Below are 60948 nucleotides of genomic sequence, written 5' to 3'. Positions count from 1 at the left end.
GACTTCATTACACTTTCCATTTTGGCATAGATCACTTTCTCCCCAGGAAGCCAAGTTTGTAATCAGGACATAGTTAGGTAACACTATCAGTAGGAGCAGGCTGTACTTTTTTCCAGAACAGCATTTGCATATTCTGAACTGACCGAAGTGCAAGACTGATTATATTCCATTGATTACACACCAAAGAGTGAATTCTAGAAGAGAATTACAGTCAATTAATATAATGTGTATTTAGAAAAACAATGAACTAGAGAGAACATCTTGTTCTAAGACTGACTTACAAGGAACAAAAAATAGAAAAAGACATGATATGAGATGGTTAGTAATAATGTTATAAATAATATTTTATGCTTTATTCCAAATTATCTTCTGTCCATTTTTTTCTTAAAATTTGACAATGACTTGTGTGAACACACTGTGGATTAATACATACTGCACAATTATCCAATATTACAAGAGAAACTGAAGCTTCCCAGAGAGGCTTGTCAAACTGTATCTTTACTTCCCTCTTAGACCTCTTTGTGGAAAGTTCTCACATCACTGTTGAAATGGAGATATCCCTAAAGCAACAGGATCAAAAATATTTCCATTAGAATAATAATCTTTTTAGAAGCAGAATCTAAACTCTTCAGATTCGGTGTGTATCTGTGTGTTCATAGGCAATCTTTACTCATCATTCTGACTTTTTCTGCTTTGAAGATATGAGAAGCAAGAATTGAATCCGGCCAGGGAAAAGAAAGCAAAAAGTGTATGGGAAATCCCATGCTTTTCTATGAGAATCTTGGTATGTTAAGAGGTTGGCAGAGGTTTATCTCTACCTCTTCCTGGCATAATCTTTCACAAGATTTCAATAGTTCCTTCCAGCTTGGTCAAATTATACAATATATTTCCTGGTCATGTCTCCGGAAATTAGCAAGTCACAAATGTTCAACAACCTACTTACACACGCCATCTTAGTTTATTTAGGCTGCTATAACAAAATACTATAGACTGGATGGCTTATTAATAAAAGAAATTTATTTTTCACAATTCTGGAGGCTGAAAAGTCCAAAATCAAGGTGCCAGCAGATTTGTGTCTGGTGAGGGCCTGCCTCCTGGCTCATACACAGATATCTTCTCACTATAATCTAGCATGGCAAAAGGCAAGCGAGTTCTTCAAGACCTCTTGTATAAAGACACTAATTCCATTTATGAGGGCTAATAACCCACCCCCAAAAGCTCCACCTCCAAATACCATCACATCAGATTTTAAGTCTCAGCATAGGAATTTTTGGGGCATGCAAATCTTCAGTTTATGGCCCATGCCCTTCCTGGGTGGACATGAATACCCGCACTGAACAGTGGGTGTCAATTACATGTTTAGTTACACATTATGCCCACAGTTACACACATAGCATGTGTACATCTGATGATAATATTAAAAGTAGAAGAGAAGATGAGTAAACACAGCAAGGGTATTGGGATAAGAAAGAAAATAAAACTGAAATGGTAAACCAAATAGTAGTAGAGATTACAGCTAGAAACTTGACAGGGAATAAAACCTGGATAAGAATCCAAATTAAAGACCAGAAAGAAGGCAAAATCAGAGGTTTGAATGATGATACTCAACTTTTGAGACTGACAAACGCACAATTTAAACATCAGAATCTGGTATTTTGGACAGTGATATAGGGAGAATTATATGAATTATTGTGGAGTTATGGTGCATGGAGATTTTACTCCAGAGAAAGAAACGCCTGTCAGCTTGAAGAGCCCCAGGGAAAATAGAGATGAAAGTCAACACGCAAGTCAAATGATGCTGTTTCTCACGTCTTCACGACAGGGGTTGGAGAATTGTGTTAAGGGCAAGAAAGCAAACAAAGATCAGGGCTTCAGCCATGTGGACAGATGGAGGCACTCATTCCTCTCTCCTTTGTTACTGTTAGATTGGACAGTTGTTTTTAATTCCTCAAAGAACTGGGTTGCAGCCTGAATGATGTCAAAGGGTGGACCCACTCATCCAGTTATATTATCTTGAATTTGCTTCTTTATATCAGGGAGTTCCAACTAAGATGAAAATGAAAAGATTCCTATGTTCGAGACTTGGAACTTTGTGCCTTTGAACTGCTTCAATAAATCATTCAACAAATAATTTAGGATATTCTCTTTCATTCTAAGTACACAGTTACATTTTAGCTTAGGAGAAAAGGCCTTAAACATAGTTCATTTCAGGCTCTGAAATTTTGCCTCGAATTAGGCCAACTTCCGACCATAGCGCACTGAAAAAATGCCACCATGACAAACAGTAAATATTCCTGGCAGTATTTAGTTCACTCCCCACCCTCTCTTAAGCCAAAAGTATACCTATTCTAATTGTGACCCAACACCAAACCAGTCATTTTGTAGCTTAGCTAAGAAGTGTCTCCAAAGAGTATTCAAAAGAGTCAGTCTTTCTGATCCAGATTCACTCCCAAAGATAGACTCAAAGACTTCAATCAACCTTCTGAGCTGGTAACAATTGGTAGGATATCAGCCACAAAGGAGGTGCATCTCACATTTCTGCCCCTCCATCTACCTATTCTCAGGATCTGCAACCAGGCAGTTGACTGTCTTAAGGTGTAGGCCCCACAACATGTACAACCTTGCAGAAAGTCAAACCAGGTGCTCATGACACAAACTGAGAAACATAGGAAAGCAATAGCTGTCCCCGAGAAAGAAAGGATCAATAACCAACAAATACTGGGAACAAATCCACAGAAGTCACAATCCACAGAACAAATTTTAGCAAATTATTTTTTCTTCAGTTAATCTAAATTTGAAAAAAAAAAAAAAAAAAAAGACAGAGGCTTTTTCCCACCCCTACTGTATTGCAACCTGCAGACAGAAATCCGGGAGGCTGACTTTAATAAGAATTTATCTTGGGCTGGTGTTGTCAGAGAGTCCCAGATTTCAACTGCATCTGGAGCAAGTGAAGTGTCCCAGCTATCTCATTTTCATCATCAAAACTGTAGGAAATGAAAAAATATTTTCCTCTAGCCATCTTACATTCTCAAGCTGGGCTCTGGAAATTAGACTGGCCAAACACAGATTGAGGGTGTTTGGCCAGTCTAATTTACAAAGCCCCAGGCAAAACCAAATGGAACTTTATTCCCATGTGTATTGTGCTTACACATGGGAGTACCCAGAGAAGAGTAGCTCTTCACTGTTAGCCTGGGACTCCAGGTTTTGTTAAGATAAATAGAGTGAAACATCACTAGAAAATTTTCCTAGCACTAAATTTTCTTTTTCTGCCAAATAACTCAATTTTCAGTCAAGATTCTGCTTATTGTCAGGTGTAATTTAGTCATCTCAATGGCATATATGAAGACATATTATAAACTCCCCTTTGACCAAAGAACCTTCTCTTCTACTGATCTGTTATGATGGCTGACAACATTGTTATTAGAAATGGGTAGAGTTGATTTTTAAGGATAAAGTATTTCATTTCTTTTTAAAAAATACCAATATGCATTATGCTTTATTTTTCAAAGAAAAGAAAACATCTAGTACAAATTTCTTCACTTTCTCCGTTATATATATTGTACCTGCACTTATTATCTCTAAACTGTGCCTTAGAATTTGAAGATAACTTTCTAATGGTGCTCTTGATCTCATCCACTTCAGCCTTCACCAGAACTTACTGCTTCAATCATTTTTTTTTTTTCTATTTTCAACATCACTTCTTCCTGGCCTACACTCTTTTGTTATATCCCTTCCAATCTCCTTTCTTTTAGAGTAGTGTTTCAAGATAAAGGTACTACAAATTGCTACATATATTTTGTATCTTTCCTTATATTTCTTAAGCCATGAAAAACTTAAGTTTTCCTAAGATAACCAATGACCTAGGAGGTCTCGGTTCCAACAGATACATTTTAGTTTTCTCTTTATTTATTGATGTACCACCTCTAGCACTGATAACTAACTGTCTTGAACTAATTTCACCTTCAAATTCTATCAAATGAGCTTTTTTGGCTCTTTTTTGTTTTATCTTAAAAATAATAATAATTTTTGGCTGGGTGCTGTGGCTAACACCCATAATCCCAAAAATTTGGGAGGCCAAGGCGGGCTGATCACTTGAGGTCAGGATTTTAAGACCAGCCTAGCCAACAAGGAGAAACCCTGTCTCTACTAAAACTACGAAAATTAGCTGGGTGTGGTAGTGGGCTCCTGTAATCCCAGCTACTTGGGGCCCTAAGGCAGGAGAATCACTTGAACTTGGGAAGTGGAGGCCACGGTGAGCTGAGATCACACCACTGTACTCCAACCTGGGTGACAGAGTGAGACTTTGTCTAAAAAAAATTGTTTAATTTGTCTAATAAAAATTGTAAATATGTATGGTTTAAATGATATTTTGATATATGTATATGTTACAAAATGGCTAAATCAAGCTATTTTCATAACTTCACATACAGATGATTTACCATTATGGTGGAAATGTTTAAAATCTATTCTCTTTGCAATTTTCAAGTATACAATACATTGTTATGAACTATAGTCAACATGCTTTACAATAGGTCTCCTGAACATATCCCTCCTGTCTAACTCAAATTTTGTATCCTTGAACCAGCATCTCATCGCCTCCCACAACCTCCCATCCCCGAGTAAACACCATTTTACTCTGATTCTATGAGTTTGACATTTTAGATTCCACATACAAGTGACATTATACAATATTTTTTTCTTTGACTTATTTCACTTAGCATAATATTCTGTAGCTTCAACAATGTTATTGCAAATGACAGGGTTTCCTTCTTTTTTAAGGCTGAATAGTACAGGTACACAAAATGGAATACTATATATTACTATAGATACTATATTATAGAACGTGTGCATATATATACATGATGGAATGCTATATATAGTCTATAACTATAATCTAGAATTATGTGTGTATATATACATATATACACACATATTTATATATACTTCATTCATCATTGATAGAGAGCTAGGCTGATTCTATACATAAGCTATTCTGAACAATGCTACAAGAAACATGGGAATACAGATATCTACAAATATCTCTTTGGCATATGAATTTAATTTTCTTTGGATATACCTAGAAGTAAAATTGCTGGATCATATGGTTGTATGGTTGTTCTATTTTTAACAATTTGAAGAACATCCATACCGTTTTTCATAATGCCTATACTATTACATTACTACCAACAGTATGTGAGGGTTCCCTTTCTCTATATCCTACCTAATTCATTATCTTCCATCTTTTTAATATTAAACATTCTAACATGTGAGAGGAGATATGCAGTTTTTATTTGTGTTTCCCTGATGATTAATGATGTTGGGCATTTCTTCATATACCAGTTCACTATTTGTATGTTGTCTTTTGTGAAATGCCTAGTCATGCCATTTGCCCATTTTTAACGTGATTATTTGGGACTTTTTGTTAATTGGTTGAGTTCCTTATATATTCTATTTATTAATCCCTTTTCAGATGCATAGTTTGCAAATATTTTCTTCCATTTTGTAGGTTGTCTCTTCACTCTGTTGATTATTTCCTTTGTTATGCAGAAGGTTTCAGTTTGATATAATTTCATTTGTCTATTTTTGCTTTTGTTGCCCGTACTTTTGGGATCCGTCCATTTATTTTTGCAGTTTCAGATCTTATGTTTATGACTTTGAGTTGATTTTTGCATATGGGGTGGTTCTGCATATGGACATCATGTTTTCCTAACACCATTTACTGAGGAATCTATCTTTCCCCATAGTGTGTTCTTGGCACCTTTGTTGAAGATCATCAATCTTTTGGTTATTCCTGCTTCCCTGGTATTCTTTTTGAAGGTGTTTTTTTTTTTTTTAGCATCTTTTTATCTTATCTATTTATTGTGTTCTGACATACCCCAATGAGGTTTCTAGGTTACCTGAAGCTATATTTCTTTGGTTGAAATCTAGGCCCTATTATTTGACAGATATGTGACTTTGGAAAGTCATGTATTCTTTCTGTGGCCCACCTATAAATTGGGAGTGACAACAATAATATAGTATATACAATGTAAGTATTAGCTTTGCCTGTTCTTTTGCACAGGCAATTTATTTCATGCCTTTAACTCCATCGGCTATTTCTACTCTGAAGATTCCCAAATAAGTATCTTGTTCTGAGTCTTCTCCTGAGCTCCAGACCCTTATGCTAAGATTTCTCTTATCTATTGTTTTCTGGATTTACAATTCACTGCAAGTAACTTGACCAAATCTGAACACAAGATTTTATATATATTTCTTATTCTGGTGGATTGCAACATCCAAAACTTTTTCTCCTATTTTGCCTCAAACTTGACATCAACTATCATTACTTTATTTTGATTAACTCTTATTTATTAACTCAAAGAAGAACCTAATCACTTTTTATGTCCATCTTCTTAATATCTCAATTATTATTGCCTTCATATAGGCACTTCCACTTTTCTGCTAATTATTACTGAATTGTTATCACCTACTTTCTGATTTTCTTGACTTGTCATATGCCTCTCTAATCCATCCTTCACAGAGATGCCAATGAAATTTTTTAAAGGGAAAATCTAATCACTTTGCTGGTTTTCTTTCAGAAGCCTCTAGTATTTCTTTATGATTCACAAAGTTTAAACACTTCATGTCATGGTAAACCCTTCTAAGCTGGCTGCTTACTTCCTGCTTTTTTTTTTTTTTTTTTTTTTTTAGAAAATGTCTTGCTACATTGCCCAGGCTGGCCTTGAATTACTGGGCTCAAGCAATTCTCCTTCCTTAACCTTCCGCCTCATCTTATGGTATTCACCCTCTCACTCCATCCTTTACATTTAAACAATAAATGAAGGTTTCCTTCTTTGCCTCCACATATGCTGTTTCCCTCATCTCGACTGTCCCATATCTGTGTCTACACACATCATTAGGGTCTTGTATTAAACATTACTTTTTGTGAATCCTGCCCTGAATCTTCCACTCATCAGTCTTGGGTTCTGTGTGTGTGTGTGTGTGTGTGTGTGTGTGTGTGTGTGTGTGTGTGGTTTTTTTTTTTTCCTCCTCTTCTCCCAAAATATCTTTATTTGAATTATAATGAATCCTTATTATTTATGTATTACATATTTGAGAACTTGCTGACTTGCTATAATTTATTTGTAACCCCCAAATCAATGCTCACAACCCTTTTGAAGTTCTCCACAGGCATATGAATAAGCTTTGCTCAGGCATCGGTTGTGCTATTGGCCATGAGTTCAATGTTAACAAATCTACAGTATATTTAGATAATGTCTTTTAAAACAGAAACTTACATAGAACAAAGTTACATCTTGATTGGTTGACAAAAATATTGTGACTAGAGACTCAGAGGAAGCTAAACCTGTGTTTGCCCTAGAACCATCGGTTCAGTACTCATTAATTCAGTGTTCACAGTGACTTTATAAAACATTACTACAGTCAGCAATAAGTATCAATTATATATTTGTTTTCACGTCTATGTGTATTTTTTTTTGATGGTTGTCACTCTATCCTTTCATATTGTCTATCTTCAGGGCCTGAACAATCCTTAAAAAATAGTAGATACCACATAAATATTTGTTGAATAAGTAAAAAGAAAATGAATATATGCCAGGATTAGGGTGTATGAGAACATTATTCATTGTAGTGTGAGTATAATCTCTCAAACAATAGAATAAAATAGGTGAGTTTCAATGAACAGAAAGAAAAAAAAAAGACTCTCTGAGGCTAGAGCTTGCCAGAATACAACTGTGTCCCAGGGTAAGTGAAGGAAGAGAAGTGGTGAGACAGGGTCAAGAGCCTCCAGGCAAGGGAAAATTTAAAACAAGTTGCCAAGAAAACAGGGGTGCATGGGAGGATACAGAAATAATTCTTAGCTTTCTTCAGATCTAGTGAAGGTTTATATTGCCCCTTCCTTGTCTTCATTTTCTATATACCAATAAGCTGAAAAATCATCCCAGAATGCCCAAGGCTGTCCTAGATTTTGCATTAAAATCCCGTTTTCTGGGAAACTCCTCAATTCTGATAAACCAAGATACTTGGTCACCCTATTTATAAACTACTATATTGTAAGGTGAAACACATTTTGTAAATTATGACTGTGAATTTAGTGTTCATTCATTGTTCACACAAACAATAACTGCCAAACTGCTATTACTTCACAAGCACTATCTAGTTTTTGAGGACACAAAGATGATTTTGCTATCACTGTTCCTTAAGGATCCCTGCATAACACCTCAAAATAATTTACACTTTAAAGTGTTTTTATAAATATGTATGAACTCAGGGCAGAAAATCATAACGATGGATACTTTGATACAGACTCTTCCTAGGGCTGAATAACCAGACTGATTTAAGAGATAGGGAATGTGTAAAGGTTGGAGGCATTTTTAACCTGTTCTTAGATAGGACAGAAAAAAAAAATCTGGAAGAAAGATCTTGACAATACAGAGGAGAAACATTTGTAGAATAATACACTTGGGAAAAGTTGGAAGAAATAAGCTTCTCTTCTCTCATATGGCATGTTATCAGGTTTCCCAAGGACTCAGAAACCCATGCCTCTGAATTCCAAGAAAGAAAAATAAGTAGATTTATTTCACGTAAAAACTAGTTCTCCACTGGATTTTGATAAACTTTCTTCTTTATTAAAATAAGAAAGTGTGTGACACTTAAATCAAAGATCTTTTAAAATAATAAACATTAATAAATATATTCACTTAGCATGATAACTCAATTATTGTCTAAGAGAGTTAATTAATCCAAATTTTATCTTGGTTTAAAAATAATAATTCTTACTAATGGCAATAATCAGATTTTAGGTATATTTTATTTCCTAACTTCTCTCCAGTTTGGTAAAATTGTACTTGCTCTTCAATTTAGCACATAGTTAAAAAGATGTTCAAGGGAAAATTCCAAAAGACCTTTGTATAACATTGCTATTTTTTCCCTGACTCAATCTTTTACAGTCACTCTTCCACCCTAGTTTTGTTTACTGAGTGAGCTAAGTGCTTCCATGATACTTTTACTGCTGACATTTTCCTCCAAGAAATTAATGTATTTCATATATTATTGAAATGTTTAACTTGATTAATAGCAAAACTGATTATTTATAAAAGGGACTTCAAGCCATGGTTTATTCTAAGTATGCAGTAGATACATAAACATTAGATTCAGATTTAATTTACAGCTGTGGCAATGAAGAGAAACATATTTTAGGCCAATATGAGCTACTTGACAATATTTTACAGGCTGTAATGGAAGATTTAAACAAAATTATCCAATTTGCATTGATTTTTAGCAATCTTGCACTTATTTTTTATTAAAAACAGATATATTTGGCAGCATAGTCAAATATGGACAAAATTAAAACATAGCATCTTTGGGAGTTTTGAATTATTTACTTGACTGTAAATTCACTAAATAATAAAATGACTAATACATTCTAAAGGAATAAATAATATAATTTTATACAGATAAGTATGTATAACAATGATCATCTGGTAGTGATATGCCTACAAGTTGCAAGTCTGTGATGCAGTGGAAAAATTAGCCTGGAAATCAGGAAGCTGGGTACTATTCTGGGAACTGACAATAACAGATTATGGACATATCACTTAGCTTATCTCTGTCAGATTTCATTGAAGAAAATGAGAAAGTTGGGACAGATGTTGAGTTTTCTAAATAGTGCTTCCTAAAATGTTTTTCTAGAAAATTTTAACAGATATGAATCAGAAAATGGGTTGTCAGATAAGACTAGTTTGGGCAATTCTCTATTTTCTATCCTGTCTTGAAAATTCACAGGGCATATTTATAGTCTAAAAAATTAAAGCTGCAATTTACCTTTTTAAAGGACTATGTAATTAACAAAATGGAACACATTTTTAAAGTATTTTCTAAGCTAGATGACTTCCAAAGTTTCTCACACTTTGAAAATCTATAAATATAGTTATTAAAGTACCTAAATAATATGCCAGTTAAAAAGAAATTCATCCTAGGGCTGAGTGTGGTGACTCACACCTGTAATTCCAGCATTTGGGACACTCCCAGCATTAATTCCAGCATTTGGGACACTCCCAGCATTTGGGAGGTCAGTGTTTGAGCCCAGGAGTTTGAGACTAGTCTGGGAAACGTAGTAAGACCTTGTCTCAAAAAAAGACAGACAGACAGACAGACAGACAGACGGAAAGAAAGAAAGAAAGAAGAGAGAGAGAGAGAAAGAAAGAAAGAAAGAAAGAAAGAAAGAAAGAAAGAAAGAAAGAAAGAAAGAAAGAAAGAAAGAAAGAAAGAAGGAAGGAAGGAAGGAAGGAAGGAAGGAAGGAAGGAAGGAAGGAAGGAAGGAAGGAAGGAAGGAAGGAAGGAAGGAAGGAAGGAAAGGAAGGAAGGAAGGAAGGAAGGAAGGAAGGAAGGAAGGAAGGAAGGAAGGAAGGAAGGGAGAGAAAGAGAGAGAAATAAATTCATCCTTATCAATCTCATTCAAATTAGTGAGCAATGGCAAAAATAAAAACAATTTTAAGGTATTTTTCCTTTATCAGGCATTGATGGTTGTAGTATTTTTTACTTATAAATTATGTTTTTCTGAACATAATAATAAAATGCCCACATTCCTTTACTACACATCCATTGGTTTCAAGAGTCAGTGATTAGGATTTTCTGGATGACAAGAGGAAGTCAACTTGAGGTTTAACATTAGACTAACTCCTGTTCACAGAATTCTTCCTTAAGAACAGGTCAGCAGGTTTGTAAATTGGCTATCTGGTCATCCTTTTGATAGATATGTCTATATTTGAAGTGTTGGGTTATACAGCAGTAAGACACTTGAAACTTTCCTTACCAAAGGGTACTGAAAGCATCTTTAATTCTGCTTGCTAGTTTGTTTCTCTCTCATTTGGAAAGGATGGGGCATACAGTTTACCTTACTCTGAGAATTTTGGATTAATGAAATTTTGCAGAGCTTATAACCATTTACATATAAAAACTTAAATACTTATCATAGGCAATATACCTTTTTCTGTTTCAATCTTTAGAAATCATACATTTCTCTAGATAAGTGAGTGAAATAATTACCTTTCAAACCAATTACTCTTTTCTCACACCAGTTGTCATGGAAATTATCAGGAGAATATAAAAATAAGGAAAAGCTATATTAGATGTAAAAACTAAAGAAGTCTGTTGCTGAAGACCTTCCAGACATTTTAGAGTTTTTGCTGTATCTAGCCAGATGGGATGAATTTAAGGTATAGTATGGAAGAAACACTTGGGATTTCCCTCATATCATTGCAGTTTGTAGGTAATTCTGACAAAAGCCCACTAATCTCCCTAACACAAGATGGAAACCACAAAGGGGAATCTAAAGTGGGTGGGATCATCAATCCAAAAAGTAGATACTTGGGGGCTATCCTTGAATTGTATAGCCAATCAAGGTAGAATGCAGATGGTGACAAGATTCCTTTATGCCATTAGATGATTTCACAGGAGCAAAATTCTGTACTGTCACTCCTGTGACCTATATACTCTTTACTCTCCAGCAAAGATCTTTGATATTTGCAAAGTGAGTTCAAGTTCACATTAGCTCTATTTTTCTTCTTTTTGTAGTCTGAAGATTTCAGGAAAGGACTCACCCTGTTATCTGACAGGATCCATATTTTCCACATAACTATGCATCAGCACTCTCCATGAGAAAAGACCTAGAGAGAAGTGAGAGCAAATAGAGAAAAGCAAGCATATTGATAAAAAGATTATGCATTGAAAAAGATTAATACCTGGCAGTTGAGACGTAGTAGCTAGGTCTAATATTTTCAACTAAATATAAACAACCCTTGCAGAATATAAACAAAACCCAGACTTGGCCACCCGTGGACCGTGGTGGATAAGACAGGTAAAACTGCTCCATAATGATACCTAAAACAAGACAGAGATAGAAATATTCTGCTTACAAAAAAAACAGTTCTTCTTTTTACTATTTATCAATGACACCTCTAGCTTCCTGACAGCATTCAATTCAAACTGAGCCTTTACTTTCTTAATCCCTTCTTAGAATCACACAGTCTAAGCCAAGTACTATAATAAGCAAGCACCTCTTAAAAACATCTTCTCTAGATACCTCACATGTCTACAGCAAGGGAAACAAACATTACAGGTGTGTTCCTGGACGTCATGACTGGTGAGCTTCAACACTTTCTTGAACTATTAGAGGATGTGATTCGGTATGAGGTATGAATTTCTTTGACAGAAAACAAACTAAAACAAAACCAACAACACAAAAATGACGACAGGGAAGAGACATTTTAAGTTTCTTTTTCCTTTTTTTTGGTAGATTTAAGAGAATATGAAACTCTTAAACTTGAGTAAATGAATAATTAGATGAAGAAGGGAATATTTGAGCCAAAGAAAGAATTCATGAAGACAGAAGCATAACTGATAAATTTAAAAGATAAGGTCATCAATGACCACTATATTGGAGATTGCATAAAATTAGTTCAATAAAAGAAAGGACAATAGAATATAGAATAGACATACTATACATGGGTACCCAGTAGATGAGTGAGCAAGAGCTAAATCCAGCTCACATACCTCTTGCCAGGTCTCAGATATTGCAATGTAGGGGCTGCATTTAACCAGAGGAAGGAGAGCATATTTACCCCACAAAACTGCCAGCAATCCAGCAGGTACAAGGGTCAGGATAGGCTAATATCAGACCTGAAGAAGAGTCTATTTAAAATGAAGTTTTCATAGGTTAGGTTAGTGCTTCCCATGCATTGGGCCACAACACAGAGAGGTTCTCAGGAACTCGATTGCTTGTCATTTGGGCATCCCAGTAAGGCCTTACAAGGTTGGGAGCCCAGAAGTCAATACTCTACAGCTGCAAGAAACTACTTCAGTTTATCCCAGTTTACCCCAGTTTTGAAGCATTGGCCAAGAACAATTTACATGTTTTGTCTCTCAGTTCTGATCATGTTTCCATAGTGTGCCTAGTTCTGGAGAAGAGCTGAACAAAAGAGCTAAGGGCCTTGCATGAATCCTACATTTCTCTACCTTTAAGCATCTTTTTAAATATCCTCCTAATTTTACTTTCTCTCTCACAACCATACTGTCCTAAATAACTCCTAAAATCTTAATCTATAGGAACACCAAGTTTCAGATGTCTTAATTGTTAGTTTGAAATGTAATAATGATGATCTCAGTGTCAGTGCCTCTGTTACTGAATAAATGTTGTGAGCAGGCATGTTGGATGAGATGAAAACTGAATACTACAAAGGCAAAGGTCATGGATGTGTGTCTCATAAGTGCAGTTTAGGTCAATTTTATTTGAATATTGAGAATTTCTTGTAAGTTTCATACTGCTCAGTCCACTTGGTCAAGTTCTTGGTCAAGCCAGTTTTCCTACTAGAGCCACTGCAGAAGTCAACCACAGATTAAGCACTTCTAATAACTATTCTTTGTCTTTTCTCTTATTTTGTAGATCCTGGCATGAGACCCAGCATTTTCAGACTTTTTCTTTTGCAAATATAACAATTTCCACTCTCAATTTTTATTTTAAATTATTTCCTTCACTTCTTATAATGTCTAAATAGGATTAAATTATTTTCTTTTTGAATTTCAAGTTTAATTTTTTGCTAACAGTGATTGAAAACAAAACAAATTAAATCAATGTAAAACAGCACAAAACAAAAAAGCAATAGTGACTTCACAGCTACCTCCCTGACAATCACCATTTCCCTACTTCTTGTTTCTCTTCCGAAATTCCGTATTCTAGATAATTTATCATTCTAGCCCCTGATATAGGCCCTACTCTCTACATTAAAGACTTTTGAGTATTCTTATCCTCTTTTTCTCCCTCCTGTTAGACAGTTTATTAGGTATTGACGTTGGATTCTGTTTAGCAGCCATCATCCCAGATTCTTAAAAGGGATCCATTCCCCGAATCAAAATGAAGACATATGGACCAACGACAGCATAAAATGTCTACAACTGTGACAGGGAGCTAGTTTCACTTCATAGCAGCAAACAACAGAAACACTGTGAACAACTTAAGCAAAAAGGGGAAGAATGAATTGTAAGGACATTTGAGACTTCATAGAATTGATAAAACTTAGTTAATTGCTGGAAGTAGAAAACTGTGTGCCCTCTGTTTAAGTTTTCATAGTTTGATGTGGAGCTCTAGTGTGCCCTATTTTGGGATTTGGAACGGATATTCAGATGTTTTCAGCAAATCCAAGTCATAAATTCATTATTAAAATGCTGCTTTCTCCTTTCTATTCCAACCTCTTTATTCTAACTCCGTTTTAAAGGCTGCTACTCTTTTTTTCTTAATCATTTCTTTCTTTTTATTTTTTATTTATTTAATTTTTTTAAATTATACTTTGAGTTCTAGGGTATATGTGCACAATGTGCAGGTTTGTTACATGTGTATACATGTGCCATGTTGGTGTGCTGCACCCATTAACTCGTCATTTATATTAGGTCTATCTCCTAACGCTATCCCTCCCCCCTCCCCCAACTCCATGACAGGCCCTGGTGTGTGATGTTCCCCACCCTGTGTCCAAGTGTTCTCGTTGTTCAATTCCCACCTATGAGTGAGAACATGTGGTGTTTGGTTTTCTGTCCTTGCAATAGTTTGCTGAGAATGATGGTTTCCAGGTTCATCCATGTCCCTAAAAAGGACAGGAACTCATCCTTTTTATGGCTGCATAGTATTCCATGGTGTGTACGTGCCACATTTTCTTAATCCAGTCTATCATTGATGGACATTTGGGTTGGTTCCAAGTCTTTGCTATTGTGAATAGTGCCACAATAAACATACGTGTGCATGTGTCTTTATAGCAGCATGATTTATAATCCTTTGAGTATATACCTAGTAATGGGATGGCTGAGTCAAATGGTATTTCTAGTTATAGATCCTTGAGGAATCACCACACTGTCTTCTACAACAGTTGAACTAGTTTACAGTCCCACAAACAGTTTAAAAGTCTTCCTATTTCTTCACATCCTCTCCAGCACCTGTTGTTTCCTGACTTTTTAATGATCACCATTCTAACTGGTGTGAGATGGTATCTCATTGTGATTTTGATTTGCATTTCTCTGATGGCCAGTGATGATGAGCATTTTTTCACATGTCTGTTGGCTGCATAAATGTCTTCTTTTGAGAAGTGTCTGTTCATATTCTTTGCCCAATTTTTGATGAGGGTTGTTTGATTTTTTCTTGTAAATTTGTTTAAGTTCTTCTTAGATTCTGGATATTAGCCCATTGTCAGATGGGTAGATTGTAAAAATTTTCTCCCATCCTGTAGGTTGCCTGTTCACTCTGATAGTAGCTTCTTTCACTGTGCAGAAGCTCTTTAGTTTAATTAGATCCCATTTCTCTATTTTGGCTTTTGTTGCCATTGCTTTTGGTGTTTTAGTCATGAAGTCCTTGACCATGCCAATGTCCTGAATGATATTGCCTAGATTTTCTTCTAGGGTTTTTATGGTTTTAGGCCCAACATTTAAGTCTTTAGTCCATCTTGAATTAATTTTTGTATAAGCTTTAAGGAAGAGATCCAGTTTCAGCTTTCTACATATGGCTAGCCAGTTTTCCCAGCACCATTTATTAAATAGGGAATCCTTTCCCCATTTCTTGTTTTTTTCAGGTTTGTCAAAGATCAGATGGTTGTAGATGTGTGGTATTATTTCTGAGGGCTCTATTCTGTTCCATTTGTCTATATCACTATTTTGGTACCAGTATCATGCTGTTTTGGTTACTGTAGCCCTGTAGTATAGTTTGAAGTCAGGTAGTGTGATGCCTCCAGCTTTGTTATTTTGGCTTAAGATTGTCTTGGCAATGCAGGCTCTTTTTTGGGTTCCATATGAACTTTAAAGTAGTTTTTTCCAGTTCTGTGAAGAAAGTTATTGGTAGCTTGATGGGGATGGCATTGAATCTATAAATTACCTTGGGCAGTATGGCCATTTTCACAATATTGATTCTTTCTATCTATGAGCTTGGAATGTTCTTCCATTTGTTTGTGTCCTCTTTTATTCCATTGAACAGTGGTTTGTAGTTCTCCTTGAAGAGGTCCTTCACATCCCTTGTAAGTTGGATTCCTAGGTATGTTATTCTCTTTGAAGCAATTGTGAATGGAAGTTCATTCATGATTTGTCTCTGTTTGTCTATTATTGGTGTATAGGCACGCTTGTGATTTTTGCACATTGATTTTGTATCCTGAGACTTTGCTGAAGTTGCTTAACAGCTTAAGGAGATTTTGGGCTGAGACGATGGAGTTTCCTAAATATACAATAATGTCATCTGCAAACAGGGACAATTTGACTTCCACTTTTCCTAACTGAATACCCTTTATTTCTTTCTCCGGCCTGATTGCCCTGGCCAGAACTTCCAACACTATGTTGAATAGGAGTGGTGAGAGACGGCATCCCTGTCTTGTGCCAGTTTTCAAAGGGAATGCTTCCAGTTTTTGCCCATTGAGTATGATATTGGCTGTGGGTTTGTCATAAATAGTTCTTATTATTTTGAGATATATTCTATCAATACCTAGTTTATTGAGAGTTTTAGCATGAAAGGCTGCTGAATTTTGTCCAAGGCCTTTTCTGCATCTATTGAGATAATCATGTGGTTTTTGTCTTTAGTTCTTTTTATATGATGGATTATGTTTATTGATTTGCATATGTTGAACCAGCCTTGCATTCCAGAAATGAAGCCAACTTGATCGTGGTGGATAAGCTTTTTGATGTGCTGCTGGATTCTCTCTCAGACCACGGTGCAATCAAACTAGAGCTCAGGATTAAGAAACCCACTCAAAACCGCACAACTACATAGAAACTGAACAATCTGCTTCTGAATGACTACTAGGTACATAAGGAAATGAAGACAGAAATAAAGATGTTCTTTGAAACCAGTGAGAACAAAGACACAACCAGAACACAACCAGAATCTCTGGGACACATTTAAAGCAGTGTATAGAGGGAAATTTATAGCACTAAATGCCCACAAGAGAAAGCAGGAAAGATCTAAAATTGACACCCTAACATCACAATTTAAATAACTAGAAAAGCAAGAGCAAACACATTCAAAAGCTAGCAGAAGGCAAGAAATAACTAAGATCAGAGCAGAACTGAAGGAGATAGAGACACAGAAAAAACCCTTCAAAAAATCAATAAATCCAGGAGCTGGTTTTCTGAAAAGATCAACAAAATTGATAGACTACTAGCAAAACTAATAAGAAAAGAGAGAAGAATCAAATAGATGCAATAAAAAATGATAAAGGGGATATCACCACCCATCCCACAGAAACACAAACTACCATCATAGAATACTATAAACATCTCTATACAAATAAATTAGAAAATCTAGAAGAAATGGATAAATTCATGGACACATACACCCTCCCAAGACTAAACCAGGAAGAAGTTGAATCCCTGAATAGACCAATAAGAGGCTCTGAAATTGAGGCAATAATTAATAGTCTACCAACCGAAAAAAGTCCAGGACCAGATGGAATCACAGCCGAATTCTACCAGAGGTACAAAGAGGAGCTGGTATATTCCTTGTGAAACTATTCCAAACAACAGAAAAAGAGAGAATCCTCCCTAACTCATTTTATGAGGCCAGCATCATCCCAATACCAAAGTCTGGCAGAGACACAACAAAAAAAGAGCATTTTAGACCAGTATCCCTGATGAACATCAATGCGAAAATCCTCAATGAAATACTGGCACACTGAATCCAGCAGTGCATCAAAGGCTGCTACTCTTATTGTTGAGTTTTCCTGTTTATGATATGCCCAGCACAGTGCCTGACACGTAATAGATGTTTAATGTGAGTTTCATTATACTTACATTTTCTGTTTGAGTACATCTGTTCATCTCTCCTATATGGTCTACCAAATTTTTTTTTCCTCGCTTCATTTTGTACATTATCTGGGGTGACATTATTCACAATTCTGGGCTTCATCATATTTGTGACTTAAAGCCAATGACACTCCATTTTTAAAACCCGAAAGTCCCCGTGATTACATTTCCACAGAAATCTGTTGGGCCCACCCTTGGGAAAAGTGATTTAAATCCGTAGTTCTTTGCTCTGGGTGTAGTATTTCTCTAATATGTCCCCCTTAATTGCGAAGTCTCAACTAACCAGACCCAGTCTCTTTTTCTCTCACACTTCTCTTCACTTACTCATTTTTCCAAATTCTATATTAGGAAGGAAGACAAAAGGAAGAGACAAAAGCTTATTTCTAAGTTTTGAAACTTTTTTTCTGACTCCCCTTGAGAATCAGGATTTAAAATCATATAGATGCTCTTCCTTTTAAAGATAAAAGGAGATATTGTTACCCCACATGGTAAATAAATCATAATAAATCTAAGATGCAGAACAAGATGGGCTTTAGCAAAGGATCAGAGAGCAAGTCTGAAAAGTCGGAGGATTAGCCAATTGCTCCCTAATGTCAAGCCAAGATCCAGTAGAAATCATCATTCTGGCATCTGACAGAAGAAGTCAAAGGTCAGGATTTAATGCTGCCGCAGTCCGATTTCCCAACTTGATTGAGCAGGTGCTTAATAAGGCATGATTATTTGTTGTGTTAAAAGAGTTCAGAGCCAAGTAAGATGTAGAGTCACAAAACAGAGTGATTCTCAGCTCTATTATTCTGTTGAGAACATTGTAACCTTTTTGTTAACGACAATTATGTTGAGGTGATTACTTTATCAGAGTTGATTTCTTTGCCTAAGAAAAATATGGAATGCAAACATATTAGATTATACGGAACTGGAAATGTCACTGATGAGTCTGCACTGATTACAAACAAGGAGAAAGAGGTTAAGGTCAGCAGAAAGAGCCCTGAATGGGTGATTAGATAAATGTGTTTCCCTTTGATTTTTAAGTGAAAATACAGTGTAAAACTGGCAGAAGTTTTCAAGGCACCGTCAGGAGTTACCCAGAAGAAGAAAGAGTGAGAGCAAGAGCAAGAATGAAGAGAGTGAGAAAGGGAGGAAGACAGAGAAAGAATTTTTCACAACAAATCTAATTAATTTTGACTGCAGGAAGTTTGAGTTAATTAGAACTTATTTAAGCATAAGAAGCATAACATCAGGGATTTAAAACACTGCTCGGCGGACCCATTTCCTTCTCCCCCCCCCCGCCCCCCACTGCTTAGAAGTTGTTTGAGTCAACAAAGGTAACACTTAAACACTTCACAAAAAAGGCAGGTGCTCAAAAATCCAAACAACTACCTAGATTTGAATTCCACCTGCCTCACTTACTAGGGGAAAACTGAATAGTGAGGCATGGTTTGATCTTTATGGTGTTTTAAAAAAAAAATAGATTGAAAAAATAAATACTTGTTGAAAAGTTAACCAACAGTCAAGAACACTAATCTCCAAGATGGCCCACAGTAAACCATGCCTTCTGGTATTTATGCCTTTGTGTGTGTGTTTCCCCTTCATTCTGATTCTGTGTTGGCTACGTGAGTCTCATTAAAAAATAGCGGGGAGCAGCAGTAACATTGTGCAAGTTCCAGACTTAAGCCTTAGGAAGGCCTCGCAGTTTCTCCTTCTGAGCTTTGGGAAGCGCTGAACCACCATGCAATAAATTTGGCTAGCCTTCTGGAGAGACCACAAAAAAGAGTGGCTTAGCCATTCCAGCAACTAAGACCAGCCCAGCCATACACCTCTCCCTGCTGAGGAGCCAGACTTGGGACATTCCAGCCCCAGCAGTTCTCAGACTCTAAAAGCATGAGAAACCTGAAGCAAGATGAGAGAAATGACTACACAGTCAACTCAAAGGATCTTGAGACATAACATATTGTTGTTATTTTAAGTCACTGTTTTAGGGGATAGTTTGTTATACAGTAATAGATAATGGAAAAAAACAACACATATGGACATATTGTTCAATGAGCTAGCCACTAGAAAAATGGTTATGACTGATAACTGAATTTTGAATTTTGTGTGATTTTAATGTATTAAGTTTAAAAACTGAAGCAATGCAAAATAAATTTTCTGTTAAACAAAACTTTATTTTGGTAGGATGACATTTCACTTTAATGGTTTTATTGTCTATTGTATTGTTACTGGATCGTAGTTCCGTCAGACATCTGCTATTTCTGGTATTACACATGAACAGACCACCAAAAGACTGTAATACATATTATTAATAATTTTATACCAGGCTGAGTTCTATGGCTCATGCCTGTAATCCCAGCACTTTGGGAGGTTGAAGCAGGAGGATTACTTGAGCCCAGGAGTTTGAGACCAGCCTGGGCAACATAGTGAGACCCCTATCTCCACAAATAATAACAAAAATTAACCAGGTGTGCTGGCAAGTACATGTAGTCCTAACTTCTCAGGAGGCTGAGGTAGGAGGATTGCTTGAGGCCAGGAGCTGAAGGCTGTAGTGAGCTATAATTACACCACTGTACTCCAGTTTTGGTTATAGAGAAAGACCCTGATACCAAATAATATTCATAACCAATTATTGATTATTAATTGATATTATTTGATATCAATCATGTGGAACTGATAATATTTTGTACATACTCGGCTAAAGTGTTATTAAAATTAATTTTATTTCTTTTTACTTTTTGAAATGTGACTTCCAGTAAATTTTAAATTACACAGGTGGTATGCATTATGTTTCTATTGAACAGACCTCTTATAGAAGAGTAAACATAGAATTATTTTAAAGTTAACTTTGTTCTTAGAATAGTTGTAGATCCCATAAACTCCACATATGTTTTCCTCTGTTACTAGCATATTACATTAATATGGTTCATTATTTAAAATGAATGAACTCATATTGATATACTATCATTAACTACAGTTCATACTTTACTCAGATTTTCTTAGGTATTACCTAATGTCCTTTGTCTATTTCAGGATCCCATCCAGGGTACCATGTGACATTGAGTCATCATTTCTCCTCAGGCTCTTCTTTGCTGCCACAATTTCAGACTTTCCTCTTTGTTGATGACTGTAGTGGTTTGAATGGTGGTCCTCAAAAAAGCTGTTTTCATGTCCTAATCTCCTTGAACCTTTCTATGAAAATGTTCTCTTAGAAGTGATTAAGGGTCTCAAGATCACCTTATTTTATTTTATCCACCCTTATAAGAGACCCACAGAAAACAGATACACACTAAGAAGAGAAGAAGCAAAGTGGCAGAGGCAGAGGCAGAGTCTGGAGTGATGCAGACATAAGTCAGGGAACGCTGACACCTACTGAAACCTAGAGGAGTTTAGGAACAGAATCTCTCTTGGTGTCTCAGGAGTGTGCACAGCCCTGCCAATATTTTGATTTTAGACTATTATTAGTCCCCACAACTGTAAGGAATTTTTTTTTTTTTTCATAAGCTACCAAGAATGTGGTAATTTGTTATGTTAGCCACAGGAAATTAAAACAATGGCCTTGAATGTCCTGATAGTACTGGTCAGGTAGTTTGCCTAGTTGCAATTTGTCTGGTGTTTTTCTCCTGGTTAGAGTGGGATTATGCGTTCTTGGGAGGAAGACCACAGTGGCACAGTGCCTCTTCTATCAAGTGTACATACTATTAGCATGATTTATCACTGTAGATGTTGATCTTGATCACCAGGGTCAGGTATGTTTATCCATTAAGAAGTTGCCCTTTTTCCCCTCCTTTTCATATTGCACCTTTTGGAAGGAATTTTGAGAACTCAAAATAAGACATAATTAAATGGAAAAGAAGAGAGAGTTATAAGAGCACCCAAACAGGAAGAGCGAACACTGAGTAGCTACTGGTCAAAAAGTAAAATAAATCAGTCATGACCACAGGCAAAAATGTCAGTGTCACATTCAGATAAAAGAAGAGACCTCTCTCCTCCTCTGAAATGAGAAGGAATAAACAAAAGACAGGTAAAGAGACATAAATATTGAACAGTTGTTGCAAAGAAAAGATAAAGGTATCATAAAGGCCTCTTAAAGAAAGTAAAATTCAGTTCAATTATCAAATATTTATTGAGACTCACTGTATACCATACAATGTCAACCCTGAAGAATCCAATTTAGCAAGATGTAGTTTCTGTCATAAGGCATATATTATTTGAAAAAGAATATCATATGAATAAGGTAGAAAAATAAATATAACACTGTAGGGATACTTCAAAAAGGCTCTACAAAAGTGGCATTTACATCCATCTGAAACTCAAAAAAGTTTTCTAGGATCAACTGATATTTGAGAGAAAAAGCACTAACCACAAAAAGACATGGTAGCATGACCTAATAATAATTTTGAAAACAACCCTTAACTCCGTGGGTTCTGAAATGCTATTTGTCACTGACCCAGAGTTTATTGGAGTTCAAGGAATAGAATTCAAGCCAAGAAAAAATATAAACTAGAATGAAAAGTATTAATTATGTTGGGAATCAAAACTGTCAGATAAGCTTAATGTGGGAAAATTATATTAAAAAATAAAGGTATTAAAAGACTGTTCGATAAGCCTTGAATGGGAGAATGGGGTACTAGTTATTTACGTGAGTTCAATCTGTAAAGCCATTAACCTGGCAAACTTCAGTTCCATGGTCTGTGAAAACAGAAAATGGAGCTCCTACTTCAAGGAATCAAATGAAGTAAGGTATGCTTATCATACGGTCTGGAACACAGTCAACTTCCAGGAAGCATTATCATTAGTATGACCATAATTATTTGTTTAGTCATCATTTTCCTTTCCCACTATGGCTTACTGCAAGACTGCAGCCAGACTATACTCTCTTATGCCCTCCTAGGTGCCTCATACAGTGCTTGTCATCAAGAGGAAACACAAAGAAAGAGAATGGATTTTATTTAATGAAGCGGGGTTGATTGTGGCAAAGTGTAAAAAGTGGAATTAATTTAGAAGCTGATATAAACAATGTGCTTTAGACTAAATTGGTCCTATAAAAAAAGAAAAATATATATATTTGTTTGAAATCATGTCCCATTAAAAGCTATTTTAATGTTCATGAATATATACATAAGCAAATACATACAAGAGAAAGCTACAATTTGCTTTGCAGCAGAACTGTGTCCTGTTCTTAATTAAATGGAAAGAATGAAAGACAATCACCAGGGATGGGGGGTTGGGATGGCTGTGGTTTGGAGGCATGGTTGGTATTTATTAGTAAAAAATGGAAGAGAAGGTGTCATAAACTTAAACTAGGGAGGTCCAATACTAACTAAGTCACAAGATTTTCTCTATGGACTGAGTTAAGCCCCTTAACAACTTCTCTGTTTTATTCTCTCCATCTGTTTTACCAGACTATTGGGAGGATTATTTAGTTAATGTTGAGGACTATGTTTATCAATTCCACAAAACGTCTGTTATTTAATGATGAGAGAACTCTAAACGACGCAGCGGGAGTATCACAGGGGTTAGCAACAGCGTTATTGTCAGTTGAGTCCTTTAGAGACCCACAGGACAAAATATGATATGCAGCTCTCGGAGCATTTGGAATTGTGTTTCAATAATTATTTCTCCTTCTAACTCCTCAAGTCAATTGGGTTTTCTACTTTGTGGGCTTGACAAGGAATTTGTTTTTTATGATGGTAAAATTTTTGAGTGGTCTCAAAATTATCCTGAAAATGATTTCTCTAAACAGAAATTACAGTGACATCATGCACTGCAAGGTGACAACCTGTCTTTGTACCTACCTATATAAGTGAATTCTTCACTTTACCTACTTATCCAAGATGCTTCTCTTTTTCTTTAGTGAAAAAAACAGTCTAATTTTTAGTAACTTGATCCTAAACCAAAGACTAGGACGCCCCCAATATATCACATTTAAATGTAATTTTCCATAGAACATAGAACACAGAGAAACTCAGACTTTGATATAATAATGTATGCTGACTGTTTCAAAAAGAAAATAATCTCCTTTGTAAATCTGCAGTTTTAAAATTCCACAATAGTTGTAATCCTGACTTAGTGAAGATGAAAATATAGCTCAATATGCTATAGCATACCTCCAATTTCCAGTTCTAGAATATTAAGTCAGCACTTTGTAATCTGAAACCAAATCTGAACCTTCCTACTTCAAAAAAAAAAGGACCATAGGGAAGAAGAATATTCCAATTCACTCTTAATCAGTGTAAAATATCTCAGACTCACAATAAAGCCTGGTAAATAAAATCTCCGCTAAAATGAAACCTCCATATGAGGTAAATCAGTTCTTTCAGGTCAGTAGGGTACCATTTGGTAAATTACCTCTGTTTCCTCCTCCCACTAGAGAATGTTATTACCTCACATATGTGGGCTAGTAATGCTCACCAAGCATCAAACTCTCCTGTATTGCTCCAAGGATCATGCCCAGTTTGAATAAGACTGAAAATATTATTAATGGGTAATTTAGACTTTAGGCCTGAGGCTAAGTTCATGCTGTTACGTGGTCAGGATATTGGCACTTTCCCTTCTTTAATTTATGTTTGCACAACAGTGACATGAACTAAGTTTGACTGTTCTTCCAGAAATCTGGCCCAAATCCCTCTTTGTGTGGCTTTAATTTGCACCCTTCATAGTAGTTCTGTGTATTAAACTTGCTTGCATACCAGGTTTGAATGGAATCTAAGATATGATTGAAAAGAGTTCTATTTTTATAATTCAAAATTAATCATGCCCCAGCAATGCGAACATGGTTCTCTGGGTGGTAATCCTGGAGTTAAATGTTCTCATTCGAAAACAAAAATACGCATTTGTGATCTTTATTGAAGGTCATCGTGTATACAGAGTGTGTGTTTAGCATGATTTCAGAGCATTATTCCTGTAATTTCAACTGTGCTGCATATTAATTCAGGAGCTAGATTACATGTCAGAATAATAAACAGAGCCGACATTTGATGCTTTCCAATGTGAAAGAGGGTGTGGTACTGGAGATTTCAAGGAAGGGTCAGCCAGAGCCCAAGTGAAACTTTTTAGAAAGTGAAGACTGAGAGAGAGATTCTGCAACCTGACTGCTTAATAATTCTTGTCTTTTTTCCATTTGAACTATTATAGGAGCTTATAGTAAGTAAGCTCCTATTTCTTTGAACTGAAACTCACTCCTGGAAAAATTAGGATGCCTGATTTAGGTGCTCCAACATAAATTTCACAGTTCAGCACCCTCCATTTCTGCTCATTGTTTTCTCCTATCAGTTGTGTTCTCCTTCTTATCTCCTCTTACACTCACTATGCAAATCCTGCCTCTTGCTCTTGTCTGCCCAAAAAAACCTGCTATGAGTCCTAGCATCAGTCTCAGCTGGGATCTTTATTCATGTGCCAGTGATTATCTGAATGGACTACAGGCTGAGGTTCCCCCCAACCCCCAAAAAATCAATGATTTAAATTGGTATATGTATTTGTATAGATGGTTTTCTAGGTAACATTTACATTTTAATAGTGTCCTTTAACAATTTGAACTAAAGGCAGTGCTAAGCAATTTTTTAATATGTGCTCAACATTGTTTGAAGCACTTTGTTCATACAATAATAAAGTTTCATGTATTTATCATATACAATAAGATGCTTTAAAGTATATATATGTTGTGGAATGACAAAATTCCAGCTAACTAGCATATGCATCACTACCAGATTTGTAGTGAGCACATTACATACACTTTGCCAGAATTTTTCAAGAACATGATACATTGCTAACTATAGACAACATGTTTTACAATAGATTTCTTAAATTTATTTCTCCTACCTAACAAAGAATTTTTTTTTAATTTTTTGACCAATATCTCCTCAGCTTCCCCATCCTTCCAACACCCCAGCCCTGGTAACTACCAATCTACTCTACTTATATGAGTCCACATATGAGTGAGATCATGCAATATTTAATTTTCTATGCCTGGCTTATTTCACTTAACATAATGCCCTCCAGGTTCATCTATGTTGTTGCAAATGATAGAATGATTATGGATTAATGCTAATGATGGCTGGATAGTATTCCATTGTGTATTCATACCACATTTTCTTTGTGCATTTATCCATGGGTGGACACTTAGATTAATTCTATACTTTGGCTATCGTGAATCATGCTGTAATAAAAATGGGAGTTCCGATATCTCTTCAGCATACTGAGTTCATTTTTGGTTTGAATATAAACCTATTAGGGATTGCTGTATCATGTGGTAGTTCTATTTTAAATGTTTTGAGGGATTTTTATACTGTATTCCATAACGGCTGTACTAATTTACACTCTCACAAACAGTGTGCAAGGGTTCCCTTTTTTCCGCATCCTCTCCAACCATTGTTATCGCTTGACATTTTGATAATAGCTATTCTAACAAGTATGAGGTAATAGCTCATTGGGGCTTTAATTTGCATTTCCCTGATGACTAGAGATGTTGAACATATTTTTTTATATACCTATTGCCATTTGTACATCTTTTGAGAAATGTCTATTTCAGGTCTTTGTCCATTTTTAAATTGAGTTATTTGCTTTTTTGCTATTGAGTCATTTCAGCTTCTTGTATATTTTTGATATTAACCCCTTATCACATATATTTTGCAAATATTTTCTTTGATTATATATGTTGTCTTTTCACTCTGTTGATTATTTCTTTTGCTATACAGAAGCTTCTTAGTTTACTGCAATGCTATTTATCTATTTGGATTATTATTATTATTTTTTTTTCATGATGAATCATGCAATGCAGAACCTTTAATAACAAAAGCTTTAAGGACTCAGGAAGGACAAGGTGGCCATCCAGGTTCTTCATGAGCCCATGCTTAACATTAGACTTAGGTCCTCTTGAATACCAGCTGTTTCTCTAATTCAGGTGCATAGCACTGATAACTAATAAGTTATCACAGGTAATTCGACTTAGACCAGGGAGTTCATTCAAATTGTATATTTAAACAACTTCAGTATTGGCTGATTGATTTAGCACAATAATATAGAGTTTGATTTTGAAAGGTTAAATACCAAAGGTTTAAAACATTGGATATTACAAAATAGAATCTTAAGTTACCAAAAGTCATTCATTTGGTCAAACTGATAACTCAAAAATTTTTTAAAGGAAAAAATATTATTCTGATAGAGAAGAGACCCAGCTTTCCAAACAAGACCCAAAGAAGATAGCATGAGGCCAACTGATTCTGTCTCCTTTCTTTCCTTCTCCCTCCTTTTTTATAGTTTACTTAAGAAGTAAACAAAACCCTTTCATTATGTTTTGATATTACATAAAAATCCTTTTAAAAGAGAAACCAAATTTTATGTTTCCATTAGTGTATTTTTAATGATAAAGCTAGGTTTTAGTAACATTTTATAAATCTGTTCAGTTTTAATTAGTTTGACCATAAGGTAAGATTTTAATAAACCTTTTATAACCCTTTACATTTTTTTTTTTTTTCCTCAGAGCTGAACAATGTTCTAAGAAAACTCTGTTGTGCTTTTATTCCAATGTCCAATTTATGGGGGAGAAAAACAACAATAACAATCCCATTTTAACTTTAGCCACTATGTTCACACATAGAATCTCTTATAATTAACTTTCATAAACCTTCCACAACTTGTTCAAAGTTTTAGCTTTAATTTAAAACAATCTTTAACTCTCTAACCTAGGCAAAAATCTACATTCTCATAGTTTCTTATAATCTCTTACAAAAACACGTTTCATTCTCCTTATACATCTTGCATGCAAACCTATTTTTCCAGTAGTCTCAATTGCATATTACAATGTTAACTCTTACAATTTTTACTTTTGGTGAAAATCTTGGTAAGTAAGAGATTTTAATTATGTACTAGGTGTGGAGTCTGGGACCCAGACAGAAATGCAGATAAGGTCTGACTCTTTCCAATCTCTAATTCCACGTGTCCCAGGACTTAGCTAGCTGTAAGCAGGCAAACTATACAGTTCAGAGCCATATTAGTATTTTATGAAGCATTTAGGAGGCCTAATGTTAAATTGTATAACATTTCTGGCATAAATTCCCTTTTATAAATTATTTCACGACTTTCACAGACCATGAACAACATGTTTAGACTTTCTGACTTGCCCTAAACATTCCTCGTTTTAAACAACCACTCATTTTACTTTAGGACAAGAATTTACTATACAACATTCTTTCTTATATAAAATCTCTTTTCTGTATAACCTTCTTTTCATAGCTAGGGGGCATGGGTAATTCCAGATATCCCCAGGCCTTATTTAGAATGTAATGTCTCCAAAATAAATTGAACAATTTTCAAACGTCAAAGTAGTTTATAATCTTAAAGCATTTAGCAAACCTAATATCTGACTTGCATAATTTAGAAAAAATGTCTTTATTTTATTAATAATTTTTAAAGTTGTCTTTATTTCCCCAATATTACAAAAGTTACATGAACTAAAAGGTACTGCAGTTTTTATTTTGCTTTCAATATATTTGGTTTAAGTGCTTATTTTTTCTTAAGCCAATTAATTAGAGCTCTTATATATAAACATCACACACAACATATATATAATCACACAGAGGGACAGACAGAATAAGATTACTACAGTAGTTATAAGATTTTTCATTTCCTAGTTTTTAAGTTTCTTAACTGATTATTGGCTTTATGGTGTAGTCCTCACAAGCACAGGGCCAAGAAAGGGGTTTCTCATGCCTCTTGTTTTTCCTAAGGAGTCCTGGGTGTTAAAAGCCGGAATATCCACTTTTAACGAAGCTGACTTTTAAGCATAGCACTCTGTAATAAAGACCTTTTAAAATTTCTGATTACCTGATTTTAGGCAGGCCAAACGGCTGATATTTCTGGCTTTTGAACTGTACCAAAGGTAACCTCCCAGGTACTCAAGGAAGAAAAATTTAAGATAGACTATGGAGGAGAAGAGACTAGACAAGGTTATACAGATATTAAATGAGAAAGGGATTACTTCCTAAGCAGGGAATCAAACCCAGACCACCACTGTGAAATGGCCAGAATCTTGGTCCCTGAGCTACAGCATAGGGCGGTCTTTATTGAACTTCCCAGAAGAAGTCTAGAGTAGTTAATTTTGAGTTTCCAAAGACTTTTAACTACTCAAGATAATTTTTAGAGCTACAATATGAACTCTAAAATTCCTGTTCCCTGGAAGGCAGAGACCAACAGAAAGTTGCCACGCGGTTACAAGATCAAGCTCCCAAGGACATAAAACAAGATTGAGACCCCATCCAGTTTTTTTGTTTGTTTGTTTCAGGGACCTGCAGCAAAGTTTGTCACTGACCAACTTCCTGGGTCATGTTGAGCAGCAAGCTTATGAGTTCCTAAGCCCAGGTTTTATTCTACGGAACCCCTTTGACTCAGAAAAACGAATTCACAGCACAAATACATCACTTTAAGACTAGCCTCCGAATTCTTTTTCTCATTAATCAAAACTTTACAGAAGAGATAAACAGTGATTTTTACCATTCATTCAACCGTTTGCATAGAGAGAGAGAAGCCAGAAATCTGACTGGTAAGAAACTCTCTTACCCTTTTGCCAGCATGCCAGACTTCTGGGTTCCCTTTTCTTGAGCAGCCCTAGTGACCCAGTTTGCCACACCGTCTCCCAGGGGACCAAACCACACTATAAAGGAAAATTATCTTTTTCCATTCTGTCCAGAGCAAAATACATGTGATAAAACATAAATTATTAGCTACTCTGCTTAGCACCCAATATCGAACAGGCAAGGCTTAAATCTGCCCTCATATGGGTCCCATCATCTTTAACCAAACCTCCGACTAGCAGTTTCTACACCTGGTGTCTGGGCAAGATAGTTGCCCTGAGTAATAGAAAAGACAAAAAAGGGCAAGAAGAGAGAGAAAAACATTGCTTGTTGCAGGGTGGAGAAGGTGAAATGCTCAGGCAGGCCAGAGAAAGACCCACCCATTTCAGCAGTACTGAAAAGTTCAGGAAGCTGCAGCTGCTGTCATGAAGGGATTTTTTCTAGTAGTCCCATAAACTCCCAAGTTTCCCCTTTTTGGGGAGGAAGAAGCTCCCCATGCCCCACTATCCTGTAGATGCCTAATTCTGTCAGTCATAGTTGTCAGCAAAGAGTGCAAAGCAGATTATTCCAAAGAGAACAGCAGTTGCCATCCTGTAGTGCCAAACCTGTTCTTAGCCAAAAGGGACTTTACCCAGAGCCCTCATTTTTAAATGTACTTCAATGCATTATTGTTCATTTGGAACATTCCACTGTAAGTTATCTTTAGTATGATTTTGCCGTTTCTATAAGACTTCGCTGCCTCCCAGGCCTAATGTACAACCCAGAAGAAACTCAGTTTTCCAGAAATTAAGGATCCCATTTTTACCTAAAATATTGGCTTTACTCTCAGGATCTCTTGATTAACTTAGCCAGTGATTTTTTTTTTTTTTTTTTTTTTTTTTTCTACTTAAGCAGGCAAGAAAAATAAAACAAAGGGGGTAGAGCAAAAAATTCCCTGTGAATTTTCAAAAACCAAATTTTATAACCCCTGCATTTTCACTGCTTACTACCTTTCCTTTCTGACCCAGTCAGATGTAAGTGGCCTCTAACTGGAACCAAGCCAGTTAATTCCCAGATGAATTCCATTCCTGGACCCAGTCCAGTTTCTGTCTCAACTCCAAACCCAGTTTAGATCAGAAATTTGCTCAAAGAAACTCAGAGAGCTCAAAACACAAATCTGTGGAGCTCCGAAATCCAAGAGGGAGCTTACCCATAATCCCCAGCGGCTCTGAGAGATCTATGGATACAAGAGGGTCCTGCAGGTACCTTGCGTGTTCACTCAGCGCTCCTGGGTGTCTCTAGAAGCTCCACTTCGGATTCCGCTTCTGACACCATCTGATAAAAGAATAACGTCAGCCAAATTAAATTTAAAGTTTAATTGAGCAATGAATGATTCACGAATGGGGCAGCCCCCAGAATCCGAGCAGATTCACAGGGGTGCCTCCCAATCAGAACAAATTTATAGACAAAAAAAGGTAAAGTGACTTACAAGAATCGGAAGTGAGGTGTAGAAACAGCGGGATTGGTTACAGCTAGGTGTTTGCCTTATTTGAACCCAATTTGAACATTCAGCAGTCTGTGAGTGGTTGAAGTATGGCCGCAGGGATTAGCCAACACTCAGCTGTTGTTACTGGTGTATACTATTAAGTTAGGTTTTCAATTTTGCCTGACTATTAAGCTAGGTTACAGTTCATCCACAAGGACTCAAATATAGAAGTGAGGAGTGTTCTTTAACAGTTGATATATTTCTTTTTATGCCAGTGCAATGTTGTCTTGGTTACTATAGCTCTGTAATGTATTTTGAAATCAAGTAGTGTGATGCTTCCAGCTTTGTTCTTTTTCCTCAAAATTGATTTGGCTATTTGAAATATTTTGTGGTTCTATAAAAATTTGAGGATTTTTTTTCCTACTTTTGTCCTTCATTTTGTTAATGTGATGTATCATATTTATTAATTTATATATGTCGAACCATTCTGGAATCCCTGGTATGAATCAATGATAAATGATATTTTAAATGCGCTATCGAATTTGGTTTGCTGTCATGATGTTAAGGATATTTGCTTCTATGTTAATCAGGGATATTGGCCTGTAGTTTTCTTTTTTGTATAGTTTCCTTGTGCCTGGTTTAACGTATAGTTTCCTTGTGCCTGGTAAAGCTGACCTTGTAATATGAATATAGAAGTAGTCTCCCCTCCTCAAATTTTTGAGTGAGCTTAAGAAGAGTTAGTATTATTTCTTCTTTAAGTGCTTGATAGAATTCAGCAGTGAAGCCCTCCAACTCTGGCCTTTTCTTGATGGAAAGAATTATTACTGATTCAATCTCCTTACTCGTTATTGGTCTATTCAGATTTTCTGTTTCATCATAATTTATTTTGTTAGGTTGTTTGCATCAGCAATTTATTCATTTCTTCTAGGTTATCCAATTTGTTGGTGCATAATTGCTCATAATAGTGTCTTATGGTCCTTTGTATTTCTGTTGTATCAGTTGTAATGTCTCCTTATTTGTTACTGATTTTGCATTTTTGAGTCTTCTTTTTTGTTCTTTGGGCCAAAGGTTAATTGATTTTATCTTTTCAAAGAACCAACTTAGTTTTTTAAATATTTCTTTTAATTTTTCTAATCTCTATTTCATTTATCTCTGCTCTGATCTTTATTATTTCCTTCCTTCTATCCACATTGGGCTTAGTTTGTTCTGGTTTTTCTAGTTTCTTGAGATGCAGTGTTAGGTTGTTCATATGAAATCGTTTTTCTTTTCTCATGTAGCTATTTATTCCTATAAAATTCCATCTTTGAATTTCTTTTGCTGTGTCCCACAGGTGTTAGTATATTGTTTCCAATTTTATTTGTCTCAATAATTTTGTTAAATTGTCCTTTAAATTTCTTTATTGACCCATTAGTTCAGTAACATGCTGTTTAATTTCCAAGTATTTATGAATTTTTGAATATTCTCCTGTTATTGATTTCCAGTTTAATATTGTTGTAGTCAGAAAAAATATATGATATAATTTCAGTCATTTTAAATTTGTAGGACTTGTTTTGTGGCCTAAAATATGATCTATACTGAAGAATGTTTTATGTGCCGTTCAGAAGAATTTGTACACTGCAGCTGCTGGATAGAATGTTCTGTATGTGTCTGTTAAGTCTATTTAGTCCAGTGTATAGTTTAGATCTGATGTTGGTTTACTGTCTGAATGATCTGTTCATTGATGAAAAAAGGGGTTTTGCATTCTATCTCTCCCCTTAGATATATTAATATTTTATTTACATATTTAGGTGTTCTGATGTTCAGTGGATATATATTTATTTATAACTGTTATAGCCTGTGGAAGAATTGACCCCTTTATCATTATGTAATAATCATCTTTGTCTTACATTACAGTATTTGACTTAAAGTCTATTTTATTTAATATAAGCATATAATCATAGCCACACCTGCTCTCTTTTGGTTTCCATTTGTATGGAATATCTTTTTTGCATCCTTCCACATTTTTATGTGCACTCTTACAGGTAACATGAGCCTCTTGTAGGCAGAATATAGTTGGGTCTTGTTTTTATATCCATTCAGCCACTCTGTGTCTTTTGGTTGGAGAATTTGGTCCATTTACATTCAAGATAACTATTAATAGGCAAAAACTTACTACTTCCATTTTGTTAATTGTTTTCTGGCAGTTTCATAGATCATTTTTGTCTTTCTTCCTCTCTTGGTGTCTGCCTTTATGGTTAAGTGATTTTTCTCCAGTGTTATGTTTTTATTCCTTGATTTTTATTTTTTATGTATCTATTATAATTTTTGTTTTGTGGTTTTCATGAGGCTTAAAAAAAAAAAAAACTGTTGTAGTTTTAACAGGTTATTTTAAGCTGATAGCAACTAACATTTGGTCACACACAGATGCACACACACCAAAAACAAACAGACAAATAAACAAAATCTTCTACACTTTTACTCTACTTTCCTCACCCCAACATTTTTAATTTCTAATATCACAATTTAAGTGTTTTTACTAATGTTTATTTATATTAATGTTTTTATATCACACATCCTTTAATAAATTATTGTTGCTATTGATATTTTTAATAATTTTATATTTTAATCTTCATACTAAAGATACAAATGTTTTATATACCACCATTAGAGTATTAGAATATTCTAAATTTGGCTGTGTATTTACTTTTACCAGTAACTTTTATACCTTATATGTTTTTGTGTAACTATTTATTATTTTTTTTTCTCAGTTTCAAGAATTCTCTTTAGCATTTTTCAAAAGACAATTCTAGAGATGAGGAACTCCTTCAGGTTTGGTTTATCTGGGAAAGTCTATATCTCCTCCTCTTCCTTCTCCTTCTCCTTCTTCTTATTTCTTCTTCTTATACTTTGTTGCTTTCAGGATCTTCTCTTTGTCATTTACTTTAGACAGTTTGATTATAATATGTCTTGGGCTAGGTTTGTTTGAACTGAATCTGGTTGAAGTCTAATGACCTTCTTGTATTTGAATAGTTACATCTTTCCAGGTTTGAAAATTTTTCTACTACTATTTATTTAAATAAGCTAATTATATTTTTACTTTTTTCTTGTTACTATTACAGTCCTATGATTCAAGCATTTGTTCTTTTGATGCCGTCCTATAAATCCCATAAGCTTTCTTCATTCACATATATATGTATATATATGTGTGTGTATATATAGAGAGAGAGAAAGAGAGAGTTGGCACAATAGTAATTGTGGTTTTTGGGCATTAAAAATAACGGCAAGGGCCGGGCATGGTGGCTTATGCCTGTAATCTTAGCACTTTAGGAGGCTCAGGTGGATGGATCACAAGGTCAGGAGATCAAGACCATCCTGGCTAACATGGTGAAACCTCATCTCTACTAAAAATACAAAAACAAAATTAGCTGGTTGTGGTGGTAGATGCCTGTAGTCCCAGCTACTTACGAGTTTGAGGCAGGAGAATGGCATGAACCCGGGAGGTGGAGCTTGCAGGGAGCCGAGATCGCACCACTGCACTCCAGCCTGGACAACAGAGTGAGACTCCATCTCAAAAAAAAAAAAAAAAAAAAGTAAAAAACATAATGGCAAGAATATATATACTATATGTATTTCTGACTTCATATGGTCATTCACACATAATATTTCTATCAATTTTGAATTGCATATATGACAATGATCCCATAAAAATATAATGGAACTGAAAAATTAAGTGATATCATAGCCATCATATAACACCATAGTGCAATGCATTACATACATATTTGTGGTGTTTCTGGTGTAAGCAAACCTAATGTACTGCTAGTTGTATAAAAGGATAACACATTCAATTATGTTCTATACATAATGCTTGATAATAATTATAAACAATCATGTTACTGCTTTGTGTATTTGCTATACTATAGTTTTGATAGAGTACATGTGTTCTACTTACTTAAACAAGTTAAATGTATAAAACAGCCTCAGGCAGGTCTTTTATAAGGTATTCCAGAATAAGGAATTGTTTTCATAGGAGATGATAGCTGCATTGCCTCTGATGATGTTACAGTGGGTCAAAATATGGAGGTGGAAGGAATCATATTGATTATTCTGATTCTGTGTAGTCCTAGGCCACTGTTTGTGTTTGTGACTTAATGTATAACAAAAAGGATGGGAAGTAAGTTAAAGTTAATTTATTATTAAAGAAACACATTTTTAAAAAATACATTCAGAATAGACTAAATGTACTCTTTATAAAGTCTACAGTAGTTCATAATAATGTTCTTCACATTCACTTACTTCTCACTTATGTCTCACACAGAGCAACTTCTATTCCTGCAAGCTCTACTCACAGTAAGTAATGTATACAAGTGTACCAGTTTTTATCTCTTATATTTTATTTTTACTATACCTTTTCTATGTTTAGGCACAAATAATTACCATTGTTTACAATTGCCTACAATATTCAGTACAAAGCATGCTGTACATGTTTATAGCTTAGGAGCAATGTGCTACACCATATAGCCTAGGTTTGTAATAGTCTATACCATCTAGGTTTGTGTAAGCACATTATATGATGTTTGCACAACGGCAAAATCACCTGACAATGCACACCTCAGAATGTATCCCCATTGCTAAGTGACACATGACTGTATTTTCAAATAATCTGTCTTTGAGTTTCACATATTCTTTCTTCTACTTGGTCAATCCTGCTCTACTTAATTTCTCTTACATTTTTTTATTTCATTCGTTGTATTTTCTGGGCCTAGAATTTTTGTGCTTTTAAAAATTATTATTATTTTAATCTATTAAATTTATCTTTCTGATAACTCATTGGTTTTCTCATTTTATTGAATTGTTTCTCTATATTTTCTCAAAGTTCCAACATCTTTATTCATTCCTCCAGGTGAATTCTGAGGTGGTGGCCTGTCTCATATCCCACTTCTAAGAAAATCAGTCCTATCTGTGACTTATATCGTAAGACCCTTCTCCTTTGGAGTCTTGACTAATTGGTTCGGGGTGGGGAATTGATTAAGGTTTAGCCAATCAGACTAACACTTTGGGTATGAGGATTGAAGGATCAGAGAAGGAATTAATTAGCTTTGTGGAGCACAACAGAAAAAATAGTCAAGGAGAACCATGTATTAAAAGCAGCATTTTTTGGCTGTCCATTTGTGAGTTGATGAATAAAGGGAAGTCAATCTGTAGGAAGAAAAAAGAAATATAGCAAGTATCTTCAGGAAGATAAAGGTGAGATTCTCTCTTATCCAGGAAATAGATAGAATAAGCTTCTTATTTACTTTCAATTATTTCCACACCTGGCTTTCATTTTGTATGTTTGTTTAACAGGATACTATATATAAAGTTTCTTTTCTGTGTCTGCCATATATACATACCATATGTGTCTACCAAGAAAAGTTTCTTTCCTAGCGCGCTCTTGAATTTTCTTGTTCTCTCTCTCTGTTTTACTCTCTTGGTATCTGAAATTCTCTCTCTCTCTCTCTCTCTCTGATTTCCTCTGCTTCCTTTGTCTTTCTAGCATTCTGTCCCTCCTTCCCTTTTAGTCTTTCTTTGGTAATCTCTATTTTGCTCTCTTCTTTCCTTTACATATCTATTTCAGCTTCAATTTCTCTAGATTTATTCTTCTTGAAACTACATGGTACAATGAAGTTTTTAAGTACATTGATAATACGAATGGACACTTCACATTTATTTAAACTTAAGTAAAAATGTTGTTTTGGGGGTGGGTTCCTTTGTGCCCCTTAAATCACACTGTTTACCTAAATGTACCTAAGAACATAATTTGTGGTAAAGCTTTCTAAAATACTGGTTATTAAAGTATATATTTTCTGTAGAAGCTACGCTCAAAAAAAAAAAAAAAATAAGAAAAAGAAAGAGAGTCTATCCTTGTCTATTTTGAAGAATAGTGTAAACTGTTAGCAGAGCTATGATGTACTTTCAGATGAAAGAATGGAAATTGTGAACTCTGAGAGGCTTGGTGGTATTACTGCAAAATCATTTGCGTACTGTTAAGCGACATACTGATGGAGGCACCAGTTTCTTAAACAGTATTCCCTTGATATTTCCAACTTGCCCAGTCTTTTCACAGCTTCCTTTCTGAAATTATGGAGTAGATGAGAGGTAGAAAATATAGAAATTTGGATTGAAATATTTCATTTGGGAATTTGTAAAATAGAAAGAAGTGTGAGCTCCTCCAGTTCCTTTATGGTCTGAGTAGCAGATAGAACAAATGAAATCTCACCTTCTGTATGGAGCTGAAGTTTCACATGTGGTCATTACAGTGAAATTCAATGCTCACCTCTCTAAAATAAGTAATTGTCTTAAATATTCTAAGGTTATTATCATAACTTTATCCAAATTGAGTACTCTGTTGATTTGGTTCACTTGGATTATATATTATTTTAAAAACATACATTAATTTTAAAGAGTTTATAATATTACATGTATACATTAAAGTATAATAAGAAAACCAACTTTTGGATCTGCCAACCAGTTTAAAAAATAGAACACTCAAATATAATGTACTCTAAATATAATCTTACTCTTTCTTTTTCAATCCATTTTCTTCTTTTGTTTCCCTTCAGCTTCTTTATTTTTCCTGCCTAAAATGTCAGTGCAAGGAAGAATTTAAATGAATACTATTTTGTTGGTTGCAGTGTTTTATCATTAATGATGACGTTAACTCTATTTTTATTTTTGATGCTCTTCATCAAATTCAAAAAATATTTTTATATTTCTGGTTTACTGAAATTTTTTGTCAAGAATAAAAATGGAATTTGCCAATTGATTTTTTCTACATACACTGGATTACCATATATAATTTTTCCTTTATTCTGCAACAGACACTAACTATAATTCTTAATTCCTGATCTAAAAATTCTCATGGGAGAGAACTGATTGACCTAGGGTCAGGAATGAACATGAGTCCAGCCAATTGTAACGCAGGGCAGGATATAGGTCAGGTTCATGTAGATCATTGCCCAGACAGTAGGGACTATGGTTAAAGACCCAGTAATCAAGAATGTGGCATATTCTATAGTATCTATAGCATATATTGGGTAGGGGTAGTAAAAAGCTGATTGCTACCTGTTTTATATCTTTTATTTATATTCTAATTTTATCATATGAGTTTGGTAGTCCCCCATCCTATAATAAAAGGCAGTTGTTACATGAGTTAATAAGAGGTAAATGCAAAATGTCATCAGTATTTACTAAATGACTTCTGTAAGCCATAATGAATAAAATTAGAATCAACAAACCATGAGAAAACCATAATTTTTAAAGTATTTTTATGTTTCTTCATATTTTACTATTGAAAGGTGTCTTCTTGCTAAATTAAGGCCGAATGTCAAACTAATTTATATTTAATTCAATACTCTCAGCTTACTTAGGAGATGATTACAAACAGGATATTTCATTTCTCATTATATATCTTGGCACAATACCAAGTCTGACATTAATTGACAGTTATTCTGACTTAAATAAATCAGCATTTTTAAAAAAGTACTCAGTGACAATGTAATAAATGGGTTTGGGCCTGGATGATGAACATACTATCAGTATAGCAGAAAAAAATGAGGGGGAATTATATGAGTTTTGGTGAGGTGGAATAACAAAGAATAATGAGAAAAAAGCACAACAAAATTTGAAAGTCGATGATTTGACTTCCTATGCTGGCTTAATGGGTTGGGGACATTTTCTATCTATCAAATAGTTACAAAATAAAATCAAGTATTACTTATTAACTTAAGAAGCTAAGGTTGTTTAATGTAATGCAATAACATACTGGAACTTTGCTTTAACTGTAAGTAATATTTGAATAGTTATTAGCCTTTCATTCATTTTAGTTTAGAAGGAAATTTTCAAAAAAAATTACTCCTTGGAAAGGCAGATTGTGCGACTCTCTGTAATACATAATGGTTCATGTATTCAGTTCACCTACTTCGTGATATAAGCTGTGAAAGAAATATTTTGGTCAAATTTTTACTGGAAAAACATCTACTCCTTGTATATGGAGAAATTGAATGTACAAATAGACAATGGCCAGAACATAAATGATGATAAAACTCTGACCCACAATCTGAGCCAACCTGCAGGGAAGTCAAATCGGACTTCTGCAGCACTCACCCCAGAGTGAACAGGTTTTCTTCAATGACTGTCAGCTTCCCTAAATTTTTGCCCTGCTCCCAACTTAGGATCAAGTAAAAGTCAAATACACTCCCTAAACCAAATGACAGGAGGTCACACTTCTAGCTAATCCACTTCCAGCTTCCCCATGCCAACAATCTCTAATCAGAGCATACCTAAAGCCTTTTTAGTATTATTATTTATTTATTTTTCTTCACTACAAAGCTTTCCACTCTGGTAAATCCCTTGAGTCTCTGACAAGTCCAAGTGATGGTGCCAAGAAGGGCAGATCACAAGGTCAGGAGATCGAGGCCATTCTGGCTAACGTGGTGAAACCCTGTCTCTACTAAAAATATCAAAATTTAGCTGGGTATGGTGGCACGCGACTGTAGTCCCAGCTACTTGAGAGGCTGAGGCAGGAGAATTGCCTGAACCCAGGAGGTGGAGGTTGCAGTTAGGTGAGATGGTACCACTGCACTCCAGCCTGGGGGAAAGAGCGAGACTCTGTCTAAAAAAAAAAAAAAAAAGAGAGAAGTTATCTAACGGACAACACGATGAAGGAGGTTACAACCTAGAGTACAGCCTGGAAGAAGCATGTGTATCCTGAAGAATCACAAAGAAACTTAGAGCCAGAGAAATAAATGAATAAAAAATAAATATTTTTATACAGAAATAAATGAATTTTGCAAGGTTAACTAGAGAATGTAGTGTCCCAAAATAAAGAGGCCTGTATTCTAGGTTTTCAAGCTTTCAACAATAACCAACTCTCTGTTCAACTCTAAAACATCAAGGAATCAAGGAGTTCCAACTAAATATACACAATTCTTAATTGGCATAACCAAGTGGGGAACACTGCTTCTGAGTAAGATGTAATAAGTTTAAGCAAGACAAAATTTCATGGTATAAAGTTCATATTTTTTAAAGGTATCAGAAAGCTATGCAGGAAAAGAAGTCTTGATGAGCTAACAGTCCAGAGATAGGATCACCATTCAGACATGAGCTAACAGTATGCATCTTATTTCCTTTGGTAGCATTTGGTGATTTTGAGGATAGGCTTTGCATACAGGTGTGTCACAACCAAAGGACCTCTTCAAGGTAAAAGAGAAACTTAGCAAAGCTTTAAGCAGTTTTATGGAGAAGGAATAATTAAAGTTAATATTTGAGGATACCCAACAGAAAGCTTAATTTCTGAAGAATTTGCTGAAGCGTAAGGCAGCAGGGAGGTCAAAAAGCATAGTCTGGATCAATGTATTAGCTCAAGCAATAGGAGTGGCTCTCTCAGTTTGCCTGGTTGGTCTACAGCAAATGAAATTGAAATTGCAGAACTTCCTTGGTACACTCTAGAAGAAGGTCTACAAAAGACTGTGAAGTCTGGGACCCTAGAGTAGACTTGTCACTTAAGTCATGCTCAATCACTCCCAAACTATGTCCCCTGGGAGATTATAGAAGACACCTTTACAAAGCTTTTTAAAAAAGCAGTGTTGAGCAGTGCCCAGAAATTCTTGAGGAACTCTGTGGAGGCTAAGAATATAACGGGAATGCCATTGAACAGGGCTCCCTAAATTCAAGTTAGATGATGTGTAGCTGGGATTGCAGAAACTGAGTGTTAATTAATCACCAGAGGAAATGTGAATGTAGTTCCTGTAAAAGACATCACAGTCAATGCAGTAATTAGAATGATTTGACCTGCAGGGTCTTTGCCATTGGCTAATTGATCATGGTCTACCTATAACTGAAATACATAGACAGTCTACAAAATTCTAATTTAATGTACATATTCCAAAAAATTCTAAATCTTGTTAGTAGATATCTGACTTGAATGATCAAAATAGACAGTTACGATCCCTCCAACAGTTCCCGTACTTGATCCAGTTCACAGACTCAGAACTCTTCTTGAAATGTATGGAAGGCCAGGGCTCCTTAAGGAAGAACTTAAGGGGTTAACTGCCAAAATCGTATACTATAAATCTTCTTTCTTCTTCAAAGAGCTTGTAGTTGTTTTTGAGAGTGACTGAGAATTTGGAAAGGGGTAATAAACAGAGCTTTTCCGGGCATTGATTGTGAATTGACCCTAATTTCAGGAACACCAAACACTACTTTGGCCCATGACTGAGTGGGGGCTTATGGAAATTAGATGACCAACAGAGGTATGGCTCCAGATCATCTCAAAGTGGGACCAGTGGGTCCACAAATTCAACTGAATTTTGTTTTGTTTTGTTTATCCAGTTCTGCAAGACAGTTGAATAAAAGCACTTAGCAAATGACAGAATTTGCACATGTGCTTTTTGACCTACTAACTAAGCATTTGTTGTAAAACTTCAGCAGCCAATATTCACACTCACAACATCTAGAATATGGGTATACTGGCTCAGAAAAGGAATCTTAGCATGTCACTAACAGGGTCTGCTACTGCAGTTATTTCTGAGAGGCTGGGTAAGGGACTGGACATTTATATATTCAATGTTTCTTTAAATTGCATCTTCATTTCATTACTTTTAAATTTGTATTTCATTCCTTTACCTGTTTGAATTTTATTTTTGCATATTATTTTGTGATAATTTTAAACAATTTAAGGAAGAGAAAACAAATTATACTTTTAATATGTGCCCTTAAAAAGTTAATATAGAATGACTTACATGCATCTTTTTAATAATTCCTATGTTAAAATTTGGAAATGCCAACTTTTCAACCCAACATTAAAGCCTCATTCTTCAGAAAAACAACAACAACAAAAAAATGGTACTTACTGGTTTAAAAATTTTCTAGATATATCCAAATTCTCACTATTTCTCCATGTCTCTTTTGTATTGCACTCGTATTATGAAACAGTAGCAAAAAAGGCTTTTGTAGACATAAAATACTCTATTAGTCTGAGTTCTCTAGATAAAAAGAATTAATACAAGATAAATAGGTATACGTGTACATGTATGTGTAAGTATGTAAATAAATATATGTGTATGTGTACATATATATGTGTATACACATACATGTGTGTATATGACAGAGAGGGATGTATGTGTACATATATATGTGTATACACAGAGAGGAGAGAGGGAAATATTTATTATTCAGATGGTCCCTGACTTAACCATAGTTTGACGTACAATTTTTTGACTTTACTATGGTGCAAAAGTGATTCACATTCAATAAGAACCATGCTTCAAATTGTGAATTTTGATCTTTTCAAGGTCTAGTGATACATGATACAATATTCTCTCTCAATTCTGGGGAACAGTAAACAACCAATACTCTGCAATGTGCTGTGTGGCCAGCATTTTTTGATATTGTATTTTGTGTTTTTGCATCCCATTATGTGTACAAACACCCATTTTCATCTCATAACATTTTCAACTGACTATGGGTTTATGAGACTGTAACCTCATCAAAAGTTGAGGAGCATCTGTAATCAACTGGCTCACGTGGTTACAGAGGCTGAGAAGCCCCAGGATCTGCAGTTGGCCAGCTGGAGAAGCAGAAGAGCGAGTGGTATAGTTCAAACCTGAATCTGAAGGCTTGAGAACCAAGAAGAGCCAAGAGTGTCAGTCCCAGTTTGTGCACAATTCTGAAGTCCAGAGAAGACTAATGTCCCAGCTCAAAGACAATCAGGAAGAGCAGGAATTCTCTCTTACTCCTCCTTTTTGTTTTATTGAAGACTTCAAAGGATTTAATGGATTGAATGAGGCTCACCTACAGAGGGGAGCCTGTGGGTCTGCATCCAATCCATTAAATGGGGAGCAGACCCACAGGCTCTTTATTCAGTCTGCTTTATTCAGTCTACCAATTCAAATGTTAATTTCATCCAGCAACACCCTCACAGAGACACCTAGAATAATGTTTAACCAAATATTGGGCACCTTGTGGCCCACTTAGTTGATACATTAAAATTAACCTTCAAAAGTTCCACCACGTTAGTTCTGAGGAACTTAGAACCAACTTGGTTCCACTTACTTATTTTAAAGATAATGTTATAGACTTACAGAGAAGAAAGATGAATTGCTTAAAATGGCAGATGTTTGGAAGAAGAGCTATCATTCACAACTATTGTGTTCCAGTGTCCTATTAACATACTCTCTACATATTTTACAAATCATAACTCTGAAATGGAAAAGGTTTGTTTTTGGTACTTTTCTGACCTTGCATTACGTCCTTATATATTAGGGAAGAGATAAATAAAACCAGAGTATATGGGTTTTGGTGCAAATAAATATTAATGATTATTTTAAAATTATGAAATGATTAAATTTCCAAAGTTTTTTTTTTTTTTTTTTTTTTTTTTGAGACGGAGTCTCGCTTTGTCGCCCAGGCTGGAGTGCAGTGGCCGGATCTCAGCTCACTGCAAGCTCCGCCTCCCGGGTTTACGCCATTCTCCTGCCTCAGCCTCCCGAGTAGCTGGGACTACAGGCGCCCACCACCTCGCCCGGCTAGTTTTTTGTATTTTTAGTAGAGACGGGTTTCACCATATTAGCCAGGATGGTCTCGATCTCCTGACCTCGTGATCCGCCCGTCTCGGCCTCCCAAAGTGCTGGGATTACAGGCTTGAGCCACTGCGCCCGGCCCAAAGTTTTTTTTAGAATAAGTTTTTATTCCAGAAAATGGGAGAGAAGAGTGTGTGGAAAATTTTAGGACAAGAACTAAAATTTTCTATTGGACGTCAGAAGAGGTAGGATGAGATCTTAGACCTAGAGATAGTAGGTAAGCACTAAATGTCAACTAAGCCAGCTGTCAATTACAAGAAGGTCAAATGAAGTGAGAACCTCTCCATAACAAAAGTTGAATATAAGTAAGAGACAGAAATGTGTTAAGCATGCTTTCTGACAAAATCTCTAAAAGTGAATAATACTTTTGTATCTGCCTGTAAATATATAAAATATACCTGTATAGATACAGAAAAAAATGATCATATTTGTTATTTTCAGACAAGGAACCAGTTGTTGGAAAGCAAGTGAGGTGATTAAGAATTTCCAAAATACATCCTTTGTTACTCTTGAATTTTCTACCATGTAAATGTTTTATCTATCTATACATTTAAAATATTATGAAATAGAGCTCCAAATTTTTTAAAAAATGAGGACTAAAGTTTTAAAAATAATGAAATTAAATACTGTCTAATCATATCTTATATTTGTTGAGCACATATATGTGCCAGGCATTTTATACTCCTCACTTCATTTAATTCTTATTATCAATCCCATTTTTTAGATATTGGGAAAATGAAATTTAATGAGATTGTCTTTTTATGTTTTTCATATTTTTGAGCTTTGTGAAAGACAGCTAGAACATTAAGCATTTGTCTTCAGTTAAACTAAGAAATTAATTAAACACCAGATAAACACTGTTGTAGCAATTAGTACTTACAATCTCCTCAGGTATTTCTTGGTAAATATTACATATTAGCTTCAAAATTGGTTTACTGTGGTAAATCATGTTCAAGAACAGATTTTCTATATGTTCTGTGAAAGTGGGTGACTATGCATTCCACCTTTATTCATAAAAATCTAGTCTATTTTACAACTGACAGTTGAAGTTTATCCTGCTCGCTTTTTAAAATTGCTTATAATTACAAATTAAATTTGCATACTAGCAAATATATATTCTAAAATTTGACTGAAATTTACTTTTAAAATAGAAACATTATGCAGAACCCAAGGCATCTGAAAGGCTGAGCTTTTGATCCAGAATCTTGTTGACTATAATTGCCCAGGACAGATAGTCTCTTGGAGACAGAAAGCTAGTCACAAAATTGGACTTACAATCACACTGCCTTCAGTGTCTTCGCTCTCTGCCACTCTAAATGATCTTCAATGAGGATAACTAGATTGTGGTATGTTGAAAGCCATGTGGAAAGCATTTTCTTTACTGCTTGTTGAGATTGAAAGTGATCTTAAATTCACCTTTAGAAAACTTTTATTTAGGTGTGTTTTTTTCAATATCACACTTTGCACAAAGAGTTGCCCATAGAAATTCTAACACAATTTTAACATCTTAAAGGCAGACCAACAAACTACATGAGATAAAGCTGGGCTTTAACTATTATTGTATTTCTGGAATTCTGCTTTATATGTTGCTGAATATCTGAAAGAAGAACAACAAAAAAACACTCTTCAAAGGTTATATATAATTTCTAAAATGTAAAATATATAATGCCCCCATCCTTGTGAACCTGAGTGCTTCATATTTTTGTGCTGGATATTAGTAAATTTATTTCAGTTATTCCATGCAGATTTGGAAGGGGGAAAAAAAAAAACTCTCCCATATAAGTGATTATTATTTGTACAATTTTAATTTCCTGGCCTCATAATTTCAGGATAAATCCCCCTTATGCTAATCATTATTAATTATTTTAGTAAAACAAGACTTCTTATATTGGCTGTTGTTTCATATCTGAATCATATTCATCTCAACAACAGCTATTTATTACAGTTTAAAAAATTTCCAGAGATAGAGCTTTCCAAATAATTGCTGTGTAGGAATAATGTAAATACCATCTCCTACAGTATAAATTCACTAAGTAATATTTCATAAATTAGTTTAAGACTTATCAGTATGAGTTTAAGCCAATTCAAATTAAGAATTACATTTCTGAGGACGTGCATTTCACATGCCAATAACATCAGGACAATGACTATAGTATTCAAATATTAAATTTTACCTCCTACAAGTAATTTTGTTTCAAAAAGAAACTTCAACTTTTAAGAGGGAATTCAAAAGTCTCTAATACTTAATTTCATTTGAAACACTGCTTTATGCAATTATGATAGAATGTATTTAACAAATCTTCTGTGTTCGTAGATTTTTATGTTTTTTTTAATTTTATTTTTATTTTTTGGAAATAATTGGCCTCTAAATTTCATTCTAATGCCTCATTTCATTACAACTCCATGCCACCTGAAAATAATCTAGCAGAGGGTTACACCTAGCCAAGTCCAATGGAGATGGAAATATTTAAGTATCTCTTTGGAGGAAAGGAAATGGTTTTGTTAATGTGCCTCTCTATATACCGTGTCAACCTCATAGTTAAATCACACGATGGATTCATACCAAGCCCTATTCATGATCGCACCTCTTATCCCTTTATTAACCTTTAGGTTTTTACGATCTGTTAGGCATAGATACGCATCTGTTCAACAGACCAAAGCCATACCCAGCCACCTGCCTAAACGTTTGAAAGGCTACTTGTAAAAATGCCTTGAATGTATAAACAGTGCCTAGCTTCGCTTCAAGATGAACGTATTTTCTGCATCACAATCCTTAAGGCCCTGATTTTCACTCCTGTAGCTATTTGATTCTGGATTTGGATACGGCATAACATCTCTGGTTTAAAGTATTTTGCATCATTTAATAGGAGGAGGGTGCAAATTAACCCTGGGAATATATTATAAAAATTTTATAAAGCACTTGTACCCAAGTGCAAATTTAACTTGTGTTGTATCTCCTAGGTCTAGATGGCATAATAGAAATCTTAATATTTTTTAAAGCAATTTAAATATTAAAATATTTTTTAAAACTTGATGTTCCATTTATTTCAAAGTCCCATATGAAAGGGTGGACATTCTTATGTATTTTTTTCATTAAAATTTTCTTTTCTATAAATATTCTACCAACATATCTTTTAATTTATGTTAAAATAACAAGGAAAATACTCAATAGTTAATAAAGCTAGATCAAATTAAAGACATCAGAGGTAACAGAAGAAGTTCAACTTTAACTAGAATAAGTTTGGATGTCTGTCAAATGGTACATGGAAATGAGAAATAAAGCTAAGGCTAAGATTAACTTGTCTGTGATACAGTAAATTACTGAATTTAGAAAAAATAACAAGCAATAATATAGCATTTATCATATCACTGATTATTTCACCTTATTATAGACTGCAGGATAGATAGCACAATACTTAAGACATACCACGAGGCTGAGTTGTATTTTGCTAAAAGAAAATATTGACCAATAAAAAACATACTCAGGTTAGGATTGTGTTGTATTTGGGAAAAATCTATAGTAGTCCAGGTAGTCTCTGTTACCCTTCTGGTGACCTTGTAAGAGACATAGAAAAAGACATTAGGGATTCAATTTGGATAGGGGCAAGGAAACCGTAAGTAGAAGTGGCACTATCCATTGCTACTATAGATAGGTTCATGTGTTGAAATCTTAATAGGTCAAGAAGCTTACAAATCAGAAAAACAAGTTTCCTAAAATGCCTTTGATTCTAATTATAGAAGGCCATGCTATTTGGGATAATAAATGAACAGAAATTTGATTTAAAAATGCAAAGTTATTTCGTATGCAAATAGAGAGTACTCTCCATTTCTCCCACCCCAGTGGAGGCATAATTCCATTACGAAATCTGTTGAAGTAGATTTATGAGAAGTTAACCCCATGATAGATGCCTAATATTCAAGGGGCTGTAGAATTTCAGCAGATTTTGCGTATGGCTGTGCTTCTCAGCAAAATATTTGTGTAATAAATACATTAAAAATACTTCTGAAAATTTAAAATGTACAGTACCTTTTGTGGTCTAGCCATTTTTCCATGAATTTAATATAAATCAAGGAGTTTTAAATGTATATTTTTGAATACATGAACAATATAACATTCATAACATTGTTTATATTTAGAGTAAAAGAATACACATTTATACAAGATTTATAACTAAAGCAATCTTATTGCTCAAAGATATCTAAAGAACATAATGATTTCTGTTACATTTTATGTCATATGTCTTTGGCAGGTTAAAATTTATTTTTATAATGGTACCAGTGAAATTAATAGCAGTTATGGGTCTTAAGATAAAAGTGACATTTTATGTCATATGTCTTTGGCAGGTTAAAATTTATTTTTATAATGGTACCAGTGAAATTAATAGCAATTATGGGTCTTAAGATAAAAGTGAAATATATAATACCGTACATTCTCATTGGCTACTGCACCTTTTCCTAAAAAATAAGACAAGTTAAATATATGTATATATTTGTGCATACCAGTAAAAGTATACATTTTTGTATTTATGCATACCATTGAAAGACATTTCTATATTTATGCAGACCAAATTAAATATACACACATATACATGCATGTGCATATGCACGCGCGCACACACACACACACACACACCCCATTATAGATGGAAAGATATGGACGTGTACCTTCAATTCTTTTTCTGTTTGCTTGTTTAACTGGGTGTTCTCCAGTACTATGATTAAAATATCAGCAAACAAGACACAATTATGTTGTCAAGGAATCAATGGTGAACATAAGATTTGTTGCTGCTTCATTACTTCTCATAATTTTTAGTGGCTAGCCTTTAATACAGGTGTTTGTCGTTATCAATCACTGAGAGACTCAGCTATTCTCCTCTTTCAGTCAACTTTCACTGACTTGTTGATGCAAGGAGTATATTTCCCTCAAGCAATTGGCTTAAAAGCACTTGTAATTCTGAGAGGAACATTTTATGTTGTCTCTGTTAAAATGTTAAAATTATAACTTTCTGCTAGATTTATGGATGTAGAGAGGAACCAACTAATGTGCTCCTGGTAGAAATTACTGGTGTGATGAGAGTATGAAACAGGTAATTTTGTAGTTAACAACAGTTTCGGGAAACTTCCTTTCTATTATTGTTTATCCTTATGTTAGAAGTTGGAAGGTATTGTGCTACTGATAAAACTATTATACAAGTTGGAATGTGAGCTGCTTGTATAACCAGTATTTCCTCAGACCACACTAGACTAAAAATTCAATAGTGTCACAATTGTAGTTTGAAAATTATACTGCAGAACTGTGAGAATTTAGTTACCTTCAGATCCCTCCCAGCAATTATAAGCATTTCCTGTTAGAAAGGAGTCTCAAAATGCTCCCAAGATTAACTCCTTGGGATTCCTGAACATATATAGTTACACTTTAAGTGTACACCTCCTCTGCCAAGACTCAGATGCAAGTTCATAGGAGATGAATTTAGGAATCATTTTAATAACACACTGCTCAAGAGTTAATATTTTCTCTCTCTTCCAAATTTTATCAGGCGTCTTCAACCCTCTCTCCTCAGGAAGATGTTCTCTGATGAAGTATTGTAGTTTACATCTGTTGGTCCATGTTGTTGACCCTTTAGATTTGCTGTTCAGGCCTTCTAATATATGTGTGTATATGTGTGTGTGTGTGTGTATATATATATGAGGGATAGATTATATATGTCATAATGTATAACATATCATATCATTATATCATATGTGATATAGCATAATATATATTATATATGTCATATATAACATGCATCATGTTATGAATTTTGTTATAGATACTTCATATAGATGGAATCATATATTTTCCTTATAAAGTATGTAATTGAGTGGCATTACGTACATTCATATTATTGTGCAACTATCACCACGATTCATTTCTAGAACATTATCTGTATCTCAGTATCCAAATATCCTTCTTATTTCTCTTATAAAGAGACCAGTCGTTAGATTTACAGCTCACCCTAAATCCAAGATGATTTTATCTTGAGTTCTTTAATTAGTTACATAGACACAGACCCTATTTCCAAATAAGGTCACATTTTGGGTTCTAGGTGGATTATATGATTTGAGTCTGTATCTTCTTCCAAATCTCGTGTCAAATTGTAATCCGCAGTACTGAAGGAGGGGCCTGGTGTCTGGTGATTGGACCATGGAAGTGGACTTCCCCCTTGCTGTTCTTGTGATAGTGAGTTTTCATCAGATGTGGTTGTTTAAAAGGGTGTAGCACCTTCCCATTCTCTCTCTTCCTCCTGCTTTGGCCATGCAAAATGTGCCTCCTTCCTCTTTGTCTTCTGCCATGACTGTAAGTTTCCAGAGGCCTTCACAGCCATGCTTCCTGTACAGGGTGCAGAACTGTGAGTCATTAAAACTTCTTTTCTTTTATAAACCTATCCAATCTCAGGTAGTTCTTGATAGCAATATAAGAAAAGACTAATACATGAAATTAGTACTGAGAAGTGGGATATTAATATAAAGATACCTGAACATGTAGAAGCAACTTTGGAAGTGGTTAATGGGCAGAGGTTGTAACAGCTTGGAGGACTCTGAAGAAGACAGGAAGATGGGGAAAGTTTCAAACTTCCTAGAGACTTTTTAAATTGTTGTGACCAGAATGCTGATAGTGATATGAACAATGCAGTTCAGGCTGAGGTGGTTTCAGATGGAGATGAGGAACTTAGTGGAAACTGGAGTAAAGGTCCACTTTGCTATGCTTTAGCAAAGAGACTGGATGCATTGTGTCCCTGCTCTAGGGATCTATGAAACTTTGAACTTGAGAGTGATGATTCAGGGTATACGGCAGGAGAAATTTCTGAACAGCAAAGCATTCAAGATGTGACTTGGCTGCTTCTAACAGTGTACAGTCATACACATGACAGTATAATCGTACATGTGAGCAAAGAGATGGTCTGAAACTGGAACTTATATTTAAAAGGGAAGCAGAACATACAAACTTAGAAAATTGGCAGCCTGGCCTTGTGATAGAAAAGAAAAACTCATTTTCTGGGGAAGAATTCAAACTGGCTGCAGAAATTTGCATAAGTAAAGAGAATCTGTAAGTTAATACCCAATACAATGGGGAAAATGCCTCAAAGACATTTGAGAGAACTTAGCACAGCCCCTTCTATCACAGGCCAAGAGGCCTAGTAGGGAAGAATGGTTTTGTGGGTCAGATCCAGGGCCCCACTGATCTGAACAACCTTGGGACACTGTACCCTGTGTCCCAACCACTCCAGCTCCAAGCATGGTTAAAATGGCCCCAGATACATCTCAGGCTGCTGCTCTAGAGGATACATGCATAAGCTGTGGCAGCTTCTATGTGATGTTAAGCCTACAGGTGTTCAGAGGGCAAGAGTTGAGACATTGGAGCCTCCACCTACATTTCAGATGACATAAAGAGATGGCATGCCTGCAGGGATGAGGCCCTCATGGAGAACCTCTACTAGGGCAGTGCAGAGGGGAAATGTGGGATTGGAGCCCCCACATAGAGTTTCCACTGTGGCACTGTCTGGTGGGGCTGTGAGAAGAGGGCCACCATCATTCAGACCTCAGATCCACTGATAGCTTGCATCATGCACCCTGGAAAAACTGCAGACACTGAACACCAGCCTTTGAGAGCACCCATGTGAGATAAGCCCTGCAGAAGCACAGTGACAGAGCTGCCCGAGGCCTTGGGAGTCCACCCTTTGCATTAGTGTGACCTGGATGTGAGATATGGAGTCAAATGACATTATTTTGTAGCTTTAAGATTTAACAATTGCCCTGCTGGGTTTTGGACTTGCATAGGGCCTGTGGCCCTTTGTTTTGGCCAATTTCTCCCTTTTGGAAAGTCAATATTTACCAAATACTTAACCCCCACTGTATCTTGGAAGTAACTAACTTTTTGTTTTTTTTAATTTTACAGACTCATAGGCAGAAGAGACTTGCTTTGTCTCAGATGATTTGGACTTGAGAATTTGGACTCCTGGAATGAGTTCAGACTTTGGAGGACTGTTGGGAAGGCATGATTACATTTTGAAATGTGAGAAGGACATGAGATTTGGGAGGTGCCAAGGGTGGAATGATATGGTTTGGATCTTTGTCCTCACCCAAATCTCATGTTGAATTGTAGTCTACGATGTTGGAAGAAGGTCATGGTGGGAGGTTATTGGATCATGGCGGTGGATTTCCCCTTTGCTGTTCTTGTGATAGTGAGTGACTTCTCATGAGATCTTGTTGCTTAAAAGTGTGTATCACCTCCTGCTTCTCTCTTTTCCTCCTGCTCTGGCCATGTAAGACATGACTCCTTCCTCTTTGCTTTTCCCCATTAATGGAAGTTTCCTGAAGCCTTCCCAGCCATGCATCCTGTACAGCCTGTGGAGCTGTGAGTCAATTAAACCTCTTTTCTTCATAAATTACCCAGTCTCAAGTAGTTCTTTATAGCAATGTGAGAATGGTCTAATACAGTAGATGTTAATTTTGGGGGAGGGGAACACTAGTCCATCCACTCTAAGTCCCTAGGCGTGTTCCTCTTCTTCATCTGTCCTTTTGTTGACTTATTTTTATTCCGTTGTGTCATTTATTGCATGGTGTCTTAGAAACACATGTTTGTGTGTCTAATGAACACCTTATAATCAGGTTTTTAATCTATTCTTGTAATTACAGTTCTAATAGAGTGTCTGGTACATATCAGTATTCAAATATTTTTAGTTCAGCATTTTCTATTTTTCTAAGCATAGGAATTTTCCGATATGTATACCTCAATTTTTCACTACCTTTATTTTCACTGTCTTCTTAGTCTGATAATACTAACCACAGAACCATGTCTATCATCAACTCAAAACACACAAATTAATTTTATTCATGGTTAGTTCTAATATCATACTACTTTATACATGCTGGATTAATTTTACGAGTAGACTTTGTTTCTATCCTTAAGTTTGGCGACTTGAAAGGAGCTAGTGTTATAATCTTCAATTTCCTGTTGACGTTTTACATGTTGAAATCCTCATTTTAATATTCTAATCTGTAAAAATGGTTTATATTGGAAGGATTGGAAAAAATATCAAATGAGGAAACTTGGAAATAAGATACAGGACCAAGTAAACATATAGAGGTTGAAATAAAAGAATAAGAAGAACGACTTCTATAGAAATAATAAAAATATAGATTATTTTCATGATTTTGAAACAATAAAAGCTAATTCCAATCAATGCTATTTTGTCCTTAATTTTTTCTATGTTTAACTATTTGCATATTTGTGATATCTTAAATATAATACCAGTATTTTATATAAAATCACTTGTAGAGTAAATAATATTTCTTTTATCAGAAGACTGACAAGTTTTACTATGGTAGAGGACTAGCTGCGTGCACTCCTTTTTGTACTGCAAAACTGTTGCTGAGAAGAGGCTTCCCAACAGTGAATGTCTATTCAGCCCTAAGCCTATCAAAACTCAGTTTAGCAGCGTAACCAGTACTTGCCAAGAGAACATGAGTGAAAGCTATATTTTCTTTCTGGACCAAACAAGTTAAGAGTCAGATGTGTCTTTTCTACTCAATCATGTCCTATCTTTCAGAGGAAGGTAGAAGAGATAGAGACCCTGGAGAAGAAAGGAACAATAAATAGAAAGTGTGTGTCTGCTGAATGGATGGTCTGTCTGCTAACCAGGAACATCTATACTATATTCCTACCTCAGCAAAAAAAAAGCCAACATTGTGATAGGCAACTGAAATTTTAGAATTTACTGCAGCAAGTGCTAATCTAACATATACAGAAATTGGTACTGGAAGAAGATGCAAGCTATAAACAAAAATTAGCATATGTGCCATAGGCTTAATGGTCAGGTGGCAGGTGGTAAAGATACAGATATCTTAGTTTGGAAAGTAGGAGATTCATCATAAACAAAGGCAATTGCTTTGTAAAACTGTTTTCTGAACTAGCAGGCGTACAGCTAGCAGATTTGGAGTTCACCAAGAATAACTATAACAATATGTATTTTTAATTAGAAACTCATGCCATGAAAACACAGGCTCAGCCAGGTGCGGTGGCTCATGCCTGTAATCAAAGCACTTTAGGAGGCCGAGACGGGCGGATCACCTGTGGTCAGGGGTTCAAGTCATGGTCAGGAGCCTGGCCAACAGGGTGAAACCCTGTCTCTAGTAAAAATACAAAAATTATCCGGATGTGGTGGCTTGCACCTGTAGTCCCAGCTACTCGGGACGCTGAGGCAGGACAATCACTTGAACCTGGAAGACAGAGGTTGCAGTGAACCAAGATCATACCACTATACTCCAGCCCAGGCAATAGAGCAAGACTCCATCTCAAGAAAAAAAAAAAAAAAAAAAAAAAAACAGGCTCGGAACAAAGAACATATGCAGAGTGCTACTATTAAGACAAGGCTTCAGGGCCTAACAAACTTAAGAGTGTAGCTGGCATAACCTTTAGTGGACTTCTGGAAGGATTAAGGTGGTACCTTGCAGATTCTATTAGTTGGACAAAAGGGATCCCATAAAGCTGAAGTGCAAGGCTTACAGGAACCTGATACGTTCCAAGCTTCAGTAAATAAGTGCAGAGGGAAAGGTATGATTCAAAAACACTTGTGGCTTATGGAATTGACTTGAATAAAACCCAGAAAAACTTCAAAATTGTTGGCAAAAAAAAAAACCCTTTGATATTCAAGGTATAAAAAATACTTACAGGCCTCTAACTTCATACAAGCACAATGTGAGCTTACAAAGCCACTCAGCCATTAAGAATGTGTAATGCAATGCCCTTTTCAGATATGGTCAAGGGCAATAATTTAAAAGGGGCGCCTCATACAATAAAGCAAGAATCCTGGGGGAAAAATATTCTGGGGAACTATGTTCAGGAAGCAGATAAGAGGCTTGATCAAGGATCATCTTTATCTACTCACATGTTAGGTACATCTCACAACATTTGACACTCCAGAATTTCAGAATTTCTGTGGAACAATAGTTACTATGTGACTCTCACTGTCCTTTTTTTTTTTTTTTTTTGAGACGGAGAAGCTCTGCCGCCCAGGCTAGAGTGCAGTGGCCGGATCTCAGCTCACTGCAAGCTCCGCCTCCGGGGTTTACGCCATTCTCCTGCCTCAGCCTCCCGAGTAGCTGGGACTACAGGCATCCTCCACGTCGCCCGGCTAGTTTTTTGTACTTTTTAGTAGAGACGGGGTTTCACCGTGTTAGCCAGGATGGTCTCGATCTCCTGACCTCGTGATCCGCCCGTCTCGGCCTCCCAAAGTGCTGGGATTACAGGCTTGAACCACCGCGCCCGGCCTCACTGTCCTTTTTAAATGAGAATGTTTATTGAATTATTCTACCAATGCTGTGTGGATGACAGTCTGTCTTTTTAGTTTATTGGTTTTCAGAGCAAGAGGATCTTCATCTGGATCTGAGGTAGATCATAAAGCCCTAGTCTTCAAGCCTGATTTTTTGAATGTATGAAAATCTGGGGGTTGGGACCAAGTAAGTAAATTTTGCAGCAGTAGACAAAATCCCACCCTTCCACTCCCACTCCCGTTTCTTCTCTTCTGCATGGGATCTTTCAAGTACCTAAAATGAAGTGATATATCTCCTCATACTACTAACATTGGGCTCAGCCACATAATCAGCTTTGTCTAAATAAATCTTTATGTAATACCATGCAAGCAAGGATTTTTAAAGTGTTTGCGTTTCTTGGATTTACCTCTCGGACTACAGTGATATATTATCATCTGAAAATGCCATGGGGACCTCTGACTTAAGAAGTGTGAGACATGTGGGCCGAATTGAACTTAGCCTTAAGTGTGGTCGCGAACTGAGTCAATGTAGAACCTGATGAAGGGCTGCATAGTTCGAACTGCAAATCTGTAAGTGAGAAAAAATAAACGCTCTTTGCTATAAGCTACTCAGGTTTTGCAAAGGTTTGTTTCACATCATTTATTTGACTAATAAAGAGATAATTAAAATAAATTTCTAGTCTGCAAGGGATTTCTTCTTTTCAATTTCCTTTCGAAATTACTAATAATGAAGTACAAGTTACAGAGGAAAACCTAATGATATTGCTTTTAGTATCCTGCTTATATTCTTCTTAAAAAAAACAATTTTTCACTTCTTCACCCACTCCAGGTACCTATTTTAGTATATTAAATGAACACTCTTGCAACCTCCTCTCTGTAGATTCATTTAGAATTTTTATAAAATGTTAATTAAATTGTACATGTTTACTTTGCATAAATTATAAATACTTTGCATTTCTTACTATTTTTCACTGAAAATACTCTATTTTTGAGATCTATAATGTTGACATATGTAAAATTCCTTCCTTGACTGAATATTGCAATGGTATTCTAGCACATGTATGTATCAGTCTTGACTCTCCTATTTCCTTGGTCATGGCACCCAGATGATCCATTTCTTCCATAAACAGCATTAAAATGAACAACCTTGTCAATGCTTCCACATAGAACTCTGTGAAAATTATGTAATACACCTAAAGGTAAACTTGCTGAGTACCCTGAATGGTAGCAATTTTTTCTTCAAAATCACTTTGAGTAAAGTAATAACTTTGTATTTTATTTGTGCTTAAGTGATTATCTGTGAATTTATATCACCTTTTTTTTTTTTTTTTTTTTTTTTTTTTTTCTGTTGAGTTTAATGTGGTTACTTTATGCTGCCCAGTGAAAGCTGGGGGATAGATAAAAGGAATTTAAAAGTACCTGTTTGTGAACCCTGTTCCTTTTTGCTGTAGGCTGAAGGTCTTCCCACACTACAACCAAAGCACTTTTGGGCAACCTAGTGGTTTTTCAAAGGGTTGAGGTGAGTTGTTGGACATGGAACTGAGAGCCATTAGCCATTTTCTCTCTCTGTGGCATCTTCAGGCTTAGGATTCCTGCCAGTGTCTCCAAAACTCAAAGTCTCCATATTTTTGGAACCTGTATTAGCTTGTAATATTGGTACTTTCTTTTATTCCAATAACAATTATTTTAGAAAAAGATAACATGTCTAATATCTAGTAATGTATTTCAACCCCCTTCTATGAGCAAGTGTTCATGCATAAAACATGTCAAATATACTCTGGCTATGTATCTCCAAATGCATTGGCATTCTACTACAGGAAAGTGATTTGTAACTCTTTGCAGTACGTCCCTTGAATTATTGCTTGAATTCATCCTCAGTTCCAAGTACCTCAATGGAAGAGTATTCTCAGCTTCCTTCCAGTGTGTTACAGAAACACAGACATATGTTTGACTTATAGCATGGTCTTCACCATTTTATAGCACAACAAAGTAACTGTAAGCTAAAATAAAAGGTCTTCCCTATTTTTTCTAAATTTAAGAATAGTAATGGTCAGCATTATATATTATTGCCATAAGAAATAAATTTTTTCGATTGGTCTTCTTTGATTTTCTAGAACCTTAAAAAGTAAATTTTACAACTCTATGTGCTTAAATCTAAATTTAGACAATTATGCTCATATAAAGTGAATATATTAAATTCTTAACAATAAGTTATTTATTTCTGTATACATCGATTATATTTAAATCACAAAGAGAACAAAAATAACTCCTTTACAAGGAGAGAGTGTTTTCTCATCTATTTTCTATCTGAAGACTCAAACTAGTAGATGATTCATAATTGTATAGTATAAACATTGTCAGCAAATCCAAGTGACAAATGCAAGAGCACGTAGCCAGAGAAAAGTTTGTTTCAAGGGTTATCTTTTTTTTTTTTTGAGACGGAGTCTAGCTCTGTTGCCCAGGCTGGAGTGCAATGGCCGGATCTCAGCTCACTGCAAGCCCCGCCTCCCGGGTTCACGCCATTCTCCTGCCTCAGCCTCCCGAGTAGCTGGGAGTACAGGCGCCCGCCACTTCGCCCGGTTAATTTTTTTTGTATTTTAGTAGAGACGGGGTTTCACCGTGTTAGCCAGGATGGTCTCGATCTCCTGACCTCGTGATCCGCCCGTCTCGGCCTTCCAAAGTGCTGGGATTACAGGCTTGAGCCACCGCGCCCGGCCTTCAAGGGTTATCTTAGCTGCCAGTTTTCTTTTTTATTGGCATGCACACAGTGTCAGTCTGGTCAGGCTCCATTGGTAGCTATTAGAGAAAAGTCTCATCAATATTTAAGGTAAACATAAACATTCTCAGAGGGAGAACAAATCATCTTTCCCATCATGCTAGGGTGTATTTTGCAATCTCAGGACCGATATAATATTTTGAGCGGGAAAACAAAATATTTTAAGGGGGAATACACCTCTCCTGACATATTCCAGTGAGAGAAGGCATGTGAATTTGATTAAAATGTTACCAGAAAGGTGTCCTGATCCAGTCCCCAAGAGAGGGTTCTTGGATCTTGCACAAGAAAGGATTCAGGGTGAGTCCAGAAAGTGAAAGTGTAGCAGGACAAGCGCAGACAAAACTCCTCAGACACCGAGTTAAAGAAGGAAGGGGTTTATTCGGCCGGGGGCATTGTCAAGACTTCTGTCTCAAGAGCCGAGCCCCTGAGTGGGCAACTCCTGTCCCTTTTAAGGGCTCACAACTCTAAGGGGTTGTGTGTGAGAGGGTCGTGATTGATTGAGCAAGCAGGGGGTACGTGACTAGGGGCTGCATGCACCGGTAATTAGATCAGAACAAAACAGGATAGGAATTTTCACAGTGCATTTCTATACAATGTCCGTAATCTATAGATAACAGAACCAATTAGGTCAGAGGTCGATCTTTAACTACCAGGCCCAGGGTGCGGCGCCGGGCTGTCTGCCTGTGGATTTCATTTCTGCCTTTTAGTTTTTACTTCTTCTTTCTTTGGAGGCAGAAATTGGGCATAAGATGATATGAGGGGTGGTCTCCTCCCTTAAAAGTAAGTTTATTATGAAAGTAGAGGAATAAAAGAATGGCTACCCCATGGACAGAGGACCCCTGAGGTGCTGGTTCCCCGTTTTTATGGTTATTTCTTGATGGTATGCTAAAGAAAGGGTGCCTCCCCTTTTTAGACCATATAGGATAACTTCCTGACATTGCCAGGGCATGTGTAAACTGTCATGGCACTGGTGGGAGTGTAGCAGTGAGGACAACCAAAGGTCACCCTCGTTGCCATCTTGGTTTTGGTGGGTTTTAACCAGTTTCTTTACTGTATGCAAACCTGTTTTATCAGCAAGATCTTTATGATCTGTATCTTGGGCTGACCTCCTATCTCATCCTGTGGCTTAGAATGCCTTAACTGTCTGGGAATACAGCCTAGCAGGTTTCAGACTCGTTTTACCCAGTCCCTGTTCAAGATGGAGTTGCTCTGGTTCAAATGCCTCTGACAAAAATATTACAGATGGAAGATTTTTAAAAATCTCACAATGCATTTCAAAGCACTATTTAAAAAATATTTTAAAATATAAAAAAATTAAAAATATCTGAAACTATGACTATAAACATTTGTTTCCTTTTGTTGATAAACTCTCTCCGAAGTCATTTAAAATATATACTTTTTAACTATAGCTTAGGATTTTAGCACAAAATTTTGATACTCTTTTTCATAGCTTACAAGTCTGAGATTTAAATATATTTTAAGGGGTGACATAAAATAATACAAATTAGTTGCACAGTAGTAAAAATATTAATGAGAAGTATTTCCATTTTGTTACATTGCTGATATGGATATTCTGCTCAGTGAAATAAAATCTAAATATGGTGTCCTTCTACGGAGCAAAACATAATTTACTCTTGGCACTTTATACCAACAGTCACATTCACTTGGCCTGAGATAAAAACATTTGAAAAGAGAATCTTAACATTACCCAAATAAATGACTCTTTTTAAAAAAAAATGTCAATCACCCCCTTATATGAGGTGTGTGTAGGGGGGCATAGAATGAGACATTTAGATCCAAAAAAAAAAAAAAAAAAAAAAAAAACCCAAATAACAGTTAAAACAAGATTTCATGGATTTTAATTCCCACAGTATTTAGCAAGCATTGAACTTAATCAGCATTATAAAACAGTCTATGTGAATGTCTTAGACACTGAGAAAGGAAGTATGAAAATTTTATTTAAAGTAGAGAGAATCAATTTAGTTGAATACAGTTTGATAAAAACTGGACTTTATTCAAATCAATTTCCCTCAAGCTAAAATAAAAGCACCCTTTTTCTTATGAACTATTATGTATAATTCTTTGATTCTGATATCTATTGTGAGACTATTTTTAACATAAGAAAACTGAGAAAACAATATCATTTGAATCTATTTAGTTTAACAAAAAGCTATAGAAATTCTAGAAGAAAAAAGCTATTGAGATACAAATTAGTTTGTAAGAAAACATCAAAAGAAGGACAATTAATTCTTTCTTTTAGAAACTTTTCCTTTATGTATAATAATTATTAAATTAAACTCCTTTTAAAAAGGAATTATAAGAAAGTCTTTTAGCTTTTTATTCCAAAAACAGCATATGTAAATGAGTCAATCTATCTCACTAGCAAGTCCAGGGTAATTTTGAATTCAGAACATTTGATATTTTTGTGTATTTATTCAGAAGTCAAAATATCTCTAAAATATTTGTAGATACTAAAAGGCTACCAGATAATGAAATCTTACGTTTTTCTTAGGAAGAAGTGTTTACTCAGACTTTCCAGATAGTAAATAAAATTTTTTCCTTTACAGGTTTACCTTAGATTGTAGCTATGTGGGAGGTGAAGTTAAACACAAAGGGTTCAACATACATAAAAGTTTATTTGTAGCATTGAAAATCACTTTCCTCTCATCTTACTCACTAGTCTGAGTATTATATAGTTTTGAAGATAGAACTATGTAGGTGATTGTTACTCAGATATTGAAGAATATAGTTAGTAATTACTTACTTGGAGGTAATTCTGCCCTAGTTAAGGTAGGGTGAGGAGGCAAGGGGGAAGCTCCTGAATTAGATCCATATTTTGCTCTCTGGGAGCAATTCCCTTGTTCTTTGTTCTTCATGGCCTCTGTTCGTGTTCTAGAAAATTATTCCTTGCTTACTATACTCCATGAACACAGTCAAATTAGGCTTTGATGATTAAACCTTTTTGAGTATGACAACGCAAAGTTCTCTCCTTGAACACCCTCATTATCTGATCGCTCTCAAATCTGATTGGGTTCCTCATCCTCCACCATCCCCTAGGTGATTTCTGATCACCATGGCCTGCTTTCAGCAAAAATCCTCTTAAGTCATTTTAGTCGTAATCCCTCCTTATCCTTGATATTTTCTTTTAGTAATTTTATGTCCACTGAGCCCCACTCTGTTCCTTCACTGTAGATTTCTACTTTTCCTTGTATTTGCAGCTGAGTCAAATCTCTCTGCCCTAATGCAAAACCCCACTGCTGTGGTCCCTACAACTATCATGCTGGACCTAAAAAAGATCTGCCTTACTATTTAACAATTATCATAAACATTTTTTTCTCATCAGGTACTGTATACATTTTACAGAATAGTCCTCATATTTTAAAGTCAGACACTTAATGTTTGTCAAAAATTTCAATTA

The 60948-nt window shown here is 35.5% G+C and overlaps 1 long non-coding RNA gene across 1 annotated transcript; it reads right to left on the bottom strand.

The window, feature by feature from the left end:
- Positions 1-326: 326 nt before the first annotated feature.
- On the bottom strand, positions 327-30963 carry LOC105475422 (uncharacterized). The gene is made up of 4 exons (XR_983339.2): positions 30847-30963; positions 30568-30692; positions 11601-11666; positions 327-560 (listed from the first exon to the last, which is right to left on the bottom strand). It is a non-coding gene; the product is annotated as an uncharacterized lncRNA (long non-coding RNA).
- Positions 30964-60948: the final 29985 nt, after the last annotated feature.

This window comes from Macaca nemestrina, chromosome 4 (genome assembly GCF_043159975.1).
Source record: "Macaca nemestrina isolate mMacNem1 chromosome 4, mMacNem.hap1, whole genome shotgun sequence".
NCBI classification, from domain to species: Eukaryota; Metazoa; Chordata; class Mammalia; order Primates; family Cercopithecidae; genus Macaca; species Macaca nemestrina.
Note: the sequence above shows the minus strand (reverse complement) of the source record. Positions and strands in the feature narration are given on the sequence as shown.